This window comes from Aquarana catesbeiana, linkage group LG07, assembly GCF_042186555.1.
Source record: "Aquarana catesbeiana isolate 2022-GZ linkage group LG07, ASM4218655v1, whole genome shotgun sequence".
Taxonomy (NCBI): Eukaryota; Metazoa; Chordata; class Amphibia; order Anura; family Ranidae; genus Aquarana; species Aquarana catesbeiana.
The window spans coordinates 302,371,283-302,438,842 of record NC_133330.1 but is presented as its reverse complement, the minus strand read 5'-3'; the positions used below and the strand labels follow the sequence as shown (position 1 = coordinate 302,438,842).

The following is a 67,560-nucleotide window of genomic DNA, read 5'->3' as shown; positions in this document are numbered from 1 at the left end:
CCTGATGCCCTGCACCACCAGAGGGAAAGCCACACAGCCTAGCGCCATCGCTGGCATTGAAAGGAATGGAGTCATTGCAGGAATACAGCGGAGTCACCATGGGCAATTCAGAGTGAGCTGACTCCTGATCAGAGGAACCGTTGCTGTATCGCTGGGTCAGGTGAGAGGGCCGATCGGCCAATATATACTATGTCTGCAGTCTCTGATCATCTCCTGTATTATGTCTGCAGTCTCTGACCATCTCCTGTATTATGTCTGCAATCTCTGATCATCTCCTGTACTATGTCTGCAGTCTCTGATCATGTCCTGTACTATGTCTGCAGTCTCTGATCATGTCCTGTACTATGTCTGCAATCTCTGATCATCTCCTGTACTATGTCTGCAGTCTCTGACCATCTCCTGTATCATGTCTGCAGTCTCTGATCATCTCCTGTATCATGTCTGCAGTCTCTGACCATCTCTTGTATCATGTCTGCAGTCTCTGATCATCTTCTGTATCATGTCTGCAGTCTCTGACCATCTCCTGTACTATGTCTGCAGTCTCTGATCATCTCCTGTACTATGTCTGCAGTCTCTGATCATCTCCTGTACTATGTCTGCAGTCTCTGATCATCTCCTGTACTATGTCTGCAATCTCTGATCATCTCCTGTACTATGTCTGCAGTCTCTGACCATCTCCTGTACTATGTCTGCAGTCTCTGATCATCTCCTGTACTATGTCTGCAGTCTCTGATCATCTCCTGTACTATGTCTGCAGTCTCTGATCATCTCCTGTATTATGTCTGCAATCTCTGATCATCTCCTGTACTATGTCTGCAGTCTCTGATCATCTCCTGTACAATATCTGCAGTCTCTGATCATCTCCTGTATCATGTCTGCAGTCTCTGATCATCTCCTGTATCATGTCTGCAGTCTCTGACCATCTCCTGTATCATGTCTGCAATCTCTGACCATCTCCTGTGCTATGTCTGCAGTCTCTGATCATCTCCTGTATCATGTCTGCAGTCTCTGACCATCTCCTGTATCATGTCTGCAGACTCTGATCATCTCCTGTATCATGTCTGCAGACTCTGATCATCTCTTGTATCATGTCTGCTGTCTCTGACCATCTCTTGTATCATGTCTGCAGTCTCTGATCATCTCCTGTATCATGTCTGCAGTCTCTGACCATCTCTTGTATCATGTCTGCAGTCTCTGATCATCTCCTGTATCATGTCTGCAGTCTCTGACCATCTCTTGTATCATGTCTGCAGTCTCTGATCATCTCCTGTATCATGTCTGCAGTCTCTGACCATCTCTTGTATCATGTCTGCAGTCTCTGATCATCTTCTGTATCATGTCTGCAGTCTCTGACCATCTCCTGTACTATGTTTGCAGTCTCTGATCATCTCCTGTACTATGTCTGCAGTCTCTGATCATCTCCTGTACTATGTCTGCAGTCTCTGATCATCTCCTGTACTATGTCTGCAGTCTCTGATCATCTCCTGTACTATGTCTGCAGTCTCTGATCATCTCCTGTACTATGTCTGCAATCTCTGATCATCTCCTGTACTATGTCTGCAGTCTCTGACCATCTCCTGTACTATGTCTGCAGTCTCTGACCATCTCCTGTACTATGTCTGCAGTCTCTGATCATCTCCTGTACTATGTCTGCAGTCTCTGATCATCTCCTGTATTATGTCTGCAATCTCTGATCATCTCCTGTACTATGTCTGCAGTCTCTGATCATCTCCTGTACAATATCTGCAGTCTCTGATCATCTCCTGTATCATGTCTGCAGTCTCTGATCATCTCCTGTATCATGTCTGCAGTCTCTGACCATCTCCTGTATCATGTCTGCAATCTCTGACCATCTCCTGTGCTATGTCTGCAGTCTCTGATCATCTCCTGTATCATGTCTGCAGTCTCTGACTATCTCCTGTATCATGTCTGCAGACTCTGATCATCTCCTGTATCATGTCTGCAGACTCTGATCATCTCCTGTATCATGTCTGCTGTCTCTGACCATCTCTTGTATCATGTCTGCAGTCTCTGATCATCTCCTGTATCATGTCTGCAGTCTCTGACCATCTCTTGTATCATGTCTGCAGTCTCTGATCATCTCCTGTATCACGTCTGCAGTCTCTGACCATCTCCTGTATTATGTCTGCAATCTCTGATCATCTCCTGTACTATGTCTGCAGTCTCTGATCATCTTCTGTACTATGTCTGCAGTCTCTGATCATCTCCTGTATTATGTCTGCAATCTCTGATCATCTCCTGTACTATGTCTGCAGTCTCTGATCATCTCCTGTACAATATCTGCAGTCTCTGATCATCTCCTGTATCATGTCTGCAGTCTCTGACCATCTCCTGTACTATGTCTGCAGTCTCTGATCATCTCCTGTACTATGTCTGCAGTCTCTGATCATCTCCTGTATCATGTCTGCAGTCTCTGACCATCTCTTGTATCATGTCTGCAGTCTCTGATCATCTCCTGTATCATGTCTACAGTCTCTGATCATCTCCTGTATCATGTCTGCAGTCTCTGATCATCTCCTGTATCATGTCTGCAGTCTCTGACCATCTCCTGTACTATGTCTGCAGTCTCTGATCATCTCCTGTATCATGTCTGCAGTCTCTGACCATCTCCTGTATTATGTCTGCAATCTCTGATCATCTCCTGTACTATGTCTGCAGTCTCTGATCATCTCCTGTATTATGTCTGCAGTCTCTGATCATCTCCTGTACTATGTCTGCAGTCTCTGATTATCTCCTGTACTATGTCTGCAGTCTCTGATCATCTCCTGTATTATGTCTGCAATCTCTGATCATCTCCTGTACAATATCTGCAGTCTCTGATCATCTCCTGTATCATGTCTGCAGTCTCTGACCATCTCCTGTATCATGTCTGCAGTCTCTGACCATCTCCTGTACTATGTCTGCAGTCTCTGATCATCTCCTGTATCATGTCTGCAGTCTCTGACCATTATCATGTCTGCAGTCTCTGACCATCTCCTGTATCATGTCTGCAGACTCTGATCATCTCCTGTATCATGTCTGCAGTCTCTGATCATCTCCTGTATCATGTCTGCAGTCTCTGACCATCTCTTGTATCATGTCTGCAGTCTCTGATCATCTCCTGTATCATGTCTGCAGTCTCTGACCATCTCTTGTATCATGTCTGCAGTCTCTGATCATCTCCTGTATCATGTCTGCAGTCTCTGACCATCTCCTGTATTATGTCTGCAATCTCTGATCATCTCCTGTACTATGTCTGCAGTCTCTGATCATCTCCTGTACTGTGTCTGCAGTCTCTGATCATCTCCTGTATTATGTCTGCAATCTCTGATCATCTCCTGTACTATGTCTGCAGTCTCTGATCATCTCCTGTACTATGTCTGCAGTCTCTGATCATCTCCTGTATTATGTCTGCAATCTCTGATCATCTCCTGTACTATGTCTGCAGTCTCTGATCATCTCCTGTACTATGTCTGCAGTCTCTGATCATCTCCTGTATCATGTCTGCAGTCTCTGACCATCTCTTGTATCATGTCTGCAGTCTCTGATCATCTCCTGTATCATGTCTACAGTCTCTGATCATCTCCTGTATCATGTCTGCAGTCTCTGATCATCTCCTGTATCATGTCTGCAGTCTCTGACCATCTCCTGTACTATGTCTGCAGTCTCTGATCATCTCCTGTATCATGTCTGCAGTCTCTGACCATCTCCTGTATTATGTCTGCAATCTCTGATCATCTCCTGTACTATGTCTGCAGTCTCTGATCATCTCCTGTATTATGTCTGCAGTCTCTGATCATCTCCTGTACTATGTCTGCAGTCTCTGATTATCTCCTGTACTATGTCTGCAGTCTCTGATCATCTCCTGTATTATGTCTGCAATCTCTGATCATCTCCTGTACAATATCTGCAGTCTCTGATCATCTCCTGTATCATGTCTGCAGTCTCTGACCATCTCCTGTATCATGTCTGCAGTCTCTGACCATCTCCTGTACTATGTCTGCAGTCTCTGATCATCTCCTGTATCATGTCTGCAGTCTCTGACCATTATCATGTCTGCAGTCTCTGACCATCTCCTGTATCATGTCTGCAGACTCTGATCATCTCCTGTATCATGTCTGCAGTCTCTGATCATCTCCTGTATCATGTCTGCAGTCTCTGACCATCTCTTGTATCATGTCTGCAGTCTCTGATCATCTCCTGTATCATGTCTGCAGTCTCTGACCATCTCTTGTATCATGTCTGCAGTCTCTGATCATCTCCTGTATCATGTCTGCAGTCTCTGACCATCTCCTGTATTATGTCTGCAATCTCTGATCATCTCCTGTACTATGTCTGCAGTCTCTGATCATCTCCTGTACTGTGTCTGCAGTCTCTGATCATCTCCTGTATTATGTCTGCAATCTCTGATCATCTCCTGTACTATGTCTGCAGTCTCTGATCATCTCCTGTACTATGTCTGCAGTCTCTGATCATCTCCTGTATTATGTCTGCAATCTCTGATCATCTCCTGTACTATGTCTGCAGTCTCTGATCATCTCCTGTACAATATCTGCAGTCTCTGATCATCTCCTGTATCATGTCTGCAGTCTCTGACCATCTCTTGTATCATGTCTGCAGTCTCTGATCATCTCCTGTATCATGTCTGCAGTCTCTGATCATCTCCTGTATCATGTCTGCAGTCTCTGACCATCTCCTGTACTATGTCTGCAATCTCTGATCATCTCCTGTATCATGTCTGCAGTCTCTGACCATCTCTTGTATCATGTCTGCAGTCTCTGATCATCTCCTGTATCATGTCTGCAGTCCCTGATCATCTCCTGTATCATGTCTGCAGTCTCTGATCATCTCTGTACTATGTCTGCAGTCTCTGACCATCTCCTGTACTATGTCTGCAGTCTCTGATCATCTCCTGTATCATGTCTGCAGTCTCTGACCATCTCTTGTATCATGTCTGCAGTCTCTGATCATCTCCTGTATTATGTCTGCAGTCTCTGATCATCTCCTGTACTATGTCTGCAGTCTCTGACCATCTCCTGTACTATGTCTGCAGTCTCTGACCATCTCCTGTACTATGTCTGCAGTCTCTGATCATCTCCTGTACTATATCTGCAGTCTCTGATCATCTCCTATACTATGTCTGGGGGTTCTTTCTAACAGACTCTCTAACAGAAGCCCTCTTTGTGTGCATCAGAGAGACTCCCCTCCAGGTCTCATTAGTGTACGCTCTTCCTGTATTTTTTTTTTATTGTTAAAAGATCATGGGAGGATCCTAGGGTAACAAAGAGTTATTAGGAGAGCATCTCTGTGTTTGAGTCATTGCCATAGAAACATTTGTAAAGGGGAGGAGTTGGTAAGATGACCACGCCCATGTGGGGGCGCCAGAAATATTTCTGCACCCAGGCGCCGGTGACCCTAGGATCGGCCCTGGCTAAGTTTATGTATTTAGTAGATAAGACACAGGATACATCTATTTCCAAAAAGGCCTTAATAATTATTCTCCCATAAAAGATACAATTTGAATTAGAAATATAAGTTCATTGATTTAAAAATGTTTTCAAATGTAATTCACTTCAATTCTATCTGTCGGCATTTTACACATATTTCATTTATTCGATAAGACCCCTTTCACACTAAGGCGTTTTAGCGCTAAAAATAGTGCTATGAAAACGCTCATAAAACGCTCCCCATGCATCTCAATGGACCCTTTCACACTGAGGCGTTGCGCTGGTGGGTCGTTGAGGAAAAGTCCTGCGAGCAGCATTATTGGAGCAGCTTTTGGGCATTGAAAAAAGTGCTTCAAAAATGCCCCTCTCCATTGAAATGAATTGAAAGCGCTGTAAAAACGCCTGAATAGTGCCTATAATCCACCCCGAGCTGTAGAAAAGTCACCTGATCTCACAAAAAGGTAAACATGCAAGCAGAAAAGAGAGCATCTATATGTAGGGAGGTGGGCTTGTTCTTTGGCGCCCATGCTTCAATAACGCTTGAAAAACGCCATTAAAACGCCAGCAGCGTTGCGCTAATTTTACCGCTAGCGCCCCAAAAACGCTGTAAAAACGCAGTAAAAACGCTAAGGCGTTTTACGGCGTTTTTGAAGCACCTCAGCGTGAAAGGGCTCTTAGACCCCTTTCACACCGAGGGCATTTTGCAGGCGCCATAGCGTTAAAAATAGCGCCTGCAATCCGCCGTCAAACAGCTGCTCCATTGTCTCCAGTGTGAAAGCCCGAGGGCCTTCACACTGGAGCGGTGCGCTGGCAGGACGTCAGGAAATGTCCTGCCAGCAGCTTCTTTGGTGCGGTGAAGGAGCGGTGTGTTTACCGCTCCTCTACCGCTGCTCTCCTAGGATACAGCCAGCAAAACACAGCTATTGTATGTTGTGTAGACTTGTCTTCCCACTGTCTGGGTTCATTCAAGGCCGGATGTATGAATAAAACTCACAGGCCAGGACCAGGGCATGCTCAGGGTGACACCAGGCCACCTACTGCGATATGTGGTTAATATCACGTGTTGCCTCCCTATCCCCAGAGATCCAGTCTATGCACTGACCCCTCTGAACTTTGTCCCCTTAGGGAATGAGAGTCCAGCATCCAGGAACTGAGTGTAAATCTGTACAGAAATAAAAACCTAAAGGAGGTTTTAATCCTCCCCCAGAAAATCCAAGTACAGGTTTTGGCTGGAGTTCGGTTGCTGCTAAGAATTCTGTCATTGTAAAAGTTTTACTTCATAGCAATATGACTAACAAGCGACTCTCACACACATTTATCACTCAGATTTGTTTTGTCATATTAGCAAAAATAATACAAAAATAATAATTGATATATTTGTATATTACACATAAAGCACGGTAAGTGCAGCAACATCACACAAATGATATTCTTCTGTTTTCTGTGTCCTATTTTTTCTGTGCTATTTTCTTCAGATATACGTGGACGCCATTTACAGATCGTAGAACGAGCTGAGGAATTTTCTTTGGCACTTTCTCAGGGTCTGGGCTCAGTTCAAATTTCTGTAACGTCAACGCGAGGGCGACTTTCATCTCATTCATAGCAAAGTTCTGTCCGATGCAGTTTCTGGAGAGTACAGGGAAATAGTTATTGCCAATGATCATCTGTAAATCTAACCCAGTAGATAACACTTATGCCCCGTACACACGGTCGGATTTTCCGACGGAAAATGTGTGATAGGACCTTGTTGTCGGAAATTCCGACCGTGTGTAGGCTCCATCACACATTTTCCAACCCACAAAGTTTGAGAGCAGGATATAAAATTTTCCGACAACAAAATCCGTTGTCGGAAATTCCGATCGTGTGTACACAAATCCAACGGACAAAGTGCCACGCATGCTCAGAATAAATAAAGGGATGAAAGCTATTGGCCACTGCCCCGTTTATAGTCCCGACGTACATGTTTTACGTCACCACGTTCAGAATGATCGGATTTTCCGACAACTTTGTGTGACCGTGTGTATGCAAGACAAGTTTGAACCAACATCCGTTGGAAAAAATCCTAGGATTTTGTTGTCGGAATGTCCGAACAAAGTCCGACCGTGTGTACAGGGCAATACAGTACATACAGTAGATGCCATTTTGTCTTTTTTTTTAAATATACGTTTTTATTGATTTTCAAAAAAACAGACAACAAACAAATGAAAAAGAATGAATAATTTTAGCAATTAAAGAAACTATATACATACAAAACAAAACACACACACACAAAAAACCCCCACATACATACATACTAACCCAGTAGATAACACATACAGTACATACAGTAGATGCCATTTTGTCATGTTAGCTAATATTTTGCACGAACGCAGCCCATGGGTACCCCTAAGGTACGCCGGACCTTCAGAACGCATGCCTGCCTCCAGGGTGAATATCTCCTAAATGGTGCACGTTGAGGAGATATTTATTTTACCTACAGGTAAGCCTTATTATAGGCTTACCTGTAGGTAAAAATAACCAAGTGGGCTTTACTACCGCTTTAATACTAGAAAATAAGTGGCAACATGTTTCGAAGCCGTCATCTATTTTAAGCGAGGAAGTGGATGCAAATGGGAGCTGTATTTATACTTTATGTGCTATGCAGCGTGGTACTACAAGGCTCACCTCGCATAGTAGCTGAATAACCCATAGAGTATAAGCACAGTTTCCATTTGAATCCACTTCCTGGTTTGAAAAAGAGGCGTTGCCTTCGAAACATGTTGCCACCCCTGACATCACTTCTTTTTTCATAATTTCTTGTCCTTGCCTGTGCTCCATCAATCCACATGTTCAGCTTCCTGACCTGAGTCTGCCTGGTCACCCCAGCTACCACGTTCCACTCCTTGCAGCTCCATTTTGGGATGCCTCCTCCCAACTGCAGATGCACCAATGACTATAATACCTGAGATCATCCACACACTGAGTTGCCAATTATTGTGTTCTTTGTCTTCCACCCCACCTTGCTGCACTTAGATTGGCGCCCCCTTGCTGTCTCTCTTAGCTATTGCAAGTTCTATACAGACCATATCCACAGTTTCCTTGGTGTCCTCCCCAGCTGGGAATCCTTTTGACAACCATGATAAGCGTAATTCATCTTAGTGTATGTGATTTGCAAAAAGTCTTCCTTTAATAAATGTTTACACACCCACTACACTTATGCCCTGTACACACGGTCGGACATTGATCGGACATTCCGACAACAAAATCCATGGATTTTTTCAGACGGATGTTGGCTCGAACTTGTCTTGCATACACACGGTCACACAAAGTTGTCGGAAAATCCGATCGTTCTGAACGCGGTGACGTAAAACACGTAGGTCGGGACTATAAACGGGGCAGTAGCCAACAGCTTTCGTTTCTTAATTTATTCTGAGCATGCTTGGCACTTTGTGCATCGGATTTGTGTACACACGATCGGAATTTCCGACAACGGATTTTGTTGTCGGAAAATTTTATAGCAAGCTCTCAAACTTTGTGTGTCGGAAATTCCTATGGAAAATGTGTGATGGAGCCTACACACGGTCGGAATTTCCGACAACAAGGTCCTATCACACATTTTCCATCAGAAAATCCGACCGAGTGTACAGGGCATTAGTCTGCGCAGTTTGATCTTTTTGTCTGTTTGCCGCTTAGAGATCTCTTCAGTCTTTTAGCAGTGCTGCTTTAAATGTGCTGTATTGGATTCTTCAGCAGTTCCTAAAGCCAAAAGGATTTATCCTGCAGTTTTTGATCACACTGTACTTTCCATCAACGTAGTTTGTTCCAGCCCCGGCTGCACCCATCGCACCATATTGACAATATTTATCTTTGTTCAGACTGTATGCACTTTATCGTGATCTATATCTTTTGTACTCTATTTTTTGCCATTATCCCATACAATCTTCAGTAAACTTTTAGTCTTTAAAATGCCATATTCTCAAATTATCCATCTAAGTAAATTCTAGAGAACAATGAGAAAGTTAAAAAATGCAGTTATAAAAAGGTACGAAAATTATTATTCAGGTTCCATGTCCCTTTACAGCCAATTTTCAGCAATATATGCATGGTTACTTGAGATGGCAGTCAGCAAAATATTACTAAAAAAAGCAGACCAGGCAATCCTAAGTAAAAGATCTGGGGGAGCATACGCTGCGTGCCAGGGTCTGGCGACACCTCTTCTACCCTAACCACCATTTTGGATCTGGTAATATTCACCACAATACTGCCTACAGTAGGAAAATTAAAGTGCCACTAAACCCAGGTCATAAAAAACTCTCAAGAAATGTGTATTACATGCTGTTTATACTCAGTCACTATGAGATTCATTTCTGTATTCTGCAAATAAACCTGGTTGATCCTGCTGCTCTCTATCTCCCCTTTCTGTTCATATTCCTAATTCAGCTAGGGATTTTTCAGCTGTGGTGGCAACTCTGCACATGCTCAGTTTTCAGTGAGTTTCTATGCTGAGCATTTCCTCCTGATCACATCTGAGCAGCCCATGTGACTATAGAGTCACACATGTGGGCGTATACACAGGGGTAAATGACAGCCCACTCCCTTCCTCCTCCTCCTCCATGCCCACTAACCAGATAGTACATGTAGATTAACGGAGGCTTCACTTCCCTCTCATTCTAAAACACAGCTTGCGACTGGCATAAATCTGTCCACATCATGTTATTTCCAAAGAATAATAGAGATTTGATCTCAAATATATATTTGTATGACAATTTTAAAAAGTTTATTAATTGATTCATTATTTATTTTTACTCTGTATTCCAAAGGCTGTTTTTTATTTTTATTATGAACATGTGGCCAGCAGCAGAAGACTAGAAGCTCCTCCAGCATATGTTTCCCTGCAGACAGCCTGAGATAGATCTGGGTCATGTGACAGCTATATATCATTTAGAAGTTTTTTTTTATTAAAATAATTACAGTGCCATCATCCATATACAGAAATAGAAGGGACAATGTACATTAAAGTGTGTGTTTAGTATCACTTTAAGGCTTCAAGTATAAATCACTGCATGATACTGGTAGATAAAAATATACCGTTTCTAAATAGTAAATCATCCTCATATATGTGACTTGATGTTTCAGTAAGGCTACTTTCACACTGGGCGATTTTCAGGCGCTTTAGCGCTAGAAATAGTCTCTGAAAAGCACCTCCCATTCATTGCAGTGTGTCTTTTCACACTTGGGCGGTGAGCTTGTGGGACGATACGAAAAGTCCTGCAAGCAGCATCTTTGGGGCGGTTTGGGAGCGCTGTATTTAGCGCTCCCAAAACGCCCTGCCCATTGCAATGAGTGGACAGCGCTTCCAAAGCGCCTTAAAAGCCATTTGAAAGCGCCGCAAAACTGGACTTTTTAAAAATTTGGGGGGTAAAAAGCTCCCCGCTAGCGGCTGAAAAGAGCCGCTAAAACAGCACTAAAGCAGCAGGGCATCCCAGTGTGAAAGGGGTCTTAAACTTATTGGAACACAAAATAATAAATTGTTGATCTTGTTCATTCCAATATCTCTTGGCAAATAATAATAAAACATTTATATTTTTCTATTTAGAAATGTTTTTACACAACTTTCACCCAAGATTCACCCATCTATTCGAACTCAGTTGGATAAACGCGGTAATCCTGGGTAAAATTTCCATGAATCCTATGAAAACATTTATAAGCCGACCCTCTGGTGTGTGAGATGATGGAAAATTGGTCATCAGTAATATGCTGTAATGAGCTCATTGTTTCTTAAAGGGCCATTTACTCTAAAATAGAATAGGACATAAAGAAGCCATGTATAAATCTTGATGGAAACATATGTAAAAGCCCCCGCACTGTAAAATCAGGCTAAAACATATACCTTGATCCTGCTGAGAAAGGTACAAAGGAGTATGCATGTCGGCCGGTGGAATTCTCTGGTGAAAATCTCAAGGGATCAAAAACCTGAAAACAAAGAATTAATAACAATGTGTGTATCAATTTGAATGATCTCTAAAAAATCTAAAATACCAATATGACAAAAAAAACAAAACACAAAGTTTAACACCTTCCCGCTCAGCCTATAGCAAAATGACAACCGGGTGGGGGCTCCAATGTTCTGATTGGACATCATAGGACATCCATCAGAACAAGTCTCTGTGCGGGCCCCTGTGGGCACGCAGCACGGCGATCGGTGGTTCCGTGTGTCACCCAGATACACCGCATCTCTGATCACGGTAAAGAGCCAATGACGACGTAGGTGCTTTACCACATGATCAGCTGTGTCCAATTGTGTCCCTTGCTGCCCGGGTCCATCATTTTAGGATGAGAGCGGGGAAGGGGCCGGTAAATACAACATTTAGCAGCTCCTTCCTTTTCTGAATGAACACAATGAGTGATTGGTACCAATCAATCACTATGCTTCAGTTATGTATGAACACAGTGAACTGTGTTTACTATGCTTCAGTTTGTGAATGAACAGGAAGCTGCTCAGCACAGAGCACTTCCCATCCATTCACTGCCCAGTGCAAAATGAGGCTACAGAGAAAGGGACTGGGGAATCTCTGTTCTCAGTCCCTTTCTCTGTCTCAAAACTGAGTGTGAGCTTTGGGGTGCACATCCTAACGCAAGAGACTGTGCACACCTTTGACATACTTGCCAACTGTCCCGAATTTTCCGGGACATTCCCGGGATTTAGACCCTTTTCCCGATTTTATTGTGTCCCGGGAAATACGTTTTTTCCTGACTTGTCGCCGCCGCCCGCCGCTAGAGATCTGTGGCCGGTGGAGACAATGTTTCTGCCGACATTTTTAAGAAGACCAAAAGAAGAACACGGGTGGCTACAATAGAAATTAAGCTGCGGCACCGCCCACCCCCGCCCCGCTCCCGGTCCGTCTCTGACCTTTTATTAAAAGGGGCGGGGGTGGGCGGTGCCGCAGCTTAATTTCTATTGTAGCCACGTGGCTGGCTCCGCCTCTATTTTGTTCCCCCTCGGGGAACGGGGAAACCATAATGGCGGCGGAGACACCGCTATACCTGATGTAAGGGGGCTCCAATGGGGGGACAACTAATGTAAGGGGGGCTCCAATGGGGGGAAGCCTGATGTGAGGGGGGCTCCAATAGGGGGACGCCTGATTAAGGGGGGCTCCAATGAGGGAACATCTGATGTAAGGAGGGACTCCGCTGGGGACGCCTGATGTAAAGAGGGACTCCGCTGGGGACGCCTGATGTAAGGAGGGACTCTGCTGGGGACACCTGATGTAAGGAGGGACTCCGCTGGGGACACCTGATGTAAGGAGGGACTCCGCTGGGGATGCCTGATGTAAGGAGGGACTCCGCTGGGGACACCTGATGTAAGGAGGGACTCCGCTGGGGACGCCTAATGTAAGAAAGGATTACACTGGGGATGCCTGATGTAAGGAGGGACTACGCTGGGGACGCCTGATGTAAGGAGGGACTCTGCTGGGGAAATCTGATGTAAGGTGGGGCTCCGCTGGGGATGCCTGATGTAAGGAGGGACTCCGCTGGGGACACCTGATGTAAGGAGGGACTCCGCTTGGGACGCCTGATGTAAGGAGGTACTCCGCTGGGGACACCTGATGTAAGGAGGGACTCCGCTGGAATGCCTGATGTAAGGAGGGACTCTGCTGGGGGCACCTTATGTAAGGACAGACTCTGCTGGGGGTACCTAATGCAAGGACTGACTCTGCTGGGGGCACCTGATGTAAGGACGGACTCTGCTGGGGGCACCTGATGTATGGATGGACTCTGCTGGGGGGCACCTGATGGCATCTGGTGGCAGGCGACGTGGCAGGTGACACGCTCAGGGGTCCCACTGATTATGCATTATGGTGAGTTGAATTATTTCATTTTATATTACAATGTAATAATAGAAATAATGTGCTTCAATCATCCTGACACCATAACAACCATGGTGCCAGGATGATTGAAGCACTAACACCAGGTGTTTGGAGTATCTTTATCTGCTGATTTGTTAAACTCTGAATACACACTTCTATTGTGGTATAGGATCTGGGCCTGCTGTTCCTCCATCCCTCTTTCCTTCCTTCTCTCTCCTTCCCTCTCTCTTTCTTTCTTTCCTTCCTTCTCTTTCCTTCCCTCCTTTTTTCTGTCTCTCTCTCTCTCCCTCTTTCCCCCTTTCTTTCTCCCTCCATCCCTCATTCATCTCATACTAACCACACCTCTTTGAGCCACGCCCATTTAAGCCACACCCGCTATTCCACATAAACCACACCCGTTTTTCGCTGTTATTTTTTGCTATGCTACGCCTACAAATGCATGCCCCACCCCCTAATTATAATAAGACTCTGCCTACAGCCAAAAAAGTGTCCCTATAATTTTTTTTACAATGTTGGCAACTATGCTTTGAGCACTAGTTAGGAAAATGTTAACAGCATTATGCAGAAAAAAAATTGTGTCATTATCACCAATAAAGTGTATGTATAGCCCAAACCTTTATTTGTTTTGGATGAAGCGTGAAAAAAATTAAAACCCTGTCAAGTTTTCATTGCTCTCTGTGTTCCCAGTGGAGAAGATTCGCATACTGTTTTTGCTGGTGACCATTGCCACCACAATAGAAAAATGATAGGAAAACCAAAATTATTTAGCGGTCACCAGAACAGGAGGTGAGTGTAAGGCCTCATGTATACAGGACGTTTTTTGGCCTCTCCTGGACGTCTTTGCTCCAGGAAAGAGAAATGCAGCTGAAAAAACATGCTTAAAGCCGATATCACTGGATAAAATAATAAAAAAAAGGGCAAGAATGATCAATTATTTGTTATTATTATACACACACCAATGTTAAAAGTAGACCAACCTTACCTCTGGATCATTCCAGACACTTGGGCATCTGTTTATGGTATATATACTCAATAGAACATTGGAATCTGTCAGATAAGAAAAAAGTCCAACGTTGTAATTTGCAGATGGGTAAATTGGTATGATTAAATGTTTATTTTTCATGCATTTAAAGTGACTCTGTCACAGGGTTAAAAGTGAAATAATTTAAAAGTGTAAAAAAAATGCTATATTCTTACCATTCCAATGACCTGCAGCATTGCTGGAATGCATTGAGTTTCGGTTGCTTTGCTGATCCCTGGCCGCTGCAGGTATTCTACACTTTCAGCTGTGTGAATACCAATTCCTTTATTGGTTGAACTAGATGGACGACCAGTGTCTTTTTTCAACCTAACTAACTATGTGAAAATTTTTATTAACAGAAATAGCATTACTCACATTAAAGTTGCCTGTGTCCAACTTAGGATGCAGGAGGAAGATGTAATGCAAACACTAGGACCCCATAGTGGAAGCACTGATGTTCAGCAATATGTGTAAAATCAGAATAACCGCACTCATATTCATGTATAAATCATTAATTAAACATCACTCCTGTGAACAAACAAATGCATATAATTAACTTCAAAATTATAAAAAGTGAATGTGTATTATACAGTCCATAGTGGATCCAATATAAGTCCTAAATGTGAATAACATCCGTAGTGGTATACTGCACTAAAAACTCCAATGATACCAACTGAGAGTGAAGAGGGAGAGGAAAGAGGGCTCTCATAGTGTAGTAATCATTTATTTTAAAAAACAAATATATCCTTACATCCGCACTTACATCCGAGTAGAACAACAATCAGCATGTATAATATAGGAAACATATACTATAGGAAACGCTGTTTTGAGCTCCACCTGCCTTCCAGCTCACCGGAAGTGACGTATCCCAAGAACACAAGATAAGTCACTTCCGGTCAGCTGGAAAGCAGGTGGAGCGCAAACCGACAGTTCCTATATTATACATGCTGATTGTTGTTTTTCTCGGATGTAAGTGCAATATATTTTTTGAAAAAAATAACGATTACTACACTATGAGAGCCCTCTTTCCTCTCCATCTTGACTCTCATGTGGTATCAATAAAGTTTTAGTACAGTTTCATCTATTAATGAATGGATGTCAGCAGTGACCTGGATTCTATTTGGTGACCTTACCTGTGACTCCTTGGGATTGTTCCCTTATGCGCATCTTGACTACCTTTAAGAGGGGTCAATTGAGTCTGGTGAGTGTTTATTGTGTCTGCATGCTGGTGGAGAGAAGACACCTCTATACTCACTACGAACGTTATTCACATTTGGGACTTATTTTGGATTTACTATGGACTGTATAATACACATTCACTTTTTATAATTTTGAAGTTAATTATATGCATTTGTTTGTTCACAGTGATGATGTTTAAATAATGATTTATACAATAATAAGAGAGTGGTTATTCTGATTTTACACATATTGCAGGTGTTAACACACTTTACAATGTGCAGCTCCTTACCACAATAGACTGATATTGATATATTTTATAATCAAAAGCACTTCCATTTGCGTGTGTTAGGAACCTTTATTCTGGTTTTTTCTTTTTCAAACTGATGTTCAGCAAGCCGCAGTTAAAATGGCGCCAGACCCACCTATTTTCCATTATGCCTTTTTATTAAGTTTTAGTATTGTTATTCTGTGCCCTGATCTTTTTTCCTTTGTTTACTTTTGCCTCCTTGTAATCCAGCTAGTCCTTTTAGTCCGCCTTTTAAATCTCGCTAAGCCCCAATCACATTGCGCTCCCCTCCCACTTCTGTATGCTGTGCTTACATATAGCCCGGCATCTCGTTCTTTCAGGCAGGCTTGACAAAGGGGGCTGTGTTCTTGAAACACATTGCTGTCCATTCCATCCCCTGTGACATTGTGCTCTGTCTGTGAGGTGTACGGAACACACCTGTAGACCCCATCAGCTGTTATTTTTCAGCAAGTGGGCACCACTGTAACCAAGGCCTACCAAACATCAGTGCTTCCAGAAGCCCCTGGTTGTTGCATTACGTCTTCTTCCTGCAACCTAAGTCAGACATAGATAATTATAATGTGAGTGATATTATGTGTGATGATATTTCTGTTATAAAAAACTCTTTACAGTTTTTAACTCACTCCTGCGCCCTTGCCGTTTTATCTTTTTACATCATCTGATTGGATTGTTCCCAGGATCTGCTACTGAGGAGCTGCAGGATTTTCCTTTGCTCTTAACACCCATCTAGAAACTGTTCATCATGGATGCTTATATAATTTTATGGCATAAGTGGGGTTTTGGAGCACTGAGTGATTATGTGTGCAGGATCTCTTATACATATACTTTATACAGGAAGTCCCAGAAATACGAACACAATAGGGACTGTAGGTTTGTTCGTAAGTCGAAGTTGTTCGTAAGTCGCAACACTGCATTTGTAAGTGTAACTTCCGGTTGGAACACTGCATTCGTAAGTGTAACGTCCGCCTGTGCATGGATGTGGGTTGTTCCAGGCACTTGTTATGTTATCTGGGGCTCTTCTGGCTATGCAGTACATGTAGTACTGCAGTATGGGATGTGTCTGGAGGTATCCAGGACCAGCGTGGAGCACAAGTGGCCGACATTTGAGGCCGTTCGTAAGTAGGAGCTGTTCGTAACTCGGCGACCGCCTGTAATTGGCAGTTTTTTGGTTAAGATTGCAGAGTGGATTATTGGGTCCCACTTACAAGTTTGCAAGATATATACATATTTGAGCTGTCTTGTGAATGAATTGCAAATATTATAAGAGATGGCATACATTCTTGCCATTTTTGGTTCTCATTACTCTCTTCAGGCAAACTTAAAACAATATGGCTCGGACTAAGATGTAGGCAGGTGCAGGTTTCTCTTCCAGCTTGTAGATGGCACTGTGCCATTATTACAGTCATAATAGCAAATTACAATAAAACAATTTGGTATGTTCACTAGCATGGTAAAGATATAATTGTGTGGTAACCATATTCTTGGAGTGCACCATGGGTAAACAGTTTGTACATGTCCCGAGACTCTATATATTCAGAGAAATATGGCGATAGTAATATTATGACTGCCATTTTAGAAAAAGTAAACTTTCAAAAATAAAAAAACAACAGTAATTGGGCTTTAAAGACACAGAACACACAATGTCAGTATAAAATGCATTTGTGATAACTGACCTTTAGGCAGACTCCGGCCATCAGGGAAGGTGACGGACGAGGTAAGTTGACGGGCCACACCTGGCACTGGTGGATACAAGCGCATGCTCTCCTTAATACACATGGTGGTGTACGGCATCTTACCCATATCCTCCCTGATAACACACAAAAGTGAAATATGCTAAATATTTAAAGCCTAACTTTGAGAATTTTTAAAAGTAGTCCCTAACTATCAAGGTTTAACCCCCCCCCCCCCCCCTCTGGCTGCAATACTCAATTCTTGCTCCTATCTCCTGCAGTAGTCCTATTGTGTGGCTAGATGTCCTCAGTCTTTTAGGTTCTCCCACTATGGGGGCATCACCAGTTCCCTGCATTCATATTGAATGATGCAGAGCACAGTGTTGATGACTATGCATCACTGACAACTGTTCTTCACCGGAGAACATTTAAAAGGTAAGAGAATTCTACATGTCTCATGATAGGACTGAAGATTTTGGTAAACTAACCATAAAGAAAACTGGCTTGCACTACAGTGGGATGGAAACATGTTACAGGGGGCGTGGCCACAGTGGCGTAGCGCAAGGGGTGCAGAGGGGGCCGTGGCCCCGGGCGCAACATTTAGGGGGGCAAAATTCTGCGCCAGTGTGTGTCACTACTGGCTGCCTCCTCCTGATTTTAATTTCCTGTGTCGCCGCGCTGTAGCCACCATGTTCAGTCTCCAATGCCCTATGATCGGGCATATGGGGTCATGTGCGGCAGCGGGGCTCCAGCAGCAACCATGATCAACCCCTGCAAAGTCCCACATATTCCTGTCAATCCTGGCTGTGAAGTCCACCTAATACAGCTTCCTGTGATAGAGTGGCAACAATGTTGCACAGCTTCTGAATTCAGAGAGTTGTCACTCTTATGTAGGCTATGTCTGCTTGTACTACAGTGGAAGGGAAACATGTTACAGAGGGCGTAGGCACAGTGGCGTAGCTTGGGGGGGTGCGGAGGGGCCGCGGCCCCGGGCGCAACACTTAGGGGTGCGAAATTCTGCACCAGTGTGTTCCGCCTTCGCACATGACCCCATTCGCCCAATCACAGGGTGCTGAAAACTGAACATGGCATCCAGAGTGCGGGGACACAAGAAATTGAAATTAGGAGGAGGCAGCCAGTAGTGACACACACTGGCGCAGACTTTCGCCCCCCTAATTGTTGCCACGGCCCCCTTCCGCACCCCCCCACGATACGCCACTGTGACCACGCCCCCTGTAACATGTTTCCATCCCACTGTAGTACAAGCAGACACAACCTACATGAGAGTGACAACTCTGCTCTGAATTCAGGAGCTGTGCAACATTGTTTCCACTCTATTACAGGAAGCTGTATTAGGTGGGCTTCACAGCCAGGATTGACAGGAATATGTGGGACTTTGCAGGGGGAATCAAGAGAAAAATGCAAATGCAGATGCACTTATAATTAAGTGCTACAGTATATATTATGTGTTATTAGGAGGTAACTTTAAGAATAATACTGACACTGTAGAATAACAAACAATACCTTTTTTCTGGTCTCATTCTAACATGAGTAAGGCAGGGTGCAGTTTTAACCCCTACTTCCCACTCAGTAATACAGCCTCAGTCCAACCAAAACTGATATTAGTGTTGAGTTTGGGCAATAGTGGGTTTAACCACCAACTAGCTCCTTAGATCTGGAATTCAGGAAAGCTGGGAGACATTGGAAATTTTAACTATCAAGCATCCACACTGAACTGCTATTTATGCTTTGATTAGATTTGGTCATTATTAGTGCACAGAAAGCTGTTTGGTAGCTCATCATATTAAAAGGACATTGAGATAAAATGTTCTCACCATTCCAAGGTGTTCCGACCTCCCAGAAGCTCTGTGATCTCCTCCCGGCATTTGTCCTGGTGTTCAGGGTATATAGCCATACAGTATAATGTCCAAGAGATTCCGCTGGCCGTTGTATCATGTCCCTCGAACATGAATGTGTCCACCTCTGCACGCAAGTCCTCATCCGACAGACCCTGACCATTTTCATCCTGATGGTTTCAGAAATCGATATATTAGCAACCTTTAAGCTTATAATAATAAAAAAAACAAAAGCTCTGCACTGATCTACCCAGGCTCCACAAAGAATTGGGGCTTCTTCTATTTTTCTGCCCTCAAAGGTTAACTTTAAATTTTGAATTCAGAGGAAATTCTTAGCATAAATTGTGAATGAAGTTACCTATGCATGCATATAAAGTGAGGTAAATTATTTTTTGATCCCCTGCAGATTTTTTAAAATTTACCCACTTACAAAGAAATGAAGGGTCTATAATTTTTATCATAGATGTATTTATAATAGAGCTAAGTCTAATTCTAAATATCCAAAATAATAGTGGATGGTAAGCATGATTGCCATAATATGAGGACCAGTATATCCCAACATTTGAAGAATACATACTGTATATGCATATGAGCAGCTTATATTTCTTAATTTATCAATATTGTAAATGTAAAAGTTCCCAAAACTGAACACTAATTAAGAATTTTGGTATTTATGTTAACTTTGATTTGCAACTTATTGCTAATGGTTATTTTTAGCTGTCATCATAGGGTACAGAAAACAATAAAAATACAGTTAGTAGTTTGGTGTTCTAGTATTTCTGAGAAGGAAGGCAAATGTGGGTTTGATAGTGCCCCCTTGGGCACTCATCTCTTTCTTAAAAGCCTTTTTTTTTTTTTACATCCAGCTTCAATACAGTATAGTGGAAAAGTGGTTCTAAAGCATAAACTTTTTTTTTACCATAATGCATTCCCTGCGTTAAGGTAAAAAAATGTTTAGGTTTTAGTATCACCCCCCTCTATACTTACCTGAGCGATCACTTGATCTAGCACTGTGCCCCCTTGAAGCTGCTCTCGGGCTTTGCTGAGGCAGCGGGAGCCGTTGCCTCCTGTTGCTGTCAGTCAGATCCAGTGATGAGGGACAGGAGGGCTAAGCTGCAATGTCTGTGTCATAGCAGCGTGGTTTGTGATTGAGCCAGCAAGTGTGCCACAACAGGAAGTGGCTTCCTATGGTGGCACATCAAGAAGAGGAGGAGCCAGGAGTGCTGGCGGGGGACCCCAGAAAAGGAGGATTTGGGCTGCTTTGTGCAATTCTATATATATATATTGTATGTATATATATATATATATTATACATATACACACACACACATATACCACCCCTCAAAATTTCCACTTGCCTCCTCGCATTTGGTGAGTGGAAAAATAAGGAGGGCGAGTATGGACAGGGCTGTGCTGTCACGGGAATGTATAGCCAGTGCCCCCTGGCTGTGCACAGGCTCACAGCATGGCCATTTCAATAGAAATCATACAGCCACCTGGGACCACCCCTCTCCACCTCCCTCCTGCCGCCCATCCCCGCACAGGGTTGCAGCATGGGCATTTTAATAGGAATTGGACAGCCGCCTAGGACTGCCCCTCTCCACTTCCCTCCTGCCACACATCTAAGGAGTGGGGCGGTGCATGTCTCACGGCAGTCCTAAGTGGGCGGGCTCAAACCCTCTTGGCCCACCCTTAGTGTGCACGGATGCCTGACCCCCATGGCTGCAAGAAGATTGCTAGCTATGATAGCGTGCTGTGATTCAAAGCAGTACATGTGCTAGAGGCATTGGTATGATGGGGGATTGAACAAGATGTGTGCTGGGAAGAAGGGAGAGATTGATAGCATATGTACTGGATTGGGGAGGGGGGGTAATTGGAGGCATAAGTATGATGGATTGGGGGGAATATTGAAAGCATAGATGCGCTGGATTTGGGGGGGGGGATTGGATACATAGGTGTGCTGGAGAGGGGAAGTTGGAAAACAAGGTGTGCTGGGGGGTCATTTAAAAGCACAGGTGTGCTGGGGGGCATTGGAGGCAGAGATATGGTGGGAAAAGGAATTAGAGGTAGAGGTGTGCTAGGCGGAGGGGGAATTGGGGACATAGGTGCACTTGAGAGGGTGTGTTTAAGGGCGGGGCAGAGTAGGATTTGGGTGGGGCAACTGGTGGCGAGTAACTCTTTTAAATCTTCTCCTTAACTCTTTTAATAACACTTGTAACAACACTTTTGAGCTTATTACTGTTATATATCTTCAATACAGTATATCCAGAGACGTTGACCCCAGAACAAGAATGCAGATCAGCAAAGTCAGATACCCTCCTCTGCATGCTTGTTTTTAGTGACGCAAAGGATTGAAGCAAGAGGGTCAGCAATATAGCCAAGAAACTGGTATTTGCAGATTGACAACATGCTTCTAATGTTTCTCTTAGGAAAAGCTATCTCTGAAAGACATTGATTTTGTTGATCTGTTAAAATTGTACATATGTATCCATGGATGTTGTTGAAATCTTTTCTGTATGAGCTATTCAATGAGAATAATGTCTTCTATAACAAATGGTCCTTTCAGCTTGGATTTGGTACCTTGGCATAGAGAAGAATGTCAAGAAAGTCCAGGTGTCTCTTCTGCTTGATCTTCTCCAGCTCAGTATCCTGTTTAAGAGAATCTTTCCGCTGCTTGATCACATTATCTGTATTGGAAAAAAAACATGTTACAGACATTGATGTCATAACACATATGATGTCATAACATATGTCATACCATATAAAATGTCATACCATATAAAAAGTTATTACAAAAAAAAATAATGTTTTATTACTAGTGCAGGGACAAGCGCACCCCCCAAGATGTATGAGCATTATATGTCAGCAAAAATCCCCCCCCCCCCAAAAATATAAAAATTTGGGACTAATCTACCTGCTTACTCCTAAGCATAAATTCCCCTCCTCCCAGGACAAATCCACCCCCTGCTGAAATCCCCCCTCCCAGCACAAATCTTTGCCTCCCCCCATCCCCCTTCTTAGCTCAAATCCTCTCTTCCTGCAAATCAAAGCCCCAAAAAAATCACTCCTCCTAGAACACGTCCTCTACCCTTCAAATTTCCCCTCTCGGTACACATCCTCTTCCCCCACTGAAAATCCCTTCCCAGCACACATTCTCCACCTTTTAGCACAAAGCCCACCCTCCCTTCCCCAAATTTCCCCTTATAGCACAAATACCTCCCAATTGTCCCTACTAGCACAAATTCCCCGCCCAAAAAAAAAAAAAAAAAAAAAAAAAAAAATTATCTCTCCTAGCACAAATCCCCCCCCTCCAAATGTCCCCTCCTAGCACAAATACCTCCCAATTATCCCTACTAACACAAATTCCCCCAAAATCACGACTCCTAGCACCCCCCCCCATTTCCCCAACTATAACAATTCATACCCCCTGCCACCCCCCCATACAAATCCTCTTCCCCCAATCTCTTCATGCCCCCCCCCCCACCTCTCATGATACCACAGTGCCCATGGCAGCTGCCCCTCCTGCCCACCCCTTGTCCCGGCCCTGGTTAATACTGTCAACTCTGAACTTACATAGTGGACTTACACTGTGTAAGTCCAGACTCCCCACTTACCCCTATGTACTGCTGAAAGAGGAAGAAAGATTTCTAATACGATCTGCACTTTCCAAAGAGTATAGAAAAGGAGAAGACAGCAGATATACATTTAAAACATATGTAGGAGGATTTTTTTCATCTCTGTGTATCATCCGAGGCTGTTCACTTCACTGGGTATATGTGAGAGTTTACATCCTGTTTAAGGCACCATTTTATATAAAGTAAATATGCATGACATAGCTATCATCAATTAAAGCTGAGCTCCAGGGATAAAATGAAAAATGTATCTGTGCAGTGCATATAGGAACCCTATGAAATAAGTTTCAAGTCTCAGGGAACCCGTGCTGAATCTACGATAATTTATTGGGGATTTGGGGGGAAAATGCATTTTACATTGGTGGCCAGGAAAAAGAATGCAACCCTTTAGAGAAGTAGTCAGGGAAGTGTGGTCAGAGTAGGGGTCAGAATGCCACACATCTGCAGACCCCTAAAATATTGGTGTCATGCCACTGGCTCTGCCAGGAGGCATTGCTCCTGGAATTCTGCAGGAATCATTATTGAGAGGTCAATAAACCACAGCTCACGGAACCCTTGCAATATCTAGATATTCTAATATTCCACAGAAATGTGGTTGAGGATGGCTGGCCTAGAGGATGATAATAAAATGTTGATCCTCAAACTACAGTACAGAGATCAAGAATTCTGCATACTTATTCCAGGCCAGTGGTTAATAAAATACTGAAGTCAAGGGCAGCCAGACAAAAAACATTTTCCAAAGCAGGTCAGTTATGTCTTTCCTTGAATTTTTGGACAGTGTCTTGTAGCATTCATAAGTTTACAGTTATCTGCAGGGCTGTAGATACTTTTTCCTCCTGCGAATGGCTCTAAGACCCCTTTCACACTGGGGTGTTTTTCAGGTGTTTTTCAGGCACTTTAGCGTTAAAAAAAGCGCCTGTAAAGCGCCTGAAAGAAGCCTCATCTGCAATCCAAATATGAAAGCCTGAGCCCTTTCACACTGCCAGCGCCCAAAAAACGCTGGTAAAGCGCCGCTTAAGACCCCCTTCACACTGGGGCATTTTTCAGGCATTTTTCGGGCGCTGGCAGTGTGAAAGGGCTTGAGCCATTGGCGCACCCAGCCCGGTGGCAAAAACACGAAAGCGCTGCAAAGAAGATGCTTGCAGGACTTTTTTTGTCGTCCTAGCACTCGGGTTTTCACATTGGGATTGCAGATGAGGCTTCTTTCAGGTGCTTTTTTTAACGCTAAAGCGCCTGAAAAACGCCCCAGTGTGAAATGGGTCTTAGATGTAGGTAGCTGGATGGTTAGTTGTTGGTGGGTTTGTAACCACTCTGAGGCATGGGATGCCTAAAGAGGTCTGATATAGTTTGGTAGGGTGGGATACCTTTGCAATGAATGATTCAAAACACATGGGCATTGGGGACAATCTGAAAATGAGCCAGTGTTGATATACAAGGCAATGATATGCTAACACTGGTGATGACAGGATTATGGCGCACCAGGAAGCTCCTGTATTTTGTGAATGAGGTTAATCCTAGGTGAACACACAAGCCTTCTGGACAGTCAGTATGCAAGCGTGGGTTAGTGCCCATTTATGGGAAAATAGCTCCCTGGGAGTGTAAGGTGGGTTGGGCTATCTCTTTATCCTGTACGTGTTAGGGCGGGGTAGGCAAGGCAAAGGTTCATGGCAAATGCCAAACATATGCAAGCCATAGACTACACAACGTGTGTTGGAAGGTAGTGCTCAAGGGGAGGGAAGGAAGAAGAGCCCATGTCAGGAAAAAACCTTACAAAGGAGGAATGGTGGAGGAGCTGGATGGCACCCCATGTTGCACTGAACATATAATCTTAAGTGATGTGGAGAAATAGGCTATGCATGACCCGGCCTGAAGAATACTTTGTACCCTGTTCATGTTCACTAAAGCATCTAGAAAAACTGGCTTTGTGGACAAATGTTCTTGTGAAAAAGTGTCAAGACGTAGTGTGGAACCAGGCCTCAGGCCAAAAGTAAGTGAATAGCCAAAATTGCGGAGGTGGCTCTTATCAAAGTATGTAGTACCCCATGTCATTCCTATTTCAGGAGAATGAAGGAAGGGGTCCTATGCCAGCATGGTCTTTGCTGGCAACCAACCAGGGGCCTGCTGACAAGTAGTTCTTCTGTAATCAGTCTCTGATCTACTACATGTACGAGTGGGAGCCAACAGGAACTAGGGTTATTTTTCATGGACTGCTAAGAAACAAACTTTTAGAAAATGGAAATGCTTCTTTATTTTTAATTATGGCTGTCAATCATGCCAGGCGGAGGAGGTTTTGACCCCCCTTATATCCCCTTTATCTATGCCCCTGCTTACCTGTGTGTTCATGTGCTGTTCTTAGAGCTCTCCGGAATCGGTATCCGGAGGGGCTCAGGTTGAAGATGAGATCATTATGGTATTGGAAAGCTCGTGTTCGATGTTCCACCAAATAGGAGAGATCATAAACAGCCTTGATGTATTCACTATCACTGTAAGGGAACAAAACGTGAGACCGGTCTATGCCATGCAGTAATCTCCTTAGGTCACCGGGTGCCTTGATAGCAAGAAGCCAAAAATTCAAAATATTTTAGTACCGCTCAGAAGTTACTGACCTGTCATTCTGGCAGTTGCTTTGGTAACTGAAGGCACATTTCATGATGGTGTCCAATGTCATGAGGCTGACATGATGGAACAGCTCTATAGACTTCTTATCTGAAGCCAGATGCTCCAATTTGTCCTAATGAAGATCAAACAAGAAAGATCATATTAATCTCATCATTTATTGAAACATAACTAAAGGCAAAATGTTTTTTTTTTTTATTCTGAGAAGAGTGGAGAAGGATTAGAACACCTGTCAGGTTTTTATTGCTGTCTTTACCGCCATTGTGGAGAATCGCCTTCTCCATTTGGCTTGCGTACTGTTATCACAGAGAGTAGAAGTGAAAGAAAAACCCCAGTTTTGCACTGTCAACAGAACAGGAATAGAGAGGAAGTCTTCCAATGGGGACACTAGTTCTAGAGATCCTGCTGGAGGGATTTTCTCTCATTCCTGTTTTGGCTATGGGCAGAAGATGAAGGGAAATCTCCACAATGGGACACAGATGGTAACAAAAACTGACAGGGATTATAACCATTCCATACTCTATCCAAGATAGTAAAAAAAAGGTTTGTCGTTGGTTCTACTTTAAAGAACAAATTCATTTTTTTTATGTTTTCTTGAATAGAGTAGGATGGAAAAGCCAATACACCTGCCTGGTTCTTATTACTATAGGTGACCACACTGATGAGATTTTATCTCGCTTCCTGTCCTTCAGATTCCGGGAAACAGGAGGAGGTGCCTTTGTCACCAGAACAGGCAGGTACAGACAACAAAAAAAACATTTTAAGGACTATCCCTTCTTCACTCTACTATTCTGCTCACTTGCTCATGATCTAAAAAGTCAGTCTGTAGCTCAACATTGATTGCTGCTTACCAACATCACATTAGCGCAGTCTGACATAAGTCTCACATATGGCTTCAGAACATCATAATGGAAACCCGGGGTAAGCAGCTTGCGGTGCTGGGACCACTTTGGACCAGATAATACCAATAACCCTTTCCCTGTATAACAAAAACACAATAGAACGATCAAAACAAAAGATGCATAAAAACCAGAGTTACATGTACATGGTCCATGGATACAAATACGAAATTTTAGACTTGACTGAGTTGAATATTCCACTAGTTCCTTAACATGTATGTTACCCCAGCAATTCATATTCTTCATATGTGTCTGTTGTACCATATACAGTGGGGACGGAAAGTATTCAGACCCCCTTAAATTTTTCACTCTTTGTTATATTGCAGCCATTTGCTAAAATCATTTAAGTTCATTTTTTTCCTCATTAATGTACACACAGCACCCCATATTGACAGAAAAACACAGAATTGTTGACATTTTTGCAGATTTCTTAAAAAAGAAAAACTGAAATATCACATGGTCCTAAGTATTCAGACCCTTTGCTCAGTATTTAGTAGAAGCACCCTTTTGATCTAATACAGCCATGGGTCATTTTGGGAAAGATGCAACAAGTTTTTCACACCTGGTTTTGGGGATCCTCTGCCATTCCTCCTTGCAGATCCTCTCCAGTTCTGTCAGGTTGGATGGTAAACGTTGGACAGCCATTTTTTAGGTCTCTCCAGAGATGCTCAATTGGGTTTAAGTCAGGGCTCTGGCTGGGCCATTCAAGAACAGTCAGAGAGTTGTTGTGAAGCCACTCCTTCGTTATTTTAGCTGTGTGCTTAGGGTCATTGTCTTGTTGGAAGGTAAACCTTCGGCCCAGTCTGAGGTCCTGAGCACTCTGGAGAAGGTTTTCGTCCAGAATATCCCTGTACTTGGCCGCATTCATCTTTCCCTCGATTGCAACCAGTCATCCTGTCCCTGCAGCTGAAAAACACCCCAACAGCATGATGCTGCCACCACAATGCTTCACTGTTGGGACTGTATTGGACAGGTGATGAGCAGTGCCTGGTTTTCTCCACACATACCGCTTAGAATTAAGGCCAAAAAGTTCTATCTTGGTCTCATTAGACCAGAGAATCTTATTTCTCACCATCTTGGAGTCCTTCAGGTGTTTTTTAGAAAACTCCATGCGGGCTTTCATGTGTCTTACACTGAGGAGAGGCTTCCGTCGGGCCACTCTGCCATAAAGCCCCGACTGGTGGAGGGCTGCAGTGATGGTTGACTTTCTACAACTTTCTCCCATCTCCCGACTGCATCTCTGGAGCTCAGCCACAGTGATCTTTGGGTTCTTCTTTACCTCTCTCACCAAGGCTCTTCTCCCCCGATAGCTCAGTTTGGCCGGACGGCCAGCTCTAGGAAGGGTTCTGGTCGTCCCAAACGTCTTCCATTTAAGCATTATGGAGGCCACTATGCTCTTAGGAACCTTAAGTGCAGCAGATATTTTTTTGCAACCTTGGCCAGATCTGTGCCTTGCCACAATTCTGTCTCTGAGCTCTTCAGGCAGTTCCTTTTGACCTAATGATTCTCATTTGCTCTGACATGCATTGTGAGCTGTAAGGTCTTATATAGACAGGTGTGTGGCTTTCCTAATCAAGTCCAATCAGCATAATCAAACACAGCTGGACTTAAATGAAGGTGTAGAACCATCTCAAGGATGATCAGAAGAAATGGAAAGCACCTGAGTTAAATATATGAGTGTCACAGCAAAGGGTCTGAATACTTAGAACCATGTGATATTTCAGTTTTTCTTTTTTAATAAATCTGCAAAAATGTCAACAATTCTGTGTTTTTCTGTCAATATGGGGTGCTGTGTGTACATTAATGAGGAAAAAAATGAACTTAAATGATTTTAGCAAATGGCTGCAATATAACAAAGAGTGAAAAATTTAAGGGGGTCTGAATACTTTCCATCCCCACTGTACTTGTGTTTAAAAGTATCCTGTTCTCTTTGCATGTCTTTTGTGTGAAATACCCGGTGATCCTGACAGCCCCCAACCTTTCCTATTTCAAACTGACCACACTAGGCATAGAAGCACAACCATCCCAGTGTGGTCAGTTTTCTGGCACAGCCTGCCTGTTCTCCAATGGTCAAACTTGTGCTTACACCCCCCCCCCCCCCCGCACAGTTATTCACTGGGAAGATTACTGTATTGCTCTTGCTCTGCCCTCTGATGACACACCTCCTGCAGCCTCCACCCCCACCTCTCTAAGCCCAAAATCCAAGGGAGAGACTTTGATAATGTTCAAAATAGCAGCAGTGATATGTAGTAGAACTGGCACATATTACTTTATAGTAATGATCTATATAGTTGTATAAAAAAAAGTACTTTTTGTCTTTCAAAAAGTGTTTCCCAGCGCTAAACCTTTCATCCAAGTTCTAAATTGCTACATTTGTAAATTCCCAAAACTGATATAAGGGAATAGTAGAGGTAAAAACAGGGCACTGGTGGGTTTAACCAATTTTTTTTTTTGTACAATTCCCCTAACGGGGGGTGTGGCAGGGGACGTGTCCTATGCCTACATACTTTTGCTAATAGGTATCCTTGGTCCCATCTCAGGAAGTTGGGAGGTATGTGTAAAGCCGCGTACATGTGATCGGACTTTCCGATGGGAAATGTTGGATGACAGGCTGTTGGCGGTAAATCTGACTGTGTGTACGCTCCATCGGACAATTGTTGTCAGACTTTCCAGCAACAAATGTTGGCTAGCAGGTTCTCAAATTTTCCAGCGGACAAATGTGTGTTGTCAGATTTTCCGATCGTGTGTACACAAGTCCATCGGACAAAGTACAAACACGCATGCTCGGAAGCAGAAGCGGTGGGTCTTGTAAACTAGCGTTCGGAATGGAGAATTAACATTCGTGACGTGGCAAATTATGAAATCTTGAAATGCAGTTCACAATTCTCTTCTTCTTTAATGGGATAATAATGAAGCTGCTTTGCTGGTGATACTGATGGAGTTATTGCAAACGAATTTTCAAAGGCATTTTTTTTCTAGTGATATCAAGAATAATATTATGTTTTTTTTTTTTTGTTTTTTTTTTGGGCAAGTTACCACAACACCATTATCCCGTAGCTTTTAAGAGCAAAGATACAACTATGTTGGTGTCCCTTGTCAATTTTACATTGTATTTTTTTAAATGTAACTACCTACTCCCAAACTGTCATTTGAAGTAAAACACATAGCCAAGTATTATTCTCCACAATTTTTTTTATTGTGCATTAAAAAAAGAAAACAAATAAAATTAGACATTCTATCTGCCAATAGAACTTAACCAAAAAGTGCATTCTATGCATCCAAAAATATAGAAAATATACCAAATCAAATCATTATTCAACCAAAAAAATAATGTCAAAGCAATAACTCCAAGGCCAATAATAAATAACACGTTATCTCCTCCGATTCCGCAACATGGCTGGTTGACGAACGGCTGTTCAGAAACGAACTGAAAAGCACGAAATGAAAAACGCGAAAAGAAAAGCACGAATCAACACTCACCAAACTTATACTAACATGAAATTAGTAGAAAGAGCCCAAAGGGTGGCGTTAAAGAGCTGAAAAACCACATAGTACGTCTAGTACGTCACTACATTCGTAATTGTTGGCCAACAATTGTGTGGCCGTGTGGGTGCAAGTCAAGTTTGGGCCAACGCTCTTCGGACAATATTCCACGGTTTTGTTGGCCAACAATCTGATCGTGTGTACGAGGGATAAGTGTCACCTGCCAGTAATCCGTAAACAGGAAAGTACAAAGGAGGAAGTAATAGGAGGAGCAAATGATAAACATAGGTATGCATTTCTTAATCTAATATTAATTGATAGGAAAGTTGTTACATACCAATCCATGGGGTGATGAAGTGATAGGCAAAGTTGTCCTTTGGATCTGTAATAAAGAACAGACCATGATAAGTCATACAGAGTACTGAAATGTTTCAAACACCTGATTTAGGGTACAAGATGGCAGAACCCAAATTAGGGCAAAAGGAAAATGGAGTTGTATATGTTTATACCTATCCAGGTTCATCCTAGAAGTGGTTTAGAGCCCCTTTTTTTATATAACTGCAAGGATCCGCTGCCCTCTACTTTTTGTATTTATATCCAAAAGCAAAATTGTAATATATTGCAGCTTATCAATCATTAGATGTGGTAGCTCCATTGGTTTTGTTTTATAAGGCTTTTTTCCTTCTGTTTTTATCTGGTGACTTGGCCAGTAACATATATCATGTATTAGAATGACTCCACTCTTTATGAATGAGCACAGAGGGCAGATTTGGATAGCAGCATTGTCAGTCTGGTGTGAGAGGATGTACTAGCAGATTTAGATACACTGAACACATTGAAGCCAAAACTTTTTTTTCTTTTGGGATAAAGGTTTTACATAAATAGCTGACCATGGTAAGTACCCCTGCCAGTGTTACATGTTTTGTCTCATTCCTGTAACTGTAAGAGAGCTTGTTCTTTTGAAAAAAAACAAAACCAGACTTACTGGCTGGATAGAAGAAAGAAAGCCTAAAAAGGAAAAATAATGCAGCCCTCACATCTAATCCATCACATCAGAACTCAGAAGTATCAGAAGTAGGTAAATGACATGCACACTGCCCGCTATGCTTTCTGGGATATGCATGTCATATATAACAGGAGGCATAGCCTTTCATTCAAGGAGAAGAGGAGGGGGCGGGCCTGTTAGCGCGTCATCGAGAGGCCCGTCCACTGAACACTAGGAAAAGCCGTGAGCCTCTCTATGAGGTTAGAAAGAACATGGCGGCACAGGATAAAACTGTGAAAGGGCATGAGAGGATCTCATCCAGACAACGCTGGATCCACTGGATGGGTGAGTATTTAACCACATAGCGACCGGCGCACGCCGATGTACGTCGGCAGAATGGCACGGACAGGCGAATGGGCGTACCTGTATGTGTTTGCGAATTTGACGCCATGCCATCGTTGCAGGCTCCGTGAGTCCGACCGCGGGCCCCGCGGACTCGATGTCCGCGGGGATACCTGCGATCGTTTCACGGAGAGGAGGAACGGGGAGATGCTAATGTAAACAAGCATCTCCCCGTTCTGCCTAGTGATCGGGAGCTATGATCAGTGATGTGTCACACACATTCCCTCCCCCTTACAGTTAGAATCACTTCCCAGGACACACTTAACCCTTCCCTAGCCCCCTAGTGGTTAACCCCTTCCTTGCCAGTGTCATATTTACAGTAATCAGTGCAATTTAATCGCTCTGATCGCTATAAAAATGGCAATGGTCCCAAAAATGTGTCAAAATTGTCCGATGTGTCCGCCATAATGTCGCAGTCATGATAAAAAAATCACAGATCGCCACCATTACTAGTAAAAAAAAAATATTAATAAAAATGCCATAAAACGAACCCCTATTTTGTAGGCGCTATAACTTTTGCGCAAACCAATCAATAAACGCTTATTGCAAATTTTTTTTACCAAAAAATATGTAGAAGAATACGTTTCGGCCTAAACTGAGGAAAAAAAATGTTTTTTTTTTATATATTTTTTGGGATATTTATTATAGCAAAAAGTAAAAAAATATTGTGTTTTTTTCAAAATTGTTGCTCTATTTTTGTTTATAGCGCAAAAAATAAAAACCGCAGAGGTGATCAAATACCACCAAAGGAAAGCTCTATTTGTGGAAAAAAAAAGGATGTCAATTTTGTTTGGGAGCCACGTCGCACGACCGCGCAATTGTCAGTTAAAGCGACGCAGTGCCGAGACGCAAAAAGTGCTCTGGTCTTTGGCCAGCGAAATGGTCCGGGGCTTAAGTGGTTAAAATGTGCAGATACCACCTTCAGGTATGTGGGGCCAAAAAATAAATAAAATAGGGGGCTTGGCCGGAGGTCTGCTTGGTGACTGTAATGGTACCAGCTGATTGGCGAAAAATTAACACAGTACCAATATTCAAACAAGGGCTGAGATACAGTATAAACCTGGGAACTACAGGCCAGTGAGCCTAACATCAGTAGGATGTAAACTACTGGATGGGATAAGGTACCACATTCAAGAATTTGCTTTTTAAAGTAGTGTCATTAGTAGTAACTAGCAATGGTTTTCTGAAAGATCGTATTTGCCAGACCAACCTGCTAAGATTCTATGAGCAGGAGAGCTGTAGTCTGGATAGAGAAAGGCCTGTGGATGTGGTGTATCTGGATTTCACTAAAGCATTTGACAGTACCCCATAAACGCATAATTTACAAACTAAATAGTTTGAATCTCAGCCAGTTCAACAGGTAACGGCCAAGATTTGAACCATGTATGGGCAGTCTGCATGTACTAAAAGTTGAGTGATTAACCAATTTGGGTACAACAAGCCTGTTGGATTTTACATGCAATTATTGCTAGCAGCTATTGCGTATAGCCGCTAGCAGTAATCACTGTGTTCTACCAGCAGGTACAGCTCCCGCTGCCAGGAGAACACAATGGCTCTGCAGGAGGTATTCCACCATTAACACTGGCTGTTTTGATGAAGGGATCGTGCAATTTTCTTTCCTGCAACCATAGGAAATTGCTTCATCTATGGCTGGCATTGAAAAGAATGTATGTACCTGGATAGAAAACTGGTTACAGGAGCACACGCAGAGGGTGTTGATAAATAGCATATCCTCTTGGTCTGAAGTTATAAGTTGTACCCCAAGACTCTACCCTAGTACCAATTCTGTTTACCTTGTTCATAAATTATATTGAGGTTGGTATAAATAGTTCAATCTTGGCGTTTGCTGATGATACAAAGATAGGCAGGGTAACAACTTCACAACAGGATGTAGCAACTTTGCAAGACCTTGATAAAATAAAGACGTGGGCTTCTCCATAGCAAATTAAGTTTAATATTGACAAATGTAATGTAATGCACTTGGGGGCTAATAATATGAATGCAAGTTACTCAAAAAAAGAAGACCCTCTGGGGAAATCTAAGCTGAAACATCATCTGGGGTCCTAGTAGATGACAAACTCAATAATAAAATGCAATGCCAAGTTGCAGCAAACAAAGCCAGCAGACTATTAGCATGCATTAAAAAAGGTATTTACTCAAGACATCTTGAGTATGCCAGCCAGTTCTGGTCACTAGTCCTCAGGAAGGATGTGTTGGAACTGGAGAAAGTCCAGAGAAAGGAAAGTAAGCTAATAAGGGGGATCATCAGTTATGAGTAGCTACAGTGCCTTGAAAAAGTATTCCTACCCCTTGTAATTTTCAACATTTTGTCATGTTACAACCAAAAACGTAAATTTATTTTATTGAGATTTTATGTGATAGACCAACACAAAGTGGCACATAATTGTGAAGTGGAAGGAAAATGATAAATGGTTTTCGAAATGTTTTACAAATAAATATGTGAAAAGTGTGGTGTACATTTGTATGGCGCCCCCCTGAGTCAATACTTTGTAGAACCTCCTTTCACTGCAATTACAGCTGCAAGTCTTTTTGGGGATGTCTCTACCAGCTTTGCAAATTTAGAGTGAAATTTTTGCCCATTCTTCTGTGCAAAATAGCTCAAGCTCTGTCAGATTGTATGGAGAGCGTCTGTGAACAGCAATTTTAATAATAAACTAGTGGCCCACCCAGTAGTTGTCGACATATTTCCGGTAACAGTGACGTCATTTCCTGCTCTTTGGAACGCACTTCCTGGTTTCTGGAACGCACGCCGTGAGCAGCGTCCGGATCCATCTCTAATCCCTTTACATGCCTGGTTTTATCAACTATTTTCTAAGTACCCATTTGTATATGGAATAAATCCCTTTTCAAACGGTAGTTTTCACTATTAGTTCCATTTTCTTATCCTTTTTTGGTGCCTGGTGATTCTGCTGAGAAATTCCAACAAGACAGGGAGGCTAGTGTGGTGGCCTCACTAGATGCAGAAAAAGCCTTTGACTCGTGAAGTGGGAATACTTATGGCTTATTTTGCATAAACTTGAAATAGGACCTAATTTCATATCATGGCTGCGCCTACTATATCCGGCCCCAACGGCCAGAGTCTGCACAAATGGTGTCCTATCGGCTTCTTTTCCCCTCCACCGAGGCACTAGCCAGGGCTGTCCCCTTTCCCTGGCTCTCTTCGCCCTGGCTATTGAGCCGCTGGCGGTGCTCCTCAGAGCTGCAGCGGAGGTGGAGGGCATCTCGTTCCCCCCTAACTGAAAAAGTCTCTTTATATGCAGACGATATGCTCCTATACCTCCGTGATACCCGACAGTCACTGAGAGCAGCCCTGACCATTATTGATCGATTTGGCGTGTTTTCTGGGGTCAGAGTGAACTGAGATAAATCACTCCTGTTCTCCCTGACAGATGCCCCGACACCGACAGACCCCCCCCCCCCTCTTAAAAGTGTTACGCGATTTAAATATTTAGGAATCCAGGTTCAAAGTGACCTGAGGAATTAACTAGTTGATAATATCTACCCTATTCCTCCGCAGTTTATTCAGCGCTGCTCGGTGTGGAAAACACTTCCACTGACCCCGGTGGGGAGGGTAAACTTCATTAAAATGTCCTTCCTCCCTAAATTTCTATATACCTTCCGTCATACCCCAGTCCCCATCCCAAACTCTTTCTTTGTAAAACTGGATCAAGCTATCACCTCCTTTGTCTGGATGGGGTCAACACGCAGAGTAGCTAAACACACGTTGCAGTTATCACTTACAGAAGGAGGCCTCTCCCTACCAAATTTTAAAAAATACTACTGGGCAGCGGTATTGATCACTGTGCGTTGGTGGTTCACTCAGGATATCACCAACCCAGCGGTCAATTTAGAGGCAGCAATTCTAGGCTCATATTCAGAGCTTAGCAATTTAGTGTACAGAGGTCTAAGATATAGCCCCCAAGTTACTACACCTATGAAAGCAACGGTGAAGGTATGGAAACAAGTACCCCTATATTTCAACAACCAAAATACTGCCTCTCCATATACCCCATTATGGGGTAACCCCACAATGCCGCACTTCCAATCTTCTCCAGACCCTCAGGTTTGGGCCAGGTACGAAGTCCGGACATTGCACCACATGTTTAATGAGGGATGCCTCCTCTCTTTTGCAGAACTGAAACGTAAGTATCAACTCCCCCCTTGGATGTTCTTCAGATACATGCAGCTTAGGCATGCCGTCCAAGTGCAATTTCCCAATGGGATAGAACTAGTCATCCACTCGGTTGAATCCCTGCTCACAGCCACTATTATAGACCGTACACTGTCCTCCATCTACTTTAGAGACAACAGAGTTAGCGTTGGAAATTGTTCTTATATTAGAGAAGCTGGATGGCAATTTAGCTAAGATGTTTTCCTACCTAATTTATACTTCTGTGACTATACCAAGATATTTGGTATACCCTGTTTAACTTAATGCCTGTTTACGATATATACTCTGCATTTACAAGTGTACTGTACAGTTGATTCAATAAACATTCCTTATGTTAAAAATCATAAACGCTAGCATTTTCAAAAACACTATTGCCTGATTCAATAATGCATAACTCAGACTGCAAAGTAACCTACATTATTCTATCCAAATCCTAATCACATAACAGGGTATGATTTTAAAAACAAAAAAACAAACAAACAAACAAAGACTTCTTACCTTGTCTGGACAGTATGGTCCTTGCATAGTCTGGATGGCAGATGACGAGTGAGGCAAAGAATCTTCCAAACCACATGGAAAATGCGTATTCATATTTTCGCCCATAAGCAGCGATAATGTCCAGATCAGTGCCATCCTGCTTAAACTATATAAAAAAAAAGCAGAAAAAAATAAATTTATGTAGATGGAGAATATAAAGCATGGTAGTTATTCAGCAGATTCTGTCTGTCTGATTCCCACACCAGGTAAAGGGGTGTATTTACTAAAGACAAATAGACTGTGCACTCTACAAAAGGGCAGTTGCTCCAGAGCTTAGTAAATGGGGGCTCTGCTCACTTCCATCATTCTATTATGTGCAATCAAAAAACATGTTTTGTCTATTTTTCTTGCATGTGGTTGGGTATTGTTTGCAAAAAAAAAAGCTTTGCCTCATTTACTAAACTCTGGAGCAGCTGCACTTTGAAGAAGGTAACTGCACTTGCAAAGTGCACAGCCTATTTCCCTTTAGTAAATTAACCCCAAAGTTTGAAGATGAACACTAAACAGTTGCTATGGATTATTTAAAGTATGGCTGCACTCCTCACATTCTTATAGTAATTGCTCAAAAGCATAGTTGCCAACGTTGTAAAAACATTTTTAGGGACACTTTTTTGGCTGTAGGCGAAGTCGCATTATAATTAGGGGACGGGGAATGCGTTTGTAGGTGTGGCATAGAAAGACCTCCCCTCTCCACTGAACACAAGGGGATTAGTCCTCACGGCGGCAGTGGCGGCCATCTTCTTGTAGCCTGCCGGCTGTTTTTGCTAAAGCATTCCTGATTTTCCCGGGACAAAAAGAAAAATCCCAGGAATTTAATTGGGACGAGCTCCGATCGGGACGAGGGTCCCAAAATCAGGATTGTCCCGGGAAAATCTGGACTGTTGGCAAGTATGCAATAGCTGATAACATTATCATAGATTGTCAAAAATCTATCAGGCTAGGCTTGCTTGTGAGCTCTGCTATTCCATTCATTTATGTATTGCTGTGATTGACAGCTATGCTGGGCACATTCTGTGCTGACTTGCATTCAGGAGAAGCTTTATCTGCTGACTACTGTGACAACACTAAGTACTTTCCTCCTCAATGTAAATTATCATGTAGCCTTTACAGATGCACAGGCTGACAACACTGAAGTGAGGCAGCTAGCATTGTTGCCTGGTTATTGGAATGCCTTTTCATTGGTGAGGTCACTATGTATTCATTATTTGTCTCCCTCTTCCAGCTGATAAACAATATCATGCTAGCTTTTCTATTGGATGGACTAACACACACTAATGGCTCATGCACATGGCCATGCTGGAGAACAGTCATCATCATCACATACAGTATCTCACTAAAGTGAGTACACCCCTCACATTTTTGTAAATATTTTATTCTATCTTTTTATGTGACAACACTGAAGAAATTACACTTTACTACAATGTAAAGTAGTGAGTGTACAGCTTGTATAACAGTGTAAATTTGCTGTCCTCTCAAAATAACTCAACACACAGCCATTAATGTCTAAACCGCTGGCAACAAAAGTGAGTACACCCCTAAGTGAAAATGTCCAAATTGGGCCCAAAGTGTCAATATTTTGTGTAGCCACCATTATTTCCCAGCACTGCCTTAACCCTCTTGGGCATGGAGTTCACCAGAGCTTTACAGGTTGCTACTGGAGTCCTCTTCCACTCCTCCATGATGACATCATGAAGCTGGTGGATGTTAGAGACCTTGCGCTCCTCCACTTTCCGGTTGAGGATGCCCCACAGATGCTCAATAGGGTTTAGGTCTGGAGACATGCTTGGCCAGTCCATCATCTTTACCCTCAGCTTCTTTAGCAAGGCAGTGGTCATCTTTGAGGTGTGTTTGGGGTCGTTATCATGTTGGAATACTGCCCTGCGGCCCAGTCTCTGAAGGGAGGGGATCAGGCTCTGCTTCAGTATGTCACAGTACATGTTGGCATTCATTGTTCCCTCAATGAACTGTAGCTCCCCCGTGCCTGCAGGACACATGCAACCCCAGTCCATGACACTCCCACCACCATGCTTGACTGTAGGCAAGACAAACTTGTCTTTGTACTCCTCACCTGGTTGCCACCACACACGCTTGAAACCATCTGAACCAAATAAGTTTATCTTGGTCTCATCAGACCACAGGACATGGTTCTTCAGCAAACTGTTTGCGGGCTTTCTTGTGCATCATCTTTAGAAGAGGCTTTCTTCTGGGATGACAGCCATGCAGACCAATTTGATGCAGTGTGCAGCGTATGGTCTGAGCACTGACAGGCTGACCCACCACCCCTTCAACCTCTGCTGGCAGCACTCATATGTCTATTTCCCAAAGACAACCTCTGGATATGACGCTGAGCATGTGCACTCAACCTCTTTGGTCGACCATGGTGAGGCCTGTTCTGAGTGGAACCTGTCCTGTTAAACCACTGTATGGTCTTGGCCACCATGCTGCAGCTCAGTTTCAGGGTCTTGGTAATATTCTTATAGCCTAGGACATCTTTAAGTAGAGCAACAATTATTTTTTTCAGATCGTCAGAGAGTTCTTTGCCATGAGGTGCCATGTTGAACTTCCAGTGACCAGTATGAGAGAGTGGGAGTGATAACACCAAATTTAACACACCTGCTCCCCATTCACACCTGAGACCTTGTAACACTAACAAGTCACATGACACTATGGAGGGAAAATGGCTAATTGGGCCCAATTTGGACATTTTCACTTAGGGGTGTGCTCACTTTTGTTGCCAACGGTTTAGACATTAATGGCTTTGTGTTGAGTTATTTTAAGAGGACAGCAAATTGACACTGTTATACAAGCTGTACACTCACTACTTTACATTGTAGCAAAGTGTCATTTCTTCAGTGTTGTCACATGAAAAGATAGAATAAAATATTTACAAAAATGTGAGGGGTGTACTCACTTTTGTGAGATACTGTACATCAGCTCCTATGTTGCCATTGTGCCTGCACAGCCTCAGCTTCCCGGATCTTTGTGTAGATGTGCATATAATTTTTCCATATAAAGGTGTGCCTAATAGCCAAGCTTCCTCAGTTCCATCTTCATGTTATAGGACAGTGATCCTTGGATGTTTTTTTGGGCTCCAGCTGCATACAGTGCTTGGCACAGAAGATAGAACCCTTCCTGCTCCACAGTATACTGGTTGCAAGTAGGGATGAGCTTGAGTTTAGTCCAAACTCACGTTCTACTGAATCCAGAAGGAAACTGTCAATGTCAGCTTCATCAACTGCAGCTGGGGCATTTCCCATCCCTCAGCTGCACATACACAAAGGAATGTGAATGCTTGTGACATCAATGACCAAATATGACCACATGGCCTGTACCAACAGCTTCTATCTGGGTTCAGAATGAACCCAAGCTCATCCTTAGTTGTAAGTTTCTTTGTGAAATTTTACCTCGCGCATATGGTGATCATAGGTGCAAGGGGAGTGGGTCAGTGGACCTAGCCAGCTCTGGTTCTGAAATACTGACCGCTGTCCCAATCTGAATTTCTTCTTTCCTCTGAGACCTTCATTGCCCCTTGTGGAGCACCCTCCTCCTCCTTATCAAAGTAGGAGCTTTCAGCCACCATATCTGATTTATGAAAAGACTTTCAGCCCTGTTGGTGGCTTTTACCACAGAGGCCGCAAAAGAGGACAACCTTAGCGTCTCTTCCATAGTCTATCTCTTCCGTTCTCTTGGCTACTGTTATGTTCCCTGAGGAGGAGGAGGATGTGGATGATATTGCTTTGGATATTGCTACCTGTTTCAATAATGCGCAACTCAGACTACAAAGTAACCTACAGGAAGAGGCTCAATATAACAATATTTCTCCCAAACTAAGGGATACCATTTTGGTCCTTATTGATGTGGTACACTTGTATCTTGCCTTGGAATAGCCATTGTCAACTCACCCGGCGTCTGGGCTCCTGAAAATGCCTGTACACTCATTCCTGGAGTTGGAGTTGAACGGTTACTGGCTGCACCCTGCAAATAGGTTTTTGTTTTTTTTTAAGCGTTTTGATCAGCAATACCCTACTCCTCCTCAAGGTATCCTTAAAAAATGGCAGTCCCAGTTGTGGACCCTGCCATTTCCAGCCCTGACAAGATCTTAACAGTCATTGCCACCCTCTTCTGAACTATGTGGACATCAGAGATGTCCATTTACATCCACAAAACACTGCAGAGATTTAAATCTTTAATTTCCAGAAATCAGGGATGTATATGGGCTTGGACACTGCCAGTTCCAGGTTCTTTCTTCCCCAGGATGAGCTCCCATGTGCTCACATGTTTGAACCCTCCAGTTAAAAGGCCCGTATACACAATCAAAAAATCATATGAAAAATATCGCTTTCGAATCGATCGTCCGATAATCAGATCGCTAGTACACAGCTTTCAAGAGCCAATAAGGTCAGGTTGTGTGAAATTATCCGATGGGACAAACACGAAAATGTTTATCGTACGATACCAGATCGTACAATTTGTATTTAATCAGTACAGTTTTCATCCGAAAATACAATATATTACATCATTTCCAATTTTTTTTTCTGTCGTACGAGAATTTTGATAGCTTTAGTAACCTCTTCATTTTCGATATGGAGACTAGCATGCAAAAAAAAAAAAGAACGGACATTAATTCGTCCGATAATCTCATTGTGTGTAGCAGGTTTAAGAGTCATCCCTCTGTTTGGCTTAAACTTCCCCACTCGAACAAATTTAAAAAAAACTATTTTTTTTTTGGGCTGGAGTTGAGCTACTTAGTTTACTCCTCTTCACAAACAACTTTTTATATTGGCAGAGCATCTTAATTTAATTTACAACTGATACTACAGGGTATGTATGTTCGGCATTATATACATGCACCTTTCACCCAGTAGATCAGATCTCAACATTGATCTCAGACATTTGTTTTGACACCTACTGATTGTTTCTGCCCTCAAACTGATAACAGCTGTGTGACAAGTCCATTGAAATGAAGGCCAGTGCAGTGATGACACAGTAAGCTTATCAGAAAGACAAGACCTCTGAAACTGTAACCTGATCGACCTGCAATCTTCAAGCTCAATAAACAGGTAAATCTGGAATAAAGGGCAAACAATGGTAATCTTTGTATTGGGAGTTATTGTGAGATCTATTATGTTATACTATGTACAGGGTTGGTACAGTTAAGTTACAATAAGGGCTATTTATATGATAACACATACTAAGATATTAAAGAGAGAGTAGGATTGTCATTTTTATTCACTTTTTACTATTTACATGTTTAAAAAAATTATGTTTTATATATTTGCTGTCCCTCTTTTGCATCATACAATTTGTTTTTAATTTATTTATTTATTTCAGGTACTTATATAGTGCCGTCAATTTACGCAGCGCTTTACATATATATTAGACATTCACATCAGTCCCTGTCCTCAAGGAGCCTACAATTAGGGTTGCCACCTGTCCGGGGTTCACCCAGGCAGTTCTGGTTTTGAATCGTTTTTCGGGTTCCAGACCGTCTAAAACCCAGACACAATATTCAGAGACAGGAATGTGGCTAAGAACAGGGCCCGATAGGAGGGTGATGGGGCACTATGAGCACTGCATTACTATTCTCTTTGGAGTGCCCAAAGGTGTCCTAGCTCTGTTACAATCCTATAGTGTATGCTAAAAAAAATTTTTGCACTGCGCTGCTAAAGTGTTCGGGTTTGGCTTGGCTTTGGCAGAAAACCACACCAGGTGCCACTTCTGTCAGCTAAGAACAGGAAACTGAGGCTACAATGTGCATAGGCTCACCAAAATTGGACAATAGAAGATTGGAAAAACGTTGCCTGGTCTGATGAGTCCCAATTTCAGCTGCGACATTCGGATGGTAGGGTCAGAATTTGGTGTAAACAACATGAAATAATGGATCCTTCCTGCCTTGTATCAACGGTAAATGCTGGTGGTGGAGGTGTAATGGTGTGGGGGATATTTTCTTGGCACACTTTGGGCCCCTTAGTGCCAATTGAACTTCATTTAAACACTACGGCCTACTTGAGTATTGTTGCTGACCATGTTCATCCCTTTATGACTACAGTGTACCCATCTTCTGATGGCTCCTTCCAGTAGGATAATGCACCATTTCACAAAGCTCCAATCATCTCACCACTTGTTTCTTGAACATGACAATGAGGTCACTGTACTCCAATGGCCTTCACAGTCACCAGATCTCAATCCAATAGAGCACATTTGTGATGTGACCGACAAATCCGCAGCAACTTCGTGATGCTATCATGTCAATATGGACCAAAATCTCTGAGGAATGTTTCCAACACCTTGTTGAATCTTTGCCACCAACAATTAAGACAGTTCTGAAGGCAAAAGGGGGTCCAACCCGGTACTAGCAAGGTGTACCTAATAAAGTGGCCGGTCAGAGTACATTTGGGTTACAATTTGATGATCCACATCTGGTGGCAGTGTCCGGCGATGTGAATAATATTATTGTAAAAATATCCTCCTATCGCTAATGCCGCGTACACACAATCAGAAATTCGGCCAGCAAAAGACCGATGAGAGCTTTTGGTCAGGAAATTCGACCGTATGTATGCTCCATTGGACTTTTGCTGTCCGAATTCCAGCCAGCAAAAGATTGAGAGCATGTTCTCAATTTTCCAGTCGGAAAAAGTTCAGATCAGAAATTCTGTAGCAATTCCGACGCGCAAAATTCCTACGCATGCTCGGAAACAATTCGATGCATGCTCGGAAGCATTGAACTTCATTTTCTCGGCTTGTCGTAGTGTTGTACTTCACCGCGTTCTTGGCGGTTGAAAGTTCCACGAACTTTTGTGTGACCGTGTGTATGCAAGCCAAGCTTGAGTGGAATTCTGTCGGAAAAACCATCCAAGATTTTTCTCACAGCAAATGCGCTCGTGTGTACGCGGCATTAGAAATCTCCCCACTCTAGTATTTATTACATCACTGGACTGTTAGGTGATGATCCTATCACAAATCATTAGCTATGCACATGATCAACGCGGCTTACATGTGTATACAGATGGTTTGGAAACAAACCCGCACCCCTCCTTCAAAGATTGGCATATATGGTTGAACAGGATAGCAGAGATAGAGGAGCTGGTTGACACGTTACAGGACTATATGCTAGAACTTGGGCCTGTGGGCTCCATTACCAGTCATCTAATGGCCACCCAGAATACCATACAGATTTAAGGGGGGGGGGGGGTGGACACCATCTATTTGAGCGCCAGGAACTTTGGTTTCAATCCAAGACATACAATTGGTAAGGTCTACTGGCACACGGGGAACACCACGTTTGGTTTCCTTTCCCCTTTCTCCTCCCTCCCCCACCTGCACCTCTAGGCTAGTTCTTAAAGCGGGGGTCCACCTATCTATCGTTTTTTTTTTTTTTTAGTTCATTCACAAACTTTTCTTCTCAGCATTACATACTCACATATTGTGTGTAATATGTCCGCCTGTGTCAGATTTCGTCGGAAAGAATAACTTATATTATTCACTGCAGGCCGTTTCCATCTTCATTGTGGGCATTTGAAGCCCACAAGCATTTATTTCCTGGATGTGGTGAATGCTGTGCCTTAGCATTCACTGCTCGTTCCCGCATATGGTCAGTGGCATCCTGGGAAGCCTGAGACTAGCTCCCAGGAGACTGGGAGAGGCTAGAAACACGCCTACTCCCACGGGAGGAGAACCAGGAAGTGCAAAGAAGAATAGAAAAATAAAAGGTAATTACGGCGATTTAAATTTTTTTAAACGGCATGTCAGCATCTAGGCAAGGAAGAGAATACATACAGATATTGTTCAAAATTTGGGTGGAACTTTAAATGCTTTCTAGTCACTCTCTTCTCTTTCTCTACCCTTTACTTCTTCTCTGTTTGGCCCATAACAACTTGACTCGGTGACGTTGGCAGTTTGAGAAGGGTAGCCCCCCCCCCCTCACAAGGGAATAAACCACCCCCGGAGGGAGGTGATTACCATTTTTGCATTGTCCCCTCTCTGGCAAGCGGTGTTCACGTCGAGTATTCTTCCTTTATAGGGGCCAATGACTAATGCCTCATATACACGTTCCGAATATCGTACGACTGATCTTACGACCATTCTCGCTTAATAGTCGCAAGTAGAAATTGAATAGCTAAATAAAGTCACAAAAATGACGTACGACGGACAAAAAAATCGGAAGTGATGTCATGTGTTGTAATGTATTTGTATTGTTTTTTTGGACGACAACTATACTGACTAAACGAAAATCGTTCGATCTGGAATCGTACAAGGAATATTTTCGTGTATGTCCGATCGAATAATATCGGATGAACGGTCGTGATGGGCTGTCGAAAGTAGTGTACACACGATCCAAATATCGTACGATCCTTCCTCAGACGGCTGTTTTTGTACGATATTCGGATCATGTGTACGGGCCATAACTGTCAAAGCCTGTAAAAAGCAGCATTGGCTCTACACTCATATCTTTGTGATGAATGTGTATTTCTATGTACTATACAACAGTAATTATTATTATTATTATACAGGATTTATATAGCGCCGACAGTTTACGCAGCGCTTTACAACATTAGGGCAGACAGTACAAGTACAATACAATTCAATACAGGAGGAATCAGAGGGCCCTGCTCGTTAGAGGTTACAATCTAGGAGGGAGGGTCAAGTTATACAAAGGGTAATAGCTGTGGGGGATGAGCTAATGGAGAAAATAGTGCAGTTGTTAGATGGAGGCAGGATAGGCTTCTCTGAAGAGGAAAGTTTTCAGGGATCGCCTAAAAGTGGATAAAGTTGGAGACAGTCTGACAGATTGGGGTAGGGAATTCCAGAGGATGGGCGAGGCTCGGGAGAAGTCCTGGAGGCAGATATGGGAGGAGGTGATGAGGGAGCTAGAGAGCAGGAGGTCTTGGGAGGAACGGAGATGGCGATTAGGTTGGTATTTTGAGACTAGGTTAGTGATGTAGCTGGGGAAATAATCTTATTTTTTTGTTTGCTACTTACAAAATGGAGTCTATTATGCTGATATGGACATTCGTGATTAACATGGCATTATGATCATAAATGAGCGTACCATCTTGGATGCATTACTCAAATTTAATTAGGCTGTCTGTTAAGGTCCTGTTCTATTCTTATACTGTTGACGCAAACGTTGTCACCATATTATAACATGTACCTCTTGTTAAATTTCTAATAAGAATTTTATGGAACTAAAATTTGGGTTACAAGTGTTGCCCCTTTCAATAGCATGTAAGTGAGTTAGGTACATTGGGTTGCACAGAGATGATATGTAATTACATGCTATACCACCATTCACACTCTCTAAATAGAACTTCCACAGTACCACATGGAACATCAGGGCTGCTGTTAGAAATCATGGGGTCCCGTACAGCAATGTTTCTCAACTATAGTCCTCAAGTACCCCCAATAAGTCATATTTTCAGGCTATCCATTATTTTGCACAGGTGATTTGATCAGTTTCACTGCCTTAGTAATTACCACAGCCGTTTCATCTGAGGGAAATCCTTAAAACATGACCTGTTGAGGGTACTTGAGGACTGGAGTTGGAAAACATTGCCGTACAGCCTACCTGACAGGATCCCTTACACCCCCCCGAAAATATTAAATGATATTTCTGGTAAAATGTTTTGGCCACAATGCTATGCTTTGCAGCCATGGCAGCCATACTCGTTGAACAAGACCCATTCAAGCAAACAGGTTGCAGTGGGTTAGTGTGGGGTTTTAAGCATTTTACCGCCTGTCAAATGTTCTCTAAAGAATGATTCAAATGCTAAATGCCATTCAAAGGGCAACACAAGAAACCCTTAATGTTTTTAAATTTCTTTTTCAGAATTTTAGTTAATTTATTATTATTTACGTTTTGTAACTGCCCTGTTGGGGGGCTAAACAGACCCCTGATGTCTCACTTTTAAGACAAAGAAAGAGACCAGTTCCTTTCTCTGCAGCCTCAGCTGGACATTGAACAAATGCAGAGTACTCTGTGCTGAGCGGCATCCTTTTCATTCACACAGTACATTCACAGATTACTATCCTTCCGTTATGAACGGACACAGAAGCAATCAGTACCGATCACTCATTGTGTTCATTCAGTAAACAAAGGGGCCAGTGAATAACATTTACCAGCCCATTCCCCTGCTCTCCATCCTGAAGCGATACCTGTGTGGCCACAGCTGCTGCCAGTGGCAGAGGAGAGAGTCCGGCAGCGCCGCAGGGGAGGGGGGCACCCCGGGTGGGGCCCTAGTAGCAGATGGAAAGGGCAAATACTAGTACAGATTCCCCTGCAGCGCAGCAGGAGCAATAAAGCTGGCAGCGCTGCAGGGGATCCACAAGAGTCATAAGGCTGTACAGCTGGCCCTCCTGCTCGGCAGGTGCCCAGACCCCCCTTTTGAACTGATGGCGCCCAGGCCCGGTACAGGAGGGCTGGCTGTATTGCCTTTTCAGCAGCCCTGCGGAACATACTTTTCACTCCATAGCGTGGGATTTTTAGGGTGTACATATGAGTCAGCCATAACTTGTAATTTACAACATGTAATTTATTTACATTGGCTTAAAAGATAATATATTTTGGTATTGAAGTGGATCGCAGGAGTCCTTACCGTATTCACCCTCAATGTGTTTCACGGCATAAAGCTGCTTCCTCAAGATGGAATAATTGGCAACTTTAAGCAGGGCTCAAAATTTCAAGTCCTGAGCTACTAGCCAGGTCTCAAGGGTTACCTGCCACCAGTTGCCCCACCCAACCCCGCCCCGCCCCGCCCCTAATTCCACCCCTAAACACGCCCTCATAAATGATCTCATGAAATGACACTTAAGGCCTCATGCACACGGACGTTTCTATAGCTGCTTTTTTGAGCGTTTTTTGCAGCATAGTCTCCCTGACGGTATTCCCGAGTGTGGCTCGGGGTTAAATTTCAGTCCCATTAGCGGTAACCTCGAGCCACACTCGGGATTACATTGCAGGATCCTGGTGCGGCGTTACTTACCTTGTCCTCAGGATCCTGCGATGTGCCCCGCTGTGTCTGCGGGCTCTGTCTCCTCCGAAGCCTCTCTGTGCCAGGCTCCGTTCCCTGCGAGCGTTGCAACGCACGGGGGCGGAGCCTGGCGGCAAATTCAAAAAAATTTACAAACCATAACACATACAGTACTGTAATCTTACAGATTACAGTACTGTATGAAATTATTTCACATCCCTTTTGTCCCCAGTGCTTTGGCCCATGCCCTGCATGCAGTTTTATATTATATATACTGTTCTTTCTGCCTGGAAACTGGAGATTGTCCATAGCAACCAAAAAGTGTCCCTTTATGTCAAAAGTGGCTTTAGACCAGCTAGAAAACAGCGATAGTAAATGAGAACACTTGCAGAATTGAGCGAAAGTGAATCGTGGGGAAATGTATTTTATTATTATTATATATATATATATATATTTTTTAATTATTTATATTTATTTATTATATTATAATTTATGTTTTTGTGTTTCAAACTTCATCATACCCGGGATAACTACTAGACTCTTGTTTGGACAGATTTAAGTGTTATTGTTAAGAATTACAGGCCTACAATATAAAACGCCAAATTTCCATGCAAAATAATTGTACCGCTTTCAGCACCTAAAATCCGAAATAATCATACCGCCAGGGTGGTTAAAAACACCTGTCTATGTTAGTCTTTGGCTTCATGCCCACCTAGGCGTTTATGAGCTGCAAATGGCATAGGCGTTTTTAAGCTGTAATAAAACCCCAGGACCAGTGGGTTCTGAGAGACGTTTTTCAGCTGTAAAAACGCTCTAACGCTAATAAATGCTCAAAAACGCTCAAAAACATCGCTCACCAACGTTTTTTGATCCATTGAAAAAAAAATAAAAAATTTTGGAAAAAAAACGCTAATAAACGCTAAAAACCGCTAACGCGGAAAACCGCTAAAAACCGCTAATAAACGCTATAAAACACTATTGCAAAAACGTTGAAAAAAGCTGAAAAAAGTTTAAAAAAACTCACTGCAAAGCTACTGGCGTTTTCATAACGTTATTTTAACGTCCCGTGTGCATGCAGCCTACCTGTGCAGGGGAGGAGAGGAACAGGAGAGCCGCCCGGATGATCAGAGCGCAACGCAGGGAACACAGCGATAACAGCTTTCATTTCAATTGCTGCGTTCCCGCCGCTCAACGTCATATACAGCCACGCCCCCTGGCACGGGAACTTTGAAAGATCACCCGTCCCGGGATTGGACGGGTGATCTGTCTATCAAAGTCCCGGGACCAGAGCAATTGGGGAACACAGCAATTGAAATGAAAGCTGTGTTCTGTGCGTTGCGCTCTGATCATCTGGGCAGCGGCTATCCCTTCCCCGCTGCGATCGCGAGAAGGACTACCATTCAACCCAGGCTGCTCACCACCCCCCCCCCGCTCCCAGGAAGCCATAGCTCGCCAGCCCTCAAAATCTACTTGCAAAATGCGAGCAGGTGAGTGGAAATTTTGAGGGCTTAAAGTGTATGTGAACTCTCACCTTGTAAAACAACCCAAGGCAAAACATGCATATGTTTAACACCACAATATAAATATTTTTTTTTTTTTTTTTTTAATAAGTGATCACATAATTTCTGTTCTCAGCTGCCTAAGGGGCTTAGAGAGGTGGGGGTGGAGAAACAGCCATACACCAATCTTCCCACTGAATGGCTATGCATGGGGGCGTGTCAGCACAAGTCTGATCATTGGAGGACAGGCAGGCTGTTCTACCAGCACAGCCAGTAAACTGACCACGCTGAGATTGATGTGCTCTTATGCCTCACCTAAATCCGTGGTCAGGTGCTTTTCCCTTCCTGAGTTATCTCTCTTTATCTGTGGACAGGAGGTGGGTTTCTTCAGGTGCCCACTTCACTGCCTGCATGATGTGCACACTTTCTCTTGGCTGTCCACACTTTCTCTTGGCAGAGTCTTCGCAGAATCCAGAAGACCAGTCTGCAACAGTGATGTTAGCAAAAAGGAACAGTCAGCACAGGCACATCTGCCATGCTGGAATACACTCATACCTGCAAGCTACACCAGAGAGGAACCTAGATGGCAGTCTTAAGGGAGCATAACATTGCTTTACAGGGTATATAATAGAGAAAAAAAAAACATTCAGAGAGTCAGAGGGCGTGGGGGGCTTAAGTTTTGCTAAAAGAAAGGCTTTATGCCCCAATGATAAAATCAGGTAGAACTGGATGGACTAGTGTTTTTAAACCTTATCAACTATGTAACTATGTAAATAAAACCTGCTGTGGGCCAGTCAGCACTGTCAAAGGCAACGCCCTGGCTCTGTGTAAGCTGCAACTTTAAGTGTTATTAAACCCAGGACCCTGCATTCACTATATCTGGTCTCCCACAGTATACAGAACATGGAAATGCAATTATTTTAGTAAATATAAACCATAGCTCCCAACTGTCCCTGATTTCGAGGGACTATCCCTGATTTGGAGAAATGTCCCTCTGTCCCTCATTCCCCCTCATTTGTCCCTCATTTTGGTCTGATCTATTTAGTTGTATATAAAAATGCACTCTTCAACTTTCAAAGACTGTTTGTCAAAGCTAAACCTTTCATCCAAATTCTAAATTGCTGCATTTGTAAATTTTAAAAGCCAATATAAAGGAATAGTAGTGGTTAAAAAAAATCCTTGTGGATTTCATTAAACTTGTTTTTCTTGGTTAATTCTCCTTTTAAGGGGGTGTGTCCTATGCCAACATACATTTGCTAGTAGGTGTCCCTCATTCCCATCTCAAAATGTTCGGAGGTATGATAAACTGCTAAATACCTTTTCTCAGTACATAGCAGTCTTGTCTTGTGACTTCTATCAGTTCCTGCTTAAAGCTTGTAGGAGGAGACCCCTGACTCTCTGTCTGGACAGTGCTGATTGGCCCTGTGCTGATCACATGCACCCTCCCAAGAAAAAAAAAAAGAACTCTCTAGCAATACACACCAAACTGAGCATGTGCAGCCCGACTCCATAGACTCTGCGTTATCAGGAAATTATCAGGGGACAGTGGAAGAAGGGGAGGAGCTGAGAAGACAGGATCAAACAACCTTTTTACACAATGCTGAGGATTAACCCTTTAGGTTCCACAGTGAGTATAACAAGCATGCTTTACTGCATATACAGACTGATTTTACTGTTGTGGGTTTAGTAACACTTTAAGTTTACCATACATACGTAGACTTTTGAATGAACATTCGTACAAAACATTAAATTCTTGACAGTACTTTTGATGATTGATGAATATTGTTTGAAAGTACTTGAAAATGTAATTTGTTTTTAATATTCAATTTAGGGATAAATGTAATTTTTCAAATGAAAACCACATTCACTGTTAGAACTTCATTCTTTTGAGAAAACTTTTCCATCCCGCTCCTTTGAATGTTCCCCTCAGTGTATTTGAAGATGAACATTGATTTGGCCCCAACTTACTGTTCACAAATCAAACACAAGTTCCCGATATGAACATTTTCAAATTAAGTTTGTTCATCCTGTTAAAACCAATGATGGGGCAGTGTTTATGCCCCCCCTGGTGCTGGGACATTTTCTACTCGCACTGACCACAGTCTGCCCCCCCCCCCAAAAAAAAGCCTACAGGACAGTAAACTGGCCCTTTCTTTAAAAAGTTTGGAGACCCCTGTACTACAGTGATTGCCGCTAGCTTCTAAGTTTCTAAGTTTGCAATCAGAGAAAGCTTTGGGTCGGGGGAAACTCCAAAACTCATGGGTTTCAGTAAAATTTTGACTGCTGAAGCCAGATTGTTGCCCGGCCGGACTCCGGCCCTCCATACCCGTGCCCAGTCTCATTGGCATTATTGTAAGTGGTCGTGGTAAATGGGGACAATGTACCCCTCTTTTCCTTTCTCCTCTCCCTACATAACTCATTTCAATTTATACTTTATACAAACTAATTATGTGTTTCTATACCTAGACATTTTCCCCATATTTGCTCCTGAAGAGTGGTAGTCGCCACGAAACGCGTAGAGCCAATAGATGCCTTATTATTCCTATTTTACTACACTACTAACTGTTCTTTTTACCAAATGGACTGTATCAATAATCACAGTTATATTGCCTACTAAGGAGACATGCTTCAACGAAAGTGAATTGCTTTTTACCATATGTATAGTATGAACCAACCTTGATATCAATTTACCATGCTATTATTATCACTGGTATACATTGTATATGTTTTAATGTACCTGATTTATTTAGGGTTTAAACAGTGAACTTATTATGTCACTATTTTACTTTGTGAATACCATTATTACCGTAAACTATGTACAATAAATCAGTGATTGCCTAATACCGAATCTACAATGTTATGTGTGTTCATAGCTATAATAATCTAAGTATCGCCCACTTTCATTTGCATCGTGTCACCTCCAGGGATGCAAACTTCATTTAAAGTCCCACCCCTTTCCTTTCCTATTTATCAAAGTGCCGGGGATTTAGGCGCATGGCGATGGTTGCCTCATTTAAAGTCCCATTTAGTTGTTCTAGTTTTTCAGATTGAAAAGTAGATGTATTTATACAAGAATGTAGTTAGACCTACAAGCAGGGAGAGCATGATATACAAAGGGGGTGATTTACTAAGAAGAAGGCACTGCACCAGTTCATACATTAATTGGTGCGCCGGAAAAGTCATTAATCGAACGTGCAAACCAGCGCAAAAATAGCGATATGAAATACCTGCATGTGTAAACTGCAACTGTCGCTAAGGTAACTGCGGTTTTCTCATTGATAATAACGCACGCCCAATCCAATTGGTTAATTTCATCTCATTGGATGTGTCTTCTTAGGCAATTAGTAGGTGTTCTCAGTTAATTAATCCTTTTGATGCTAATCTCATTCCTATCAATTCTAATATATCTTTGAAATGTGTTTTTTTTTTCTTTTTTTTACCCTAATCTTTCAATACATTACAAAGAACAGAGAAGTGTTTCTAAACCCAATAAATTAATATTTTCAGATCTTGAGCTTTAAAGGTGACCATACACTACAATCAGTTAGATCTTAGATAAATTAGATTTAGTGCAAGAGCCTGTTTGATTTCCTCTAATTTGAATTAATTGTTCAAGTGTGTCTTCCTATTACCTATTTTGCCTAAATATCGAGTTGTATAGAGATTGACCAATCAGGTTGCATAGTGCATGACCATCTTAAGTGCCAAATTTGGAATGTAGATGTGGCATGACCCACTTGTATTTTCCAAACGATACTTCTTGGGCATTATACAAGGCACATGAGAAACCACCTTTTTTTAGTGATCAGGAAACTTCAAACTACGGCTCTCCAGCTGTTGCGGAACTACACATCCCATGAGGCATTGTAAAACTCTGACATTCACAGACATGACTAGACATGATGGGAATTGTAGTTCCTGAACAACTGGAGGGCCGTAGTTTCAAGACCCTTGTGCTAGACCATCATTATGCCTCCAGAGTTGGGAGTGTGGCATCTACCCGACTTCTCTCTGCTGGTGGACACAGGAGAGCGCGCACACACACACACACACACACACACACACACACACACACACACACACTTTTATATAACAGGTTTGTGTGCTAATGAGGGTTCACCCAGTTTAGAGACAGAACTTCAAAGTGGGTACACCTGTTAAGGATGTCCTTAAATTACAAACCCAAAAAACACCCAGAAAAATCTAAGTGCTGTTCACACACAAAAAGCAAAAAAAAAAAAAAAAAGTCCCTGAGCATGCCCAGAACAACCCAAATGCATCTAACTCAAAATAAGCCACCCCCCCCCCCCCCTGTCCAAAATTAAGCACTTCATCCAGCATGCTACAAAACTACAGATGGGACAAACCCCCCCTGGTTCAGGGGGGCAAACAAAGAGCCTAACACGGGCAAAAGTTATACAACAAATACCATTGCAGTCTATGGGAACTGACTTGTTAATTTTACCAGTCCCCACTTGGCTGGCTTATATTCTAGTTATTGGCCATAAAATGGGTATGGAGGCCCAGGTCCCACCCTGAGGGACATATATCAATGTCACCAATTTGGACAACCCCGAAAAGGAAACAAGGAGAAATGCCTTTAAAAATGCAAAATTTCTTAAAAGTTAGTAACTTGGGGGGGCTGCTTCAAAAAGGCTTTAGAGAAAACCTACAATTCTACATTGCAGCTGCAAGATTTTAACCCAAAATAAAAAAATAGCCTGCCCCCCCCCCCAATACATACAAGGCCATTTGGGTCTGTTAAGGCTTAAAATGAGAACCCCCACATGAAAAATACCACCCCAAACTATAAAAAAAAATGTGCCCCTCCCAAACACTAACAGACCCCTAGCCAAACACACAGCAAGTCAGCCCATGAAAGGGGGGCAGGAGGGGCTCAGGCACCCCAAATTCAACCACCTTGTTCCCTTATTCAGGGGGACAAGGGCCTATTCTTCCACACAACCCTAGTCTGGGGTTGTGGGGGGCTGCAGACAGGGGGGCTTTACGGAATGTGGAAAGCCCCTTTAAACTAGTGGGTACAAGGTGCTTTGTGGTTGGCATTGGGCTGAGCCCAACATGCCCCAAAGGCAGCCAGCTATGTTGAGTGCATGTGGCCTTGTATGGTTCAGGAGGGGGTTGGGTGATCGCTCTTCTCGCCCCTTTCCTAGCTGGCCCTGTTGTATGCTCTGACAAAGGATGTGGTTTGGATTGGTGAAGGCAGCTCACAGCCTTTTGAGAATGTAGTGGAGTGTGGAGTTCCCATTTAAAAGCAAAAGTTACCCCATGGAAATCCAAGGGATTAGAGGGGGGAGACAAGAGCATTGGAGAATGGAGTGTGGAGTTCCCCTTTAAAAGCAAAAGCTAGCCCAAGGAAATCATATGCATTAGAGGGGGAAGGTTAAATGCCCTTTTAGGAGGAGCTAGAGGAGCGAGAGTCATTTTACATAATTTTACAAAGGTGCATGTCACATGTTGGCAACGTAACACGCTAACATGACCTGTGTGCAAATCTCCTTAAAAAATACATAAAGGTGAACCAGTGTAAAAAGAATAAATATAGAAGTAAATATAGAAATGTGCGTTGCGCCTCACCGTGCGCCTCTACTGATGGCGCACGGCTTTCATAAATCACCCCCACAGTCTTGGTTTCAAAAGTATTGCTCTAACTGTCTAAGAAATCAAATACAATTTATATGTTCTACAATGGGTGGGGCCTAGCTACACTATATTACCAAAAGTATTGGGACACCTGCCTTTACACACACATGAACTTTAATGGCACTCCAGTCTTCGTCTGTAGGGTTCAATATTGAGTTTGCCCACCCTTTGCAGCCAGGGCTGGTGCAAAGATTTTTGACACCCTAGGCGAAACCTAATTTTGCGGCCTTGGCTCCACCCCTGACTCCACCCACTTTGCCCTGCCCATGTATACGCCACCTTTTTAATGAAGCACCCATCAAATGCAGCCCACCAGCGCCCATCAAATGAAGCCTCACCAGCGCCCATCAAATGCAGCCTCACCAGCACCCATCAATGCAGCCTACCAGTGCCCATCAATGAATGTTTGCTTGCTTCTATTCATTCGGGAGTCAGGACACAGACACAGTCCTCTGCCGCTGCGCCTCTGACACTATGTGCGAACGGAGCAGCGGCTGCCTGCTGATGCTGAGACTCAGGTGCTTGCTGCAGAAAGAAGAGAGTAGGAACACCAGTGGCCAGGCACCCTAGGCAGCAGTGCACCCTAGGCGGCTGCCTAGTTTGCCTAGTGGTAGCACTGCCCCTGTTTGCAGCTATAACAGCTTCAACTCTTCTGGGAAGGCTGTCCACAATGTTTAGGAGTGTGTCTATGGGAATGTTTGACCATTCTTCCAGAAGCGCCATTGTGAGGTCAGGCACTGATGTTGGATGAGAAGGCCTGGCTCGCAGTCTCCGCGCTAATTAATCCCAAAGGTGTTCCGCCCCTTGCCCAGAAGAGTCAAATCACGTATATATACATGTGATCCAGCGCACAGATGCCGCCCTGTAGCAGTAAAACTTAAACTGGTTAACATTATTTAGCACTGCACAATTTTTGTATTTTGTTTTGTGTTTACATAATGTAGCCCTTAAAAGAGAAGTATGTTTTTGTTTTTTGATTCATACCTATGTGGATGCAGCTGTCCCCTGCCGTCTCTGCACTGAGAATCGAGCCACCAAACATCGCCAATGGCTCGGTTTTCACAGATCCCTGAGAGGAGAGCTGCTAACTGTCAGTCAGCATCTCTCCTCTCTGCTTCTCCATGCTCACTGGAGCGCTGAGCTGTGGAGGGGCGGGGATCGGCTGTCTCAGCGGCTCACTGAGACTGCCATCAATCAAGGCAGCTGGGGGATCCAGACTTGGGAAGTTGGGATGACACGCTGCCATAACTAATGGCAGTGACGTTGGCGGAGTGCAGATTTCAGGCCGCTCTCCTCTGAAAACGGGTCACAGGAGTGCAAAACGAACTGCAGTCCTGTGACCCAGAGGAGAAGCCCAGCCTAAAAAGCTCAGGCTGTACTTCTCCCGAATTACAACTGATACTGCAGGTAGTTCATGGCCATTGTTATATACATGTACCTTTTCACCCAGCAAAAAAATAAAAAATTTCAAACACACGTCTGGGTTCAAGGTTGTTACCTACTGGCTTTGTTTCTAAACAGATAACAGCTACATGGCAGTCCATGACTGTCTGTCTAATGCACTGCACACAGATCAATGCCGTGATGTCACATGACACCGGGCTTGCTAAATTTATCAGCGAGACAAGACCTCTGGAACTGGAATCTGAGATTAAACTACAGCCATTCAAGTTCAATAAATAGGTATATCTGGAATAAAGGGCAACTATCTGGTCAACCTTGTATTGCCAGTTATTGAGTAATTTTGATTTCTTTTTTGTTATGTTATATACAGTAATGCTACACTAAACTTACAGTAGGAGCCATTTACACTACAAAACATACTGAAAACTTTTTTTTTTTTAAATAATATATAAATCCTTTATTATAATAATAATAATAATAATATATAAATCCTTTATTATAATAATAATAATATATAAAACCTTTATTATAATAATGATTTATAAATCCTTTATTATCGTTTCAATTGTTTTTATTAAATTATTATAGACATACAAATTCTTCCATATCATTCCAAACACATAAATGCATAACATTCAGGAAAAATACATACACATATACATAAACAAAATTCATAAACAAAGAGAAATAGATCTATCCTTTAACTTTGCCTCTCAAATGGCCATATTTCTAAAAATTCATAATCAGTTTTCCTTCTTTTTTCCCTCTTCCTTCCCTTCTCTCTTTCTCCCTCCTTCCCCTCCTCCCCTCCCTCTCCCCTTTCTCTCTAACAAAGAATTAGAGATACTGCACCCTTAGCTCCCGATCCCCCCCCTCCAATAAAAAAAAAAACAAAAACGCAACCCCTCTTCCCTTCCTTCTTCTCTCTCTCCCTTCCCCTCGCCCCCCCTTTTAATTTATAATATATTTTTATATTCCCTCCACATCCCCCACCCCACCCATACTCATTATTCCTTACCATGAAGTGTGTGTCCCCATTCCTCACTCTATTTTACTCTAATCAAATTATTTATTTAATAAATACGGTACATTCCCCAACATCTTCCAAATTTATTGATTGAGTGCTCCTAAATACATTTCTCATATATATAACTGTGATCCTCCCATATCCTATTTATTTATTTATTTACTCTTCATAAGAGGAAAGGAGAGAAGAAAGAGGAGAGAGAGAGAGAGAGAACCCCCCCCCCCGAGGAAAAGGTAGGGGCCAGGTGCAGAACCTCTAAATGCTACCTTTGCATCCCATGTAACTCACATATATCGGAGATTGTTTAAATTCCAACCATCCTTTCCAAATACTAGCGAATCTTAATTCAGAGTCATTTTGCATGTGTATTACTTCTTCCATGAGCCTAGTCCTATCTACCGCCCTAAGCCATTCCTTCATTGTCGGTACCTTCTTTGATCCCCATTGTTTGGGGATTAATGCCTTCACTGCATTCAGGAAAAAAGGAGTAATAGCTGCTCTATATTTCTTCCTTGTGGAGTCGCGTGAAACAAGCATTGCCACGGATCTAACACAACTTCATTTCCACTGATTTTTTTAATTTGATCTAGTATTTCCTCCCGGTATGATTGAATCAGGTGGCACTGCCACCATATATGGGCATGGGTCCCCACCTCCCCACATCCCCTCCAACATAGAGGAGAAATGTAAGGGTTCACTTTATGTATTTTTAATGGAACATAGTACCACTTAACCAATAATTTGTCATTCGTTTCTTTTGTCCGTGTACTACGATCAGAGATGCGGCGCGTGTGCCGACATGTTATCCTCCTGGATGTCATATGACGCCCAGTCAGGATAACAGAACCACTTTCCGTCCGTCAATCTGCTATAGGCCAGATGGGAAGTGGTTAAAAAACACTTTTCTTCATCAGTTTAGGCCAATATACATTCACCTACATATTTTTGGTAAAAAACAAAAATCGCAATAAGCGTATATTGATTGGTTATAGCGTCTACAAACTATGGGAAATATTTATGGCATTTTTATTATTTTTTTTTACTAGTAATGGCAGTGATCTGCAGTATTGCGACAGACAGATCGGACACTTTTGGCACATTTTTCGGACCATTGACATTTATACAGCAATCAGTGCTATAAAAATACTGTGTAAATGATACTGGCAGGAAGGGGTTGACACTAGAGGGCAATCAAGGGGTTAAAGAGGGAGTCCACCCAAACCGCAAAAAAAAAAAAAAAAAAAAAAATTAAAAGCCAGCAGCTACAAATACTGCAGCTGCTGACTTTTAATAAATGGTCACTTACCTGTCCCAGGGTCCAGCGATGTCGGCAGGCGACGCCGAGAACCCGCTCGGTTCTCGGCAGCTGCCGCCGCCATCCTAGGTGAGGGAATCAGGAAGTGAAGCGTTGCGGCTTCACTTCCCGGTTCCCTACTGCGCATGCGCGAGTCGCGCTGCGCATCGTAAGTGGTCCCCGCTATCTCCTGGGAGCTGTGTGTTTCCCAGGAGACAGCACGAAGGGACAGGAAGAGGCATAGACTCCCATGGGAGTCTATGCCGGAAGTGGGTGCAAATACCTGTCTTAGACAGGTATCTGCACCCCCCTCCCCCCTGAAATGTGCCAAATGTGACACCGGAGGGTTCCGAAAAGCGGAAGTTCCATTTTTGTGTGGAACTCTGCTTTAAATGTGTGTTCCCTCAGTGTGTTCTAACTGTATGGGGATAAGACTGAGTAGGAGAGGAGACATTTCGCTGTTCCTACTTACTAGGAACAAACGACATGTCGCCTCTCCTCTGACAGCATGGGGATTTGTGTGCTTACACACAAATCTCCGTGCAAGCGCTCGTGCATGTGATCGTGCGTGGCTGGCGGCATTCGCGACCAGGTCCCCCGCTGTGCAGCGGGCGCATGCACGCCCCTCCGGCACCTCTTAAAGGAACCCTGTATGGGGTTTCACGCAGGGGAGCCATTCTGCCCCCGTAAAAAGAAGTGATCCGGTCGGGAACCGGTCAATAAAGAGCCCAGCATCGCCCGCCTGCACATTAGCAATCTGTGTAGGGCTGTTCAAACACAAAGTGCATTTTGGCCGGTTCCTGACACTGGCTGTTCTGGTCAAATGCTAAGCTTTACAGTCAAATACATGCAGCTGCATATGAACGGATTCAGCGTTGTATTCTGCAGTGCAAATGCACCTCAAAAACTGCACACGCAGGGGAGCCATTCTGTGGCAATCACGACCGCCGGCCACGTGCATCAGGTCCCCCGCTGTGCAGCGGGCACGTGCACGCCCCTCCAGCTGCTCTTAAAGGAACCCTGTATGGGGTTTCACGCAGGGGAGCCATTCTGCCCCTGTAAAAAGAAGTGATCCGGTCGGGAACCGGTTAATAAGAGAGCCCAGCATCGCCCGCCTGCACATTAGCAATCTGTGTAGGGCTGTTCAAACACAAAGTGAATTTTGGCCGGTTTCTGACAATGGCTGTTCTGGTCAAATGCTAAGCTTTAGGCCCCTTTCACACTGGGGCGGTGGGTGTCGGCGGTAAAACTGTGCTAGCGTCGTTTTAGCGGCGGTATTCGTCCGCTAGCGGTGCGGTTTTAACCCCCGCTGGCGGTCAAAAAAGGGTTAAAACCGCTCGCATAGCGCTGCTATGCCCGCGGTATAGCCGCGCTGCCCCATTGATTTCAATAGGCAGGAGCGGTGAAGGAACGGTGAATACACCGCTCCTTCACCGCTCCAAAGATACTGTTTGCAGGAGTTTTCTTTCTCTCCTGCCAGCGCACCGCTCCAGTGTGAAAGCCCTTGGGCTTTCACACTGGAGAAACAGTAGCGGCAGTTTTAGGTCGGTTTGCAGGCGCTATTTTTAGCGCAATAACGCCCCAGTGTGAAAGGGCCTTACAGTCAAATACATGCAGCTGCATATGAACGGATTCATCGTTATATTCTGCAGTGCAAATGCACCTCAAAAACTCAATGACAAAGCAGGTCAGCCTCTGAACTGCCATGTGTACTACTAATTATTTTCCTGCATTTGCTGTGCATTCCAAAAGAGCATCAAATGCAAAAAAACAATGCTCACTGACATGAGTCTGATACAGAAAGTATCCTAAATTTTAGAGTTGTCATGAGAGCAAGAAAATCTTCCAGTAGGGACAAATGTACTGATGACAACTGTCTAAGATGGACATTCCGATCACTTTTGGGAGATTTCCTCCTACTTTTTGTTTCGCCTTTAACCGATTCGCGCTGACCGTACGCAAATATGCGCCCCCACTGGACTGGGCTTTTTTCAGTGGGGCCTCATATTTGTATATCTTCCTTTGTGCTGGAATTGTACTAACGATCAGGACCCAGAAATCCCATTTCCGAGTCACCTGATCTCTGTGATAGCCTTTCATTTGCTATCACAGTGATCAGTCACTGTGAAGCCCGCCTCCGTGTTTTCTTTCTCTGTGAATGGAGTAGAGAGATACTGTACTTCTCTCTCTCTCTCCTTGCAGTGAAAAAAAAGTGTGTTAAAAAATAATAATAATCATAAATAAAATAAAAAAAAAATACCTAGATCAAGGTTTGATCTAGGTCTGTGCCAGGGTTAGTGTTTGGGTCAAGGTAAGTATTTTTTATTTTTTTTGACAGGATTTTTATTTTTTATTAGCATTCGTGTCAGTTAGTGTCAGTATGTTTTAGGTAGGATTAAAAAAAAAAAAGCAAAATGTATACTATTGTTTCTGGGCTGTACTACAGGTACAAACAACAACTAACATACACATATGTGGTATCGCTGCAATCATCAGGAGCAGGAGAATTTATTTTAGGTTGCTCTTTGGTGGAAGGCTATGGTAGTAGCAAGAAATATACTGCTAAATTAAAAAAACAGATTGTTTTTTTTATTTTGGGCCAGTTTTCTTTTGATAATTATAAAAAAAAAAACCACAGGAGATATCCATTACCATTTACCACCAAAGGAAACCCCAATTTGTCTTGAAAAAAAAAAAAGTGGTATAATTCACCTGGATGCGCAGTGATGTTGTGATGAAATGTACAGTTTAACTAACACAAGTCAAAGTTGCAAAATTATGCTTAGACATTGAGATTTGTTTTACCCTTAGGTGTGAAGGGGTTAAAGAAAGTAGTAAAGGTAAATTTCCCAAACAGGACACAGCGGGGAAAAAAAAAAATCCCCCTACAAAATTTAGGCTTTACATACATTTTAATCTGTCACTATAGAGCAGGAGTCGGCAAGACGTCAATCACGGGCTACCTGTCGACTGCAGGTAGGTGACAGGAGAACGGGCACAAATCTGTGCCACTAACCCCTGCATTCTTCTTCTAGCTGCCAGTCCTTCTCTCTCCACCGTGCCTTCGGTCCTTCTCTCTTCCCCACCCCAGCCTCCTCCGCCGCTTTCATCAGTGAACAGCGAAGACCAAGAGGCAGCACAGCTCAGGGCTGGAAGAGGAGCTGGCCAAATTAACTTTTCAAGTTAACCTGCAGGTGATTGGTCCTAAGCAACCAGTCACCAGCTTATTATTATGAAAAGTAACTCTGCCAGCTCCCACTGCCACCCCCTGTCCAGAACTGTGCTGCCTCTTGGTCTCCTGTGTACACAGGTAGGATGCTATGGAACACTGCAATGGGAGGGAGGGGGTCCAGAGGTCACTACTGTGTGTGTGTGTGTGTGTGTGGGGGGGGGTGATGTGAAGGGGGCACCCTTCACATCACCCCCCCATACCTGCATTCTGAGCGCAACACACTCCTGATCCTTGCATTCTGAGCGCAACACATTCCTAAACCCTGCATTCTGAGCACAATGCACTCCTGATCCCTGCATTCTGAGCGCAACACACTCCTGATCCCTGCATTCAGAGAGCAACACACTCCTAAACCCTGTATTCTGAGCGCAACACACTCCTGATCCCTGCATTCTGAGCACAATGCACTCCTGATCCCTGCATTCTGAGCACAATGTACTCGTGATCCCTGCATTTTGAAAGTAACGCACTCCTGATCCTAAACCCTGCGCTCGCTTGTAATATATTTTTTTGTGTGTCTTCTTCATTTGCGCTCTGCATTTGGGGTTAACAATGTATCATCACCCACAGTAGATCACAAAAGCAGTGCATTTTGAATACAGTGCAGGAAACACACATGGAACACGCCTTTCTGGCATCGCATTCTGGTGTGAACCAGTTCTAACAACAGGACACTGTGCCAGTTTTTTTTTTACTTCATCAGTGTTGTTCAAGTAGATCCCCATCTCTCGACGGTTGCCTACCCCTTCTAGAGAGTGAAAAGTAAAGTAAAGACACATTGTAAAACACAACCCAATATACGTACCCTTCTGGGTTTAAAACTTCTCTGCTGACCTCCAGCCATATGGACATATTTGGGCTATGATGTCAGCCATGATCCCTGCCCCTTTGTTTACATGGCCGGGGATTCCTGGCTAACAAATGAATAGGGTGAGGTGATGTCACTGGTTGCTAAGGACAAGAAATGTGCCAGCGTGTGCTGCTTCCTTAACAAAAATTTACAGGAGAAGGCAGCTGTCATATATATTAGTAGTAGAAAAAATGCTACTATATATATATATATATATATATATATATATATATATATATATATATATATATATGTATGTATGTATGTATGTATGTATGTATATATATATATATATATATATATATATATATATATAATGTTTGGCTCCTGCCAAGTGAGCTACAAGTTCCGTGTTTGGAAGAACTCCCAAACAAGCAAAATTCAATCCAAACCTGGAGCTCATCCCTAATGCATACCTCCCCAATTTACTAGTTCAACCAATAAAAGGGGAAAACAAAAAAAAGCAGTGATAGGCTGGACAGGTGAAGAGGGCACTGGCTCTGCGTGTCCCTCCTAAATACACAAGTGATCGTGTCGGTGTATGTGACACCAAGAACATTTACTAGCGTTCATTCATGTTTTTCATCCTCATGTGTATGGCAGTGTGCCTAACGTAGCCCAGAAGAACCCACCCCGGGGTAAGCCTCTCATATGATCCTTGCTTAGCCCCCAATGAGAGAGTAAGCATAGATGATGTGATGACCACCCTGTCACACTCCCCTCCCCCCACTTACAAACAGATTAACATGTGCACACATTCAAATTCTGGTGCCCGGAGTTGAGCTTTAAATATTGTCAAGATAAGCATAACAGTGTCTTACCTCGTGGGCATTTCCATACAGCCAGTGCGTCTCAGGACCTAGAAAAGAATGGAAATTTTTCTGCAGCTGCTTCCTCTTTAGATACAATGAATAGACTGTATATAGGAGATAGAGGACACACAGCCAGGCAACCCAGTGAAATATATCTGAGAAACTCAGAGAGGGCAATCCAAATATAGAGGACGCCATGCTAGAAGTGTATTATCTGTACTGTATGTCAAATCATAAATATAGTGTAGTGACAGGAGAAGGCATGTCCTCACAAATGCAATGGATAGGACAATGTACAGAGGTGGAGGATACACCCTGAAGGAAGGCGTGACTTCCCAAACAATCATTCACAGACAGTCATACAGCATGAGCATGAATCAGCAGGCATGCAAAGGAATGATTCTTGTCAGGTGTGCGTTAGCCAAATTAATTTATTTGCAATTCATTTTGTAGGAAAGTGTCACAGTTACAGTAAAGTAAAAAAAAAATCTAAGCAAATAAATACACGTTTTCATTTTCACTTGGGATACATATATTGAAAAAAGATGCAACTATAACAAAAAAATCAATAAACCAAATCCCAAACGTGCTGTTAATTCAGAGTTAGGCCACTTTCACACTGAGGCACTCCCTGCATTGACGGTAAAGTGCCGCTAGTTTTAGAGGCGCTTTACCGTCATTTTAGCAACGCTTTTCGGCCGCTAGTGGGATGCTTTTAACCCCCGCTAGCGGCTGAAAAAGACTTAAAAGCGCCCTTAAAAGCGCCACTGCTGAAGCGCTTTGCAGGCTGGCCATTGATTTTAATGACAGGGGCGGTTTAGGAGCAGTGTATTCGCCGCTCCCGCACCGCCCCAAAGATGCTGCTTGCAGGACTTTTTTTCCTGTCCTGCAAGCGCACTCGGGCTCTCACACTGGGGCTGCAGAAGAGGCAGTTTACAAGCGCTATTTTTAGCACAAAAAACGCCTGTAAAACGCCTCAATGTGAAAGTGGCCTAAGGCAAAAGACCCTTATAAAGCATGATCCAATCTTCTCCAACAGGTTAAAGATGTAAAATTGTACACTTACCAATTGGTAATTTTTCTTTCCCGATATAAATGCATGGCAACAAAGGACCAGGGCTCTTTTTTTAGTGGGAACAGGGGTTCAGCACCTCCAGCACTGAATGTATGTAATGGCAAGAGGTGCTGGGTTGTGCAACATTGTTGATGGATGCTGGCTACTGGGGGATCTATTGTTGTTGGAGGGGATCTACGTTTGTGTGTGGGGTATGGGGGGGGGGGGTAGTGTTGCTGTGAAGGTCTATTATTGCTGCCGGGGAATCTATTGTCTCTGGAAGGGATCTATTTTTGCAGGGGGGTCTATGGTTGCTTTTGGGGGGTGGGTCTTATGTTGCAAGGTGGTCAGTTGTTGCTGGGATGTATCTACTGTTGAGGGAAGAGTTTATTGTAGCTGGCTGCTGGGGGGTCTATTGGTGCTGTCTGAGGGGAGATCTGTTGTTGCTGTCGGGATCTATTGTTGCAGTTCTCCATTGTTGCTTGGTGGATCTATTGTTGCTGGGGGTCTATTGTTGGCTGCTAGGGATCTATTTTGCTGCTTTTCTTGTTATCATTAACAGCAAGATCCACTTCGATACCACAAATGTTACTTGGTTCTGTGTTCTCTAAAAGGGGCAATACTAGGAGGTGGGTAGGGGGTTGATAGGGTTGAAATAATGACTTAGAGTTCCACTTTAATTGTTTCTGCTCTTTCTTACCTGTGTACGTATCAATTGTTCTATTTAAATTGTTTGTGCTCTTTTCTCTTCTGTGTACGTATCAATCTGTATCTAGATGGAATTTGGAACTGCTGAATAATCATTACATGTTCGCTGATAAGAAACTCTTTGTACCTTAACCTCATTCGGTAATGCCGATAAGATTACTGCTTGTAGAACTGCCTATAAAAGAAGTAAAGGGAGCAGTCCTTTATGCTGAGAACTGTGATACAGACATACCTGACTCCGTGTCATCTTTCTTATAGAAGCAATAATTTGACAAAGCAATATAAACTTAAGCAACTTATTTAAAAGTTGAACCTAACATTTTGGCGCCCGAACGAGGGACTCACCGATGATACTACAAGAGGTGGCTGAGCTACGCTGACGGAACAAAAAGGAATAGGCATTCCGGGAACCACAGATCAAAAAACCTGGCCAGGTAAGAAAAAGCTTTATTTTTCTTATATTCTGTGCTCCCCTGATTTGTGCCTATCCGTTCTGTCAGTTACGGTTCTCCTGGTTTTAAAACACCAGCCTCTGTAGTGGTGAGTCTAGAATTACTGCATATTTTAGTTTATATTGCTGGAATTATTTGTTTTGTTTGTTGTCTGTGTCTGTCTTGTCTGTCTTGTTGAGAAAGTGAATGAGCCTTGTCAAGGATGGTATGAGTTAGAAGGGGATTGCCGAACTAAGCAACGGAATGCGCCTTACCTCACATGATTGGGAACTTGAGGGCTTGTGAGCTTGGGGGTCTGACGCTTATGCTTAACCTCACATCTAACTCATAAACCATAGACGGGTTGAGAGTATAAGCCCTGTCTGCTCCATAAAGCAGGGATAAGAGTGCATGAGAGGGATTCCCAGATACGAGGGAGGGAATAAGATCTCCATAAAGTCCGGAGATCTAGTCGGATACCTGGCCACTTAAAGGAATGCTTGTATATGTTGTAGCCGCATTTTTGTATATGTTGTAGCCGCATTCTGGTTTGTTATTGGGCTAGCATATAAAGTAATTATTTGTTATTGGGCTAGCATATAAGGTAATTCGGTTTCAGAAATCTCATTCCGGAAGAGGTTTTTAGTATTCTAGCACCCTAGGAGGAAGGCAACGAGGAACGAGTGTAACTTAGCTGGTTTGTTATTGGGCTAGCATATAAAGTAATTATTCATTCTTGTATATGTTGTAGCCGCATTATATTGTACACTAAGTGTCCCACACGCTACCTAGGCAGGACTGTTAGAATGGGCCAGAGGAACACAAAACCCCGTCAGGGAATTGTGGCGCACTATACGGTGCCACAGATAATTAAGAACATTTATGGGAAAACTGAAGCACAGGACTTAAAGGATGTCCTTCGTAAATTTAAGGTGAAAGGAGCAGCGGGTTTAGACCCGGATGTATGGAGTGAAATAGTGAAATAAAAATAGTGAAAAAAAGTGAAATAAAAAGGGACAGACAAGGAAAGGTGTTAGAGAAGCAATGGATGAGTCAGGTTCAATGCTTAATTAAGGTCTCAAATAGAGCGAAAGAAGAGGGGTGGAAATATAATCCAGACTGTGATGGTTGGGATATGAAAGATAGAAGAACAAAAAATGTTGAAATTTTAAATAATCTTAGTTCAACCATCCCACCCCCATACACTGACATAGAACGTAAACCACACAAGATATATCCTGTAATTAAGGGTAGAGAATGTTTTTTTTCAGGTTTGTGGAGTATAAGAATTTCATTCAGAAACTGTAGCCCCCGTACGCACTGATACATGCATTATAGTAAAGCCAGCTGTTTTCTGTAGATTTGTGACACAGTTAATGAATACACATGAAGCAACCTGGCAGGATGAGGAGGATTTATGCAGACATAAAATGACTCTGACCCTGTTTAACCAGTTTATGACCGACCTGCAGACTGAGCTGAGGGGGATGGCAATTTAGAGACAGGACACGTCAGACACATAGACTCAAGGGCCCCTTTTATTGCTAGATTAGAAGCTTTTTGTCAAGCAAAACAACAGGAGAGGGGGTCAATATCACTCATGAAACAAATGCCAGGACAGACTGTATAGGAATTTTACTTATCTATGGAAAGTATGATGGCAGATGAGGGATTGGATTTGACTCTGCCAGTCACGATCTGAGCTTCAATAGACAGTTTATGGAAGGATTAATTCCACAGATAAGTGAAAGACTGAAAGCTTGCACACCACCCTTAATTTGTTGCGATTTTTGGCAGAAAAGGGTTGTAAGGTTAAAAAGGAAAAATTTGCAGGTGTGCCAGTTAAAAAGTTATCTTTTTGGGACATTGTATATCACAGGGTACGAGACATCTCACTGAGGAGAGGGTTCAAGTGATAAAGGGAATGTTACCCCCACGGAATTTCAAACAATTGCGTATGTTTTTAGGTATCGTGTCATATTGTAGACAGTGGATACCACATGCTAGCGCTTTGATGCAGCCATTATACGATTGGTAGCATATGAGTCGTTTGTCACTTTCAAAAAGCTATTAATTTCTGCCCCGGCTATTGGTATACCAGATTACACCAAGATATTTAATCTGTACATTGCTGAGATAACTGGACACGCCACAGGTGTTCTGACACAGGCACATGTAAAACAAAGACCAGTCGCTTACTTTTCAGCAGCATTAGATCCAGTATCTAGAGGTTCACCGTCTTGTGTACGGGCGGTAGCTGCAGTGTCAATTATCATAGATAAGTCATCAGAGATTGTTCTAGACAATCCAGTCGTAGTGCATACCACACATGACATACATGCAATCTTGTCTCAGGTACAGCCCAAACACATTTCAATGGCTAGGCAATTAAGGTTACAGTGTACTTTACTCTTACCTCCAAATGTCACTTTTCAGCGCTGTACAACCTTAAATTTGGCCACCTTTTTGCCTCTTCAGTCACCAGATTTGGCAAGGGGGAATGATAGTGCTAATAGTACTAGTGAGAAAAGAAATGAGGACACTGACA

The 67,560-nt window shown here is 43.1% G+C and overlaps 1 protein-coding gene across 1 annotated transcript; it reads right to left on the bottom strand.

The window, feature by feature from the left end:
- Positions 1-6,812: 6,812 nt before the first annotated feature.
- LOC141103701 (cytochrome P450 4B1-like) lies at positions 6,813-63,137 on the bottom strand. The gene is made up of 12 exons (XM_073593593.1): positions 62,829-63,137; positions 36,035-36,179; positions 30,295-30,339; positions 26,427-26,554; positions 25,566-25,690; positions 25,291-25,442; positions 21,908-22,014; positions 19,307-19,497; positions 17,475-17,608; positions 14,277-14,341; positions 11,317-11,399; positions 6,813-7,073 (listed from the first exon to the last, which is right to left on the bottom strand). Exons 1-12 carry the CDS (start codon positions 63,015-63,017, stop codon positions 6,896-6,898), a joined length of 1,542 nt encoding a protein of 513 aa, XP_073449694.1. The 5' UTR covers positions 63,018-63,137; the 3' UTR covers positions 6,813-6,895.
- Between the last annotated feature and the right edge of the window lie 4,423 nt (positions 63,138-67,560).

Coding starts and splice junctions, on each gene's coding strand:
- LOC141103701 (XM_073593593.1), bottom strand. CDS start 63,017: ATGGCGTCCTCTATATTTGGATTGCCCTCTCTGAGTTTCTCAGATATA. Junction 17,609..19,306: donor GGTCGGAACACCTTGGAATG/GTGAGAACATTT, acceptor GTGTGTTATCAG/GGAGGATATGGGTAAGATGC. Junction 7,074..11,316: donor CCTTTCTCAGCAGGATCAAG/GTATATGTTTTA, acceptor TGTACTCTCCAG/AAACTGCATCGGACAGAACT.